Raw genomic sequence first — 71,940 nt, forward strand, 5'->3', positions numbered from 1 at the left:
CTTGCACTTATCAGGACACTCACAAGAATACCTATAAAAGGGGGAAAACAACAATTTATACTGTATGTGATGAGTGTGCTGATTGATTGGCAAGTGGTGTTGCCATGAAGAATGCACCACTGATGGTGACTGACAGTTAACTGCCAAGCATTGTTTGAAATTTAAACCAGGCAGCTTGACCCTGATTGGTCAAGGCATTGCCCTGAGGAATGAGTCAGCGAATGGCTGTCACTTATTTTGTTTAGCTGGTACAGGCACAGTGTATGTACAAGTTCTTTCTGTCCCAATGAACAGGGTCCGGTGTATTAATACATGTAGCTTCCAGTACACACATATGTGCCACACCGTGAGCCCAACTGACAATCTCAAACTGGCTGTCAGTGTGATTCTTAGCACATTTTCGTTTATTTAGCAAACGCTGTCCAATCGTGGAACCACACCTAATGTTGGACACAGTGTTTTGAGTTTTGAAAGCATGGGCTGGTTGGGTACGGTCTGTATCGTGCCCATTGAGACCAGCGACTGGGACATGCTGTTTGATATGATCCACCAGTCTTTGGGGGCGTCTGGCCAACAAACTAACATCACACTGGAGGCACTGAAAATCATAAAGCACATTACTCATTTGTGTGATAGGCAGAATGTGTTTTTTTTTGCTTGCAGCAGCATCCTGTTAGTGGCGAATACCACTCCTGTTGCTGCTGCACAGTAGCAGCATGGAACGGCTAGCTTCACCTGCATACATTGCGTCTGTTTCAGCTAAACAAAATAAGTGACAGCCATTCACTGACTTATTCCTCAAGGCAATGCCTGGACCAATCAGGATCAGGCTGCCTTGCCTAAATTTCAAACAATACTTGGCAGTTAACTGTCAGTCACCATCAGTGGTGCATTCTCCATGGCAACGCCACTTGCTAACCAATCAGCACTCTCTTATCATACAGTATAAATTGTTGTTACCCCCCCCTTATATTGGTATTCTGCCAAAGTGTCCTGGTAAGTGCAAGATGAAAAGCTTAGACATGTCTCTTTTTTTCAGCAATAGTCAAGTTAAGTACTACAAAATGACAAAGAATAGGAATAAATAGGTTTTTTTGGAGCAGCAGGGACACCGCAGGGATCAGTGCTTGGGCCCCAGATATTCACAACATATATCAATGATTTGGATAAGGGAACCCAATATAATATTTCCAAGTTTGCTGATGACACAAAACTAGGTGGGACTGTGAGTGGCGAGGAGGATGTTAAGAGGTTTTAGGATGAATTAGACAAGTTGAGTGAGTGGGAAAATACATGGACGATGCAGTGTAATGTAGAGAAGTGTGAGGTTATTCACTTATCCACTTATCTGTCAGTTCTTGGTACGTACAAAACATGTCGAAAAATGGAACGATTCATTCTTGTACCTGTCTCAGTCCTCGAGATGTGCAATACACATCTGAGGATGGGACAATTTGGTTTTGGTGTGTCTCATTCCTCTACATCTACAAAGGACATGGAAAAAGACAAAAACTGAAAACAGAAATTGACTACGTGGCCAATCAAGTTGGTGCAAAAAACAGACAGGAAGCTGGCAAATACATGAAGGGCTAAATGGCTCCCCGTGCTGTAACCATCCAATGATTCTATGTTTCAAAGTGTAGTCTCCACGTTCCTTGCCATGGTTACTACAGGCCACCTTCCAAACCTTATCAAATTCAGCTTTAAGTTTTTTTCCACATTAACTGGCTTCACTTACCAATCGCTTTCATCCTCTTCTGTCTAAAATAATTCAGTCAACAGGAAAAACAGTCCAACCATGCTTAACAAAGCAAATTAGGTCAAAAGAGGAGTCATATAAAGTTGCTAGAAAAAGTAGCAAACCTGAGGATTGGGAGCAATTTAGAATTCAGCAAAGGGGGTCCAAGAGATTGATTGAGGGGAAAAATAGAGTATGAGAGTAAACTTGCAAGGAAAATAAAAGGGGACTGTAAAAGCTTCTTTAAGTCTGAAATGGGAGAATTTATAAGAGAGCAAAGAAATTGCAGAGCAATTAAACTAGTTTAATTCTGTCTTCATGGAGGAAGACACAAATAGATTCCCAGAAATGCTAGGGTATGGAGGGTCTATTGAGAAGAGGAATTGAAGGAAATTAGTATTACTGATAGAAACAGATATGGAGAAATTAATGGGACTGAAAGCCAATAAATCCCCAGGGCCTGATAATTTACATCCTAGGGTAATAAAGGAGGTGACCATGGAAATAGTGGACGTGTTGATTGTCATCTTCCAGAATTCTGTAGAGTCTGGAACAGGCCTGGGACATTGGAGGGTGGCAAATGTAACCCCACTATTTAAAAAAGAAGGGAGGGAGAAAACAGTGAGTTACAGACTGGTTAGCTTAACATCAGTATTAGGGAAAATGCTAGGGTCTATTATAAAGGATATGATAACAGGACACTTAGAAAATATCAATGCGATTAGACAAAGTCAACATGGATTTATGAAAGGGGAATCATGTTTGACAAACCTACTGGAGTTTTTTGAGGAGGTAACTAGCAGGATAGATAAGGGAGACCCAGTGGATGTGGTGTGTTTGGATTTTCAGAAAGCTTTTCATAAAGTCTCACATAAGAGGCTAGTGTGTAAAATTACAGCACATGGGACTGGGCGTAATATATTGGCAAGGATTGAGAGTTGATTAGCAGACAGGAAACAGACAGTAGGAATAAATGGGTCTTTTTTGGAATGGCAGGCGGTGACTAGTGGGGCACCGCACGGATCAGTGCTTGGGCCCGAGCTGTTCACAATATATATGAATGATTTGGATGAAGGAACCAAATATAATATTTCCAAGTTTGCTGACAACACAAAACTAGGTAGGAATGTGAGGGGTGAGAAGGGTGTTAGGAGGCAATTTAGACAAGTTGAGCGAATGGGCAAATACATGGCAGATGCAGTATTACATGGATAAGTGAAGTTATCCACTTTGATAGGAAAAACAGAATGGCAGAGTATTATTTAAATGGTGAAAGATTGTACAAGGGGACCTAGGTGTCCTTATACACCAATCAATGAAAGCAAGCATGCGGGTGCAGGAAGCAGCCAAGAAGGCAAATGGCATGTTGGACTTCATTGCAAGAGGACTTGAGTACGGGAGCTTACTGTCTTACTGCAGCTGTACAGGATTTCCAGTATTGTGTTCAGTTTTGGTTTCCTTACCTAAGAAAGGATATACTTGCTATAGAGGGAGTGCAGCGAAGGTTCTTCAGACTGATTCCTGGGATGGCAGGATTGTCGTCTGAGGTGAGATTGGGCCGACTAGGCCTATATTCACTGGAGTTTAGAAGAATGAGAAGGGATCTTGTTGAAATATTTAAAATGCTGACAGGGCTGGACAGACTGGATGAAGGGAGGTGGGGGTCTAGAAAAAGGGGTCAGAGTCTCAGGATATGGAGTATGCCACTTAAGACTGAGATGAGGAGAAACCTCTTCACTCAGAGGTGGTGAACCTGTGGAATTCTCTACCACAGAAGGCTGTGGAGGCCATGTCATTGAATATATTTTATGAAGGAAATAGATTTCTAGATTCTAAAGGCACGAAGAGGTATGGGGACAGAGCAGGAGTATGGCCCTGATCATATTGAATGGTGGAGCAGGTTCAGAGAATGAATGACCTATTTCTGTTTCTGTGTTTCAAAACACTCTTGTACACCTTCTCTTGTAAATTTGAGCCCATGTCCTTTAATTTTGATGCTTGTGACAATCCTCAGGAGTTCATCTGTACTTAAAGGTGTGAATACTTGAGTATTATCCCCGAGACCCAGTCTTCTCAAATCCCTGACTCTTTAAACTCGTTCCATTGCTCAGTTTGGGTATTCTGTTTCTCAGCTGCCTCCAATGCCCAGATATTCCTTTGCCTCCATCGCATCTGTTCTGATGATGCCACCTTCCAAATCAGCACTTCTGACTTGTCTTCCTTCTTCATTAACTGAGGATTCCCTGCCCACTGTGGTTGATTGTATCTGACCCATCTCTTGCACCTCTGCCCTCACCCCTTCCCCTCCCTCCCAGAACCACGATAGGGTCCCTCTTGTCACCCCGCCAGTCCCCACATTCGAAGGATTACACTCTGTCATTTCTGCCAACTCCAGCAGGATGCCACCTCAACCACAATTTCCCCTCAACTGTCCTGTCAGCCTCCTGTAGGGACCATTCCCTCTGTGACACTCCTCCATCACCCCCAACTCCTCATTCCCTTCCCACAACACCTTCCCATGCAATTGCAGAAGGTGTAACACCTGCCCCTTTACCTCCTCCCTCCTCACTGTCCTGGGCTCAAGCACTCCTTTTGGATGAAGCGGTGCTTCACTTGTACCTCCTCCAATTTGTTCCAATGCATTCGCTGCTCCCAGTGTGGTCTCCTCTACACTGGGGAGACTAAATGAAGACTGGGTGACCGCTTTGTGGGTCACCTTCGCTCAGTCCGCAAGCAGGTCCCAGGCCTCCCTGTCACTTGCCACTTCAACACTCCACCCCGCTCTGATGCCCACATATCCGTGCTTGGCCTGCTGCAATGTTCCAGTGAAGCCCACCATAAATTGGAGGAACAGCACCTCATCTTCCGACTAGGCACTTTACAGCCTTCCGGACTTAACATTGAGTTCAACAACTTCAGAGCATGAACTCTCTACTCTATATTTACCTCTTTTTAAGTCCTTTTTTTAAAATTTATTTTAAATTTTTATTTATTCATTTTTATTCATTTACTTAATCCTTTTTCCCCAACCCCACCTTGCCCCCCCCACCACCCCAGGGCCATCTGTCACTTGTTTCTATGTTGATCTCTCACAGAGCACTGATCTTTGTTCTGCTATTAACACGTTCTCCTTTCTTAAATGGCCTTTCACAATTTGGCGGGCGCGCAGCCAACTCTGGTGCGCGCCCGCTGAACTGAGGATCGGAACGACAAGTGGTGAACGTCAGGACGCATGCCCGATGTCACCCCGTGTCATTTTACGTGTCGGCGAGTGGGACCCGCCCCTGCTAACTGACCTGAAGATTCTGGCCATGAGGACTTGAAAGGTTAAATCTTCTCTCTCCACAGACGCTGTCAGACCTGCTGAGTTTCTCCAGCATTTTCTGTTTTTGTCCCTTGCTGTATCACAGTGGTTGGTATTACACACACTACTCATTGCTATCCATCCTCTGACCTGTTGTGTTAGCTTCACTCACTGTTACCTACAGCATGATTGGTTTTGCTGAGCCATTCAACAATACTCCTAGACCTTGCTCCTGTTCTATATCCCACATTCAACATTCTTTTGGTTTACATTCCCATTGCTTATTCTCCTTGCATTCTCTCATCGCCTTTCATCTGACTTCATTAAATGCCTCTTGCCCATTATCAGCTCACATCTGCAATCTGCCTAGTTTTGCATTTAACTTGTCTCTTCCCTTTTGTTTGAATCCTGCCCAGCTCCTCCCCATCCCTAATTTGGGATCATCTGCAACCTCGGATTATTTTGCTTCTGTCACCAAATTTAAATCATTGATATACACCGTAAACAGCAAAGGCTTTGTACTGATTGTTTTGGGAACCCCTATTTGTGACCCTTTACTTACCTCTTTAACCAGGACTCTCTGACCTGCGACATGATCAAAGTCATGTGTAAGCTGGCAAAGTCTTCTCTTTTGTTCGTTATACAGATGACTCCTCTCTCCAGCCCCCTGTCCACCCCCTTGCCCCCCTCAGCCTTAACTTGGGTTTGAATTCTGGTCTGGCAGCTTCAGAAAGAATCCCCCACCTCAGCACTAAACTAGCACTCTGTTGCAAATTAATCAGATTCTCACACTGGCATTGCACAAATGAGTGCTTCATGCCAGAATGATTGAAGAGGAACAATGAAGAAAGCCTCACACAGTCAACCAGTGGGAACAGATCTAATTATGTGTGGTGGGGAGGGGGGGCACACAATGGTGAGGGTAAAAGAAGCTCATTATTTAAACATGGAGTCTGTCAATAAGTACTTAGTGCTGTTGCAAAATGGCCAACATTAAAGAAAGGGAGAGAGAGAGAGAGAGAGAGATGGCTGTTGAAAAGCTGGTCAGGTTGGGTGAGTGTTTTAAAATGAGGACCTTGGACACATATCACTTTGTGATTTACAGTTTCCAGCCTCTGCCATTTGTTTTTCCAAAGTGGGTCATTTATTTTACAGCAGTGAATATAATGCAATATAAGAGGTGATCCACAGCTCCCAGTTAGGAGTGGAACCCACAGAAACAATGGCATGAAAGGTGGACACTGCACTTTGAAATATAGAATCATAATATGGTTACAGCACAGAAGGAGGCCATTTGACCCTTTGTGTACTTGTCAGCTTTCTGCAAGAGCAACTCAGCTAATCCCACTCCAATGCCCTTTCCTCTGTGAAAGTTTTCTCTGCACATGCATGTCCAATTCTCTTTTGAAGGCCTCAAATGAATCTGCTTCCACCACACTTTCAGAGAGTGCATTCCAGATCCTAACCATTTTGAAACAAAGGAACAGTATAGGCCGTTCAGCCTGTCAAGCCTGCTCCACCATTCAATTAGATCATGGCTGCTCACCTGCGTCAGCACCACTTTCCCGAACTATCTCCATATTCGTTGATGTCATTGGTCTCCAGGAATCTATCGATTTCTATTTTGAACATGCTCAATGATTGAGCTTCCACAGGCCTCTGGAGTAGAGAATTCCAAAGATTCACCACCCTCTGACTGAAGGAATTCCTCCTTATCTCAGTCTTAAATGGCCTACCCCTTATCTTGAGATTATGCCCCCTGGTTTTAGACTCACCAGCCAGGGAAAACATCTTATCTACCCTGTCATGCCATGTAAGAATTATGTAAGTTTTAGCAAGGTCACCCCTCATTTTTCAAAACTCTAGGGAATACAGACCCACTCTTATCAATCTCTCCTCATAGGACAGTCCCACCATCCTAGGGATTAATCTGGTGACCCTCCATTGCATTCCCTCTATTGCAAGTATGTCCGTCCTTAGATAAGGGAACCAGAACTGTACACAATACCCCAGGTGAGGTCTCACTAAGGCTCTATACAACTGCAGCAAGACATCTTTATTCCTGTACTCAAATCCTCTTGCAATGAAGGCCAACATACCACTCGCCTTCCTAATTGCTTGCTGCACATGCATGCTAACTTTTAGTGACTTGTGAACAAGGACACCCAAGTCCCTTTGGACACCCACACTTCCCAACCTCTCACCATTTAAGAAATACTCTGCCTTTCTGTTTTTTCTACTGAAGTGAATGACTTCACATTATTCACATTATATTCCATCTGTCATGTTCTAGCCCATTCACTTAGCCCGTCCAAGTCCTCTTGAAACCTCCTTGCATCCTCCTCACAACTTATGTTCCCACCCAGTTTGGTGTCATCAGCAAATTTGGAAATATGACAATTGGTCCCCACATTCAAATTATTTACATAGATTGTGAACAGCTGTGAACCTAGTATCGAATTTTGTGGCACCCCTCTAGTAACAACCTGCCATCTTGAGAATGATTCATTTATTCCTTTTCTCTGCCTTCTGTCTGTTAACAATTTCAATCCATACTAGCATATTTCCCCCAACCCCATGTTATCTCATTTTATTTTCTAACCTCCTGCGTGGGACCTTATCAAAAGCCTTCTGAACATCCAAATGCACCACATCCACTGGTTCTTCTTTATCAATGCTACAAGCAATATCCTCAAAAAGCTCCAACAAGTTTGTCAAACATGATTTCTCTTTCATAAATCCAGATTGACCCTGCCCAACTTTATCATTTTTTTCTAAATGCCCCGTTATCACATCCTTGTGGAGAAACAAAGCTTTTTCTCATGTCACCAATAGTTATTTTGCCATTCACTTTAACCCCTCTGCCAATGGCAACAATTTATCTCTCTCTGTCTGCTCTATCTAGATCCCTCATGATTTTGAGAACCTTTATCTGAGCTAAACCCCAGCTTCTCCAATCTAACTGAAGTCCCTCATCACTGCAACCATCCAGTAAATCCTTCCTGTACCCTCTCTAATGCTGGGCCAAGGAGAGAAATTATGGCACCTGGTGCACCTCCTGTTTCTGGGTCCCTTATCCCAGCCCCCTCCTTAACCCTTGACTGCTTCCGTCGAACACCTTTGCAAGGTGCTTTGTGTCCTATAGAATAGAATAATACAGCACAGAAGGAGGCCATTCAACCCATCGAGTCTGTGCCAGTTCTTATGTACAGAAATCATGTCAGTTCTGCCACACACCCACCCCCTGTCATGAAACTGTCATATTTTTCATAATGTTATGGTAGACTTATGGGTGTGAGTGTAGATGGCTCTGTCTGTGTGGCTGATTTAATTAGACTAGAGATGTTAAGACTACAAAATTGAAATTATCAGAAGAGTTGGGTGTAAAGCAGACTTTTGAAATGGAGATGAATGAGCTAGGATGAGGGTTTCACAGATAGGGTGTGAATGAAATTTGCATTTTTAAATAAGTGAAGGGGCTGTGTGATTTTCAAAAGGATGGTGTAATGTTTACAACTAACAAGATAAGTGAGGCAAAGCAATACGTTTATCTTTCCCAAAAGGAAAAGACCATATTGATGACATGAAAGATTTTTATATTAAGGGAAAATAAACTTTCAAAGACATGTAGAACAATGTGATTTTACACAGTAAAGGAAGAGGAACATATATAAAGAAGGATGCAAGGCTATGTGGGTTGTGGCCATGTAAAATCTTGAAAGGTACACCATGTGAAACAGGCTTGGAAGAAGCTTCTAGCCACTCTGAAGAAGAAATGCTGCTCCAGTAACTAAAGTTGTGTTAAAAGCCTTTGGAATTCCACTGTCAAGTGGGTGCTGTGGTAACCTTGCTGGATTGCCTATTTAAATTTAAAATCTATTTTGGACTGTTGCCTAAAGGGGGTGCGTAGTTGGGAGTCAGGTTAATTAGGAGTTTTGGGGGTTTATTATCACATCAAGTAGCTGTAATCTTATGCATGCATTTGAATTATTTTCTTTTGTTAATAAACATTTCAGTTTAATTTTTAAAATAGCTAAAGTTGTTCATTACTTCTGAAGTTAGTGCCCAAATCTTCTCATAATAAATACAAATTGCAAAACCATTGTGGATTACAGCCCCAAATTACTTATGGGTATATTGAACTTTTTAAGGAAGATGTGTTACATCGAGATAAGTGAGGCAAAGCAATACGTTTATCTTTCCTGAAAGGAAATGGCCATATTGATGACATGAAAGATTTTTATATTAAGGGACATACAACCTGCCACATCATAACACCTCCCCCCCAGCCCACACCCCACCCATCTTTCCCCATTTTGTTTCTCCAAGTATTTATCCAAATTCCTTCTGATCACTAATTTGAATCTTAATTCACCACAACATCAGGGAGATGGTGCATTCAAAATCCTAACCACTCTTCATGTAAGAGTTTTTCTTTCTATATGACAAAAAAGCAAAGATACTGAACAAAACTGAGAATATAAAGCAACCACTTTCTGGAAAATTCCTACTTGGATTATGCTTGACCAAGCAGTCCAGACAGAAGGTGGAATGTCACACCTAAAAAGGTGTCAAGGCTTACTCTGGACAGAGACACTTGAAAAGAAGAGATGAAACTCAAAAGACTAAACTGTAATCTCCTGTGGTTGCAGAGGTAATGAAGGCTGATAACCACATCTCAGCAGGAACCATCTCCTGTTGAGTTATATCTCAGAATATGGGAATGATCTGAGTTAAACGAAAACAGACTCTGGGCAAAATACATGTTTGTTTTTTTTTCCCTTCCCGGAATACACAAGGAAAGGTGTTAAAATTTAGCTGCAGATCTGATCTGTGTGTTCTAGTTCTGGTGTGCTAATGTGCACCAATGAAAGTCACAGCAGAAGCAGATTGACTAGGCACCCCTTTGCAGCCTGTAGGCAAAGGCTCTCTCCTCTCCTCTCTCTGTTGCTGGGGGGCAACTCAGCAAAGCCACAATCAAAACCAGAAATAGGTCAGCTTCTTCAGCCAACCTGCAGAACCGAATGTCTCCAAACCAGCTGCTAAACTTCCAAAGTCAGCTCTACTGGAACCACCCAATCTAATGGCCGCAACATTTTGCCATCTACATTTCATGGACAAGCCAAGGACTGTTTTATATATCTATTTTTAACTTTTATTTGGACTCAACTTCTCATTTCTGACCTGTGTGTATGTGTGTTGCATTTTTACTTTTTTTCTCGAGTTTTTAGTAACTAATAAATTTAATCTTTCTTTGACTCAAGAAAGCCTGATTAAATTGGCTTCTTTTAAAACATAAATCCATTTGGATTTGGAAGAGTTTACTGTGAGGGAAGGGGTCCCTTTTAAATTAACCTTGTTGCAACCAATTGAAGGTGTTGAATAAAGCAGGGGAGCCACTTCATTCCTCCTCACCTGGGAGCATAATAAAATTGGGGACCCATTCAGGAAGTTAACAAATTGGGATATCTTGTCTGAGGTCATAACAAATTGAGGGACCTTGCCCGGGGTCAAATTTCATACACCTCCATCAAAACCCCTCAGGCTTCCTGGCTCTTAGGAGAATAACCCGTTTCTCTGTAATCCCTCATCTCTGGAGCCATTCTAGTGAATCTCTTCTGGATTGCCTACACCACCTTCACATCCTTCAAGTGTTCAGATCATTGCCACAGTGGGGTCAAACTATTTCATATAAATGCAGTAAAACTTCTTAGATTTTGTACTCTATACCTCTATTTATAAAGTCCATCAAAAACCTACAATTCAGTATGATACACTTTACAACCACGGCTTTATCAGACAATTACACAGAACTTGGCCATTCATATTTTGAAACTAGCTGTACTTGTTTGAACCTGGACCTGTGCAATATCTGGACAGCAACATTCAAAAGACCTGATCCTCACAAGCACCACAAACAACAATCCTGTGTACATATGAGAATATCTTGAACTAACAGTGACATATTTGATTGGCATATGACTCCTGATTCCACTTTCAAGTTTAAAACTGGCAAAGCCTTCCAGCAAATTAGCACAAACCAATTCACCTGTAAAAAAGGGGTTTTTTCATCCTCACGAGTGGTCATTGTTAACAGAAAACATATACATTGCATTGACTGATAACTATTTTCTCATCTTAAATTGAAATTAACCATGCTTATAAATGCCCAGCATGAAGCATATTATTAGGAATGAAAAGTAATGAAGATGCTTGAAATCTGAAATATAAATAGAAAATACTGGAAACATTCAACAGGCCAGGCCGCATCTGTGGGGAGAGAAACAGAGGGTAGAGTTTTCTGCCTGTCGGATGGGCCGTGCAGGAGCTAGCCAGGTGGTTGTGGACCTGATCGCCGCCCGCGATCGGGTCTACGCTGCCATTTTACACGCGGGCCAATTAAAGTCCGCCCAGCGTGAAACGCGGCTCCCAAGGAGAGTGGGAGTGGGCGGTGGGCCGCAGCGGGACTGTTATGACTGCCGGGTCCAATGGTGACCTTGCAAAGGCTGTGAATTATGGCCATTGGAAGGACTCCCCAGAGCGCTGCTGGTGAGCAGGCCAGGCAAGAGGGTAGGGTGGGGGGGGGGGGGGGGGGGAGGGGGGGGGGCACTGTGCCCCTCGTTTTTCAGCCGATTGCCTTGCTGCCCTCCTCAAGGAGGTGGCAGCCCGGCGGGAGGTCCTCCTTCCGAGGGACAGGAGGAGGAGACCCCCCCCAAATGACCTGGGAGGAGGTGGCGGAGGTGGTGAGCTCCCACAACGTGGTGCGGCGCACCTGGATCCAGTGTTGCAAGAGCTTCAATGACCTTTTGCGCTCTGGAAGGGTGAGTGCCATGTTGCCATTGGTCAGTGAACCCAGCAGGTAGGCTTTCCCCCCCCCTGGCCACTCCTCCTCCCCACCACCACCGCCCCCCCGCCCCCCCCCCCCACCCCCCCCCCACCCACCACCCCCCCACCCCCCCACCCCACCCCACCCTGAACTCTGATTGCAATTGCTGCATTGAATCACTGACGGCCAGTGTCCTTTGCTGGGTGGGCCAGCAGATATTGCCCATGCCGAGGTCACCCTGAGAGGGTGTTGATGAGGTGGGTTCTGTCCCCACAGAATGTGGTACACTGAGACCAACAAGACTGATGTGGGGTCAACCTTGAGGATCTGCCAGGCGCAGCGCAGCAGTTGAAAAACATGTCAAAGTCAGGCTGCTGACATGCTGGGAGGGGAGCTTCCAACTGGCGGGGCAATAATCCACCTGCTTCCCTTTGCATTCCACGTGCTTGCACCTCCTTGCTTTGCAAGGTTGGACCCTGTGGTGCCAACTGTGATGTAGGCAGCATTTGGCTGGAGGTGGGGGGTGGGGGACAGGCCTGGCATTGTTGTGCGAGTGTTCGGCAGCAGCGGGGTGAGGGGGCGCTGGAGCCCTGATATGTCCCACTCTGGCTGGGGTGGGCCACAGTAAAGCGATTCCAGGTTCAAGTAGCACTCATCAATGCTCTTCTCTCCTTTCCAAGAGAAGAATGCTCAGAATGCTGCCGAGCGGGTGAGGATTGGTGGAGGGCTGGCCCAGCTGGCCATCGTTTCTGCCGGCTCCTCTCGGGGCGCTCTGGGTGAGGCGGCAGCTCCTCCACCCCTCTGCCAGTGGCCGTTGCATCCATTGAGGCTGCGATGACTGGGGAGATGCCAGCTGTGGAATTGGCTGCTCCCTCCCAGGCGGGGCCAGCACAGGCTCCACGGCCCAGAGGACGACCGCCAAGGTCATCGAGGCCAGCAGGACAGCAGGGTCAGCAGGCTGTCTCAGATTCCACTCCCAGCGATGGGGCAGCACCAAGACGTGGCACCCGAAAACGTAAATTTAAGGCACCTTAGCACACCATGGGTTTCTCACTGGTGCTTTTGTGTTGCCCCGCAATGAGGTCATGATTAGTTGGTGTGCTGTTTAACACCTTTGTCATTTTGTTTACTTAAGATCATTTTGTTATATCATTAAATTTACACATGTGACCGTGGTTGAGGTTGTTTCTTTTCCTCTGCAGGTGGATGGTTACCCATGATGTAATCAGTCAGTTGTGTCACGTTGAGCTTTATTGACTTGGCCCTTAGTTAATGTTCCTATCCAGGCAGATTTAGCACTCAGCTATCGAATACGTAGCACAGGCTTTTGTTGGTGATCCATCTGTGGTGTGCTAGCTGAAGGTTTGTTGGATTACAGCCTCCCGGGTGTCTCTGCCTCCCTGGAGTATGCCCAAGTCAGTGTCTACCCCCTCAGCATTTCCCTGTGCGTGCTCATTCTCGGACTCACTACTGGACTCATCGTGTGCAGCCGCAGCCACTGCGTCTACATCTTCATCGTCCACTGCACCCCCCTTTTCCAGTGCAAGATTGTGGAGAGTGCAGCATGCAACCACTATCACTGACACACGATCTGGGGGGTACTGGAGCGCGCCCCCTGAGTGGTCCAGGCATCGGAAGCACATCTTGAGAAGACCGATGGTTCTCTCCACCACAGCCCTTGTGGGGGTGTGACTCCTATTGTACCGCTGCTCAGCTTCTGTTCTTGGATGGAGGAGAGGCGTCATGAGCCACCTTCTGAGGGGATAACCCTTGTTACCCAGCAGCCATCCATCCAGCCTAGCCAGAGCATTGAAGAGCCCCGGCACCTGGGAGTGTCTGAGGGTGAAGCCTGGGTACCTTGCACAGACCTGTAGAATCAGCATCCTGTGGTCTCATACTATCTGCATGTCCATGGAGTGGAAGCCCTTCCTGTTGATGAAGGCACCGGGCTCACCTGCTGGCGCCTTGATGGCCACATGTGTACAGTCTATAGCACCCTGGACATGGGGGAACCCAGCAATGGCTGCGAAGCTTCTGGCTCGCTGTGTCTGACTTGCCTGGTCCCAACGGAAGTGGATGAACATCAATGCATGCCTGAACAGAACGACTGTGACCTGCTTGACACAAGTGTGGACAGCTGATTGGGAGACACCGCAAAGATCACCCATTGATCCCTGGAAAGAGCCAGAGGCATAGAAAGTGAGGGCGGCTGTGACCTTCAGAACCACCCACACAGTTAGGGGGGGATCTCAGGGCCGATCAGCTGACAGATATAGTTGACTGTCTCCCTTGAGAGATGGAGCCTCCTTTGGCACTGCACCTCAGACATATTGAGGTAGCTGCTTCACTGCCTGTATACCCTGGCAGCAGGATAGTGGCTTCTTCTGCAGCCCTTTCCGCTTTGGACTTCCTGTCCTCCCGAAGGTGGCTGCCCTGGAGGCTGAATGTGCACTCTTGGCCTCCTCCCTTTTCTGGCCCTCCCTTCCTTTCAGGCCCCAAAAAGGATCTTCACTGCAGAGTGCTGACCTGAAGGTTGTGAGTCCTGTCCAAGCAGCTGGTATGAGTTTTGAAGTATTTCTGCTCACACAGGCAAGTATCATTAACATTCAAAAATAAATATCTGACTGAGCATTCGCGACTCCGTTGATCCCACTTATCCCGCCCGTGGATGAGGTTTATACAAATGTGTCGTATCCGTCTGCCCGTTGCGCCCATGCGATGACCTGAAGATTGCGGGGGGGGGGGGGAGGGGGGGCGAAAAATTGCCGTTAATTGGTGCCTCAAGGGCCTTAAGTGGCCCATGAACTAATGGCGGGCGTGCATCTGAGATCACCGTGCACCCGCCCAACGAAATATCACTAGACGCTTGCCCGATGTCACCGCGCGTCATTTAAGGCGTCGGCGTGTGTCCACCCCGCCCCCCCCCCACCCCCTCCCCACATGCCAATGGGAAAATCCTGCCCAGAGTCAATGCTTCAGGTCCACGATCTGCATTTGTTCTGACAAAGGGCCATTGACCCTCTGTTTCTCTCTGTCCAGGCGCAGCCAGGCGTGCTAAGCATTTTCAACACTTCCTGTTTCCATTGGAGCAAAAACAAAACTCCCTCTTTTTCCAGCCCTCCAGAAAGCAATCAGACTATTTCTGAGCCTTTCATTCCCCTTCAACGAGAAACCCAGAAGCAGCTGCCTGAGATCTGATTTGACACCACATTAAACATGAATTTCAAAAAAAAAAGTTAAGGTATGAATAAAACATAAATAACTTGCTGAGCAAAAAAAAAAAATCAATTGATAATATAAGAAATTAGCCATGAATAAAAATGACCATTAAAAAGTGCCAAGCTGCAGAGCTAACTGGTAAAATGATTTTTGCCTTTTTGCCTAAGAAGTAGAGCTAGAGAGAGACCGACTAGAACCCAAAGTCCTGGTCACTAGGGAAGGGGGATGGGACCAGAGCCGAGCTAAGGATTTGGGTTCAACTAACACCGACCTTGCATTTGCCTCTGGTGACACACAGTCTAAGCTGGCCTGGGCAGAATTCATACAAAAATGGGTGTTGGAAGTGAGTTGCTTTTCAACCTCGGTTAACCTTCGCTCCTGGACTCAAAAAATAATTGCGAGCCAGGACCATTTCCGGGTCTTGACTCCACTCAGGTTAATGGCGACCTGGAAACTATTTTATCTCAACTGCAGCATTGAACGACCGGCCTTGAGAAGAATGTAGCTGATCTTTCTATCCTCTCTGGTGGTTTGTACAGGGACCCGCTTAAGTTTATTTTGTATCCCAGTCTCAAGACATCTCCATTCCCACTTTCTCCAGCACTTTGTCAATGCTACTTGCACATCAACCGTCAGCATTTTGCAGCCTTAAAGTGCAATATATTATTCTAATATAATAAAATAAACTTAACTTTTAAATGATGAAACAATTATTTCCTTTCAATTTTTTTCCAGCATTGGAACCTAATTAATCTACACTACTTTGGAAATTCAAATTGATTTTTCTCCCTGTCAGCAGTTTCAAACTGAATAATTCTTTTCAAATTTTGTTCCTCCACATTGGGCTAAAAATGGGGTTTTGCTTTTTTCTTGGGTATAAGAAATTCAGCCTTTTAATAAAAATGGCTAACAGCATCTCTCAGGAAAGGCAATTTCTAAACAGGCAACAATTCTAAATAGTCCCTGGAAACGTCAAGGTCACTAAGTTCAGGCTGCCATGTTGACATTCCTAAGATGGTAGGATGTCATCTTCTGTACCCCCTTATCTTTACAAGTGTTTAGAAAGGGCCAGGAAATGACTCTCAGCATGATGCAAACTGCAAAGCTGACCTCGAGCAGGACGACAAAGAGGGGAAGTCGTAACCACCCGGACATTTTGGATACCTGTCTCGTATCCATTGGTCAGAAAGGTTTCAATAGATAAGCTACAGCCCCCAGGAAAAGGGTATACTAACAAGTGCTCGTGGACAGGTGGTAGTCCTTGTCAGGTGGCAGTGCTCATCAGACAGCTGCCTTCTTCAGATGGAAGATGGAGCAGAGGGGGAGGAGGAAGATTGAGGGAAGAGTTCCCTAACACTGGGACTGGAGAGCAGAATGCTGCTATCCCAGGCTACTGAGATCAACACACTCTGTGCCAACCGTCCATTCACCCTCTTGGATTGTAAACCACTCCCAATTGTCACAGGTCATATACTTCTTCTGTCTAATTAATGAATACATCATATCTAAACTGTTGCTTCATAATTAACTTAATAAACTATCGCGAAATTGCTTATAGTCGACTGCCTATAGTAGGTGCCTGTGGCCCTGAATCCAAAATCTTACATGGGTAAGCAGGGGTAGGATGTGGGTTGTCGCTATTCGTGACATATCTGTGCCCATGCAGATCGAGGTGGATTCCATGTAATTTTCATGTACCCACTTCATATCCATCATTGTAGCTTTGGCCCAAGGCAGTTTCAGCACTGCATCCTCTTTGTCTGAGCTGCTTGTGGGCTCTGCACAGAGCAGGGGAGCTGACCATGGCCAGGGAGGGTGGGGCGGTGGGGGTGCACTGGCGCTGGTGGGCCTGCCGTGTAGAGCTCCCTAGAGATGGCCAATTAGAATGCTGTTTCCAGGAGCTCCATCCAATCGGGGACAGTGGTGGTGTTTCAGAGTTGGGACGTTCAGTGCGGCCTGTGGATATGGCCGTCTGCTGCCTCCACAGAGGGGCAGTGCTGCCAAAAACAAAAGTTTCGAGTTTATCCCGGTGTTTTGCACCTTGTGAATCCTCTGTCCGAGGCTTTGCTCTAATGCCTTCCTAATTTTCCTAAATTATAGTGCCAGAATTGGACACAATGTTCTAGCTGCGGTTAAACCACTGCTTTATCAAGTTTCATTATAACTTCCTTGCTCTGTCCTCTATTCCTCTATTTATAAAGCCCAGGATCCTGTATACTTTTTTAAAAAATTGCTTTCTCAACTTGCTCTGCCATCTTTAATGATTTGCGCATATATACCCCAAGGTCTCTCTGTTCCTGCTCCTCTTTAAAATAATATCCTTTATTTTATGTCACCTTTCCTCCTTCTTCCTACCAAAGTGTATCATTTCACATTCTCTGCTTTAAATTTCATCTCCCACTTGTCTGCCCATTCCACCAGCCTGTCTATGTCCTCTTGAGTCTATCCCTACCCTCCTCACAGGTCACAATACTTCCAAGTTTTGTGTCATCTGCAAATTTTGCAGTTGTGTCCCGCACACCCAAATCTACGTCATTGCTACAGATCAAGACAAGCAATGGTTCATCCTTTAAAATAAACACCCATCAAATTATGGCTTAGGTACTCTAGTTGCTGTGATATGGTCCCTGCAACTCCATGATATGAGCTCTGACCTGTGGGAGTCGCTTATACCTTACTCATAGAATCAAGCAGGACAGGAGAAAGCTGCGTGATCTATCGGTCTCTGTCAGCTCTCTCCCAACTCCCTGGAAGAGATATCCAATTCTACTCTCCTTCTTTCCCCATAGCTCTGCTCTTCCTTTCCTGAGGATTGTGACTTTATGTTCAGGATACAGTTCTATTACTATTGACTGCGATATGAACAGATGAAGAGATACCAAGGTTTATTCAGTTCAATTTCTACCATGCTGATTATTTTATGGTACAGTAATGGAATTGTTGACCAATTATAGCATACAATCCCTATCCATTACCTAGAACAGACCCAGATATAAGGAGAGGGAACTCCCAGTAGTTGTTTAGCTTTGGAAACCATAGTCCCAATGGTTCGATTTTTCACCCAAGCAGCCATTCCTAATGCACAAACTTTGCAATGAGCTGTGCTACCATGATGGAAGAAGACTGTGCCCTTTTCTCAGCTAATGCTGTTACACTCCTAAAAATTCCCAATAGATATCCCAATAGGAATCAGGAGCAGGGAAACCTGGCTGATTTATTTTTCCTTCCCTGGATCAGGGTGACTAAGACCAGTTGCATCAGGCCTAACTGAGCTCACCAAATTAAATCCGCAGCAGGACTTGAATTTGGATCCTCCCCAGATGGAAAGGATCAGCAGGTTTGGAAGATGGGGAATAGAGAAGGCTATTCTGCCTGCTCAGCATTGAGATTGGCAGATTTTTGTAAGATAAGGAGAGAATCTATCTCTACTTGGAGAGGCAAGGTTTGATCAGGGATAGTCAGCCTGGCTTTGTCAGAGGGAGGTCATGCCTAACAAATTTGATTGCATTTTTTGAGGAGCTGACCAGGTGTGTAGATGAGGGTAGTGCGGTTGATGTAGTTTATATGGATTTCAGCAAAGCCTTTGACAAGGTCCCACATGGGAGACTTATAAAGAAGGCAAAAATACATGGGATGCAGGGTAATTTGATAAGGTGGATTCAAAATTGGCTTAGTTTTAGGAGACAGAGGATGATGACAGAAGGATGCTTTAGTGACTGGAAGCCAGTGTCCAGTGGCGTACCACAGGGATCTGTGCTTGGTCCCCTATTATTTGTCATTTATATAAACAACATAGATGACTATGTGGGGGGTAGGATTAGTAAGTTTGCGGATGACACAAAGATTGGCTGGTTGATTAACAGTGAAGTTGAGTGTCTTGGGCTACAGGAAGATATAGATGATATGGCCAAATGGGCAGATAAGTGGGGAGGTTATGTTGGAGTTGTATAGAACCTTGGTGTGGCCACAGCTGGAGTACTGTGTGCAGTTCTGGTCACCACATTATCGGAAGGAGAGGTGCAGTGGAGATTCACCAGGGTGTTGCCTGGGATAAAATATTTAAGTTATGAAGAGAGGTTGGATAAACGTAGGTTGTTTTCATTGGAGTAGAGAAGACTGAGGGGGCGACCTGATCGAGGTATACAAGATTATGAGGGGCACGGACAGGGTGGATAGAGAGCAGCTGTTCCCCTTAGTTGAAGGGTCAGTCACAAGGAGGCATAAGGTCAAGGTGAGGAGCAGGAGGTTTAGGGGGCGATGGGAGGAAAAACTTTTTACCCAGAGGGTGGTGACGGTCTGGAATGCGCTGCCTGGGAGGGTGGTGGAGGCGGGTTGCCTCACATCCTTTAAAAAGTGCCAGGATGAGCATTTGGCACATCATAACATTCAAGGCTATCGGCCAAGTGCTGGTAAATGGGATTAGGTAGGTAGATCAGGTATTTCTCATGTGTCGGTGCAGATTTGATGGGCCAAAGGGCTTCTTCTGCACTGTGTGATTCTGTGATTCTGTAATAGTATCTAAGGATGCAGAGTGAAGACAGGTAAATGAAGTTGAGATAAAAGTAAGAGTCATACAGACTTGAAACGTTAACTCTGTTTCTCTCTCCATAGATGCTTTTAGGCCTGCTGAGTTTTTCCAGCAGTTTCTGTTTTAATTTTATTTTAAATGAAGCTGATGTTCTGATCAGTCTTGATCTAAATGAATGTTGGAACAGAATCAAGGGCTTTCGCCCATTCCTGTCTTCCTAAATTGAAAAAATATATATACAATCATCTCAAGAGGTCCAAGAGCACCATACAGCCAATGAAGTATTTTTTTGAAGTGTAGCCACTATTATAATACAGAAAACACAGCAGCCATTTGATGCACAGCAAGCTCCCATGAGCAGTGACATGATAAATGAGCAGGTAATTTCTTTTAGTGATATTGGTTGAGGGTCAGGATACTGGTGAGAGTTCCCCTGCTCTCCATCAAATAGTACGATGAAATCTTTTACATTCATCTGGGAGGACAAAAGAGGTCTTGGTTTGTTGTCTTAACCAAAGGGCAGCAGCTCTGACAGTGCAGCATTCCCTCAGTACTGCACTGGGAGTGTCAGCCTGCGTTATGTGTCCTAATCTCTGGAGGCGGTCTACAAACCCATAACCTCCTGACTAACAGGCAAGAGTGGGCTACCCACTGAGTGAAAGCCAAGGTTGACACAGCTGACAATTGGACAGAATGACAAAAGATCCCCATTCCCTAAAAACTGGTTGTAGTTTTACAAAAATCTGATTATTTTTATGTTCACTTTCCTCCTGCTGCTGAACCATGAATGACCTGATTTATCAATTCAATTTCACAACTTACCACAGCCCCATAACCTCACTGCCTCCTAGTTTTTTTATTTTATTTATGGCATATGGGCATCACAGGCTAGGCCAGCACTCATTGTCCATGCTCTTGAGAAGGTGGTGATGAGCTGCCTTCTTGAACCCGCTGCAGTCAGTCCATGTGGTGTCGGTACACCCACAATGCTGTTAGGGAGGGAGTTCCAGGATTTTGACCCAGTGACAGTGAAGGATATATTTCCACGTCAGGATGGTGAGTGGCTTGGAGGGGAACTTCCAGGTGGTGGCGTTTCCAACTATCTGCTGCCCTTGTCCTTCTAGGTGGTAGCGGTCGTGGATGTGGAAGGTGTTTGCAAAATCCGAGAACTCCCCCCCCCCTTAACAGCATTGTAGGTTTATCTACTCAGAAAGGCAGCTCGCCACCACCTTCTCAAGGGCAATTGGGCAATAAATTCAGGCCCAGCCAGCGAGCACTCATATCCCATAAGAGTGGATGACTCCCCAGTACTGAACCCGCCGAAACTTTTGTAAATACCCACTGGGCAGAAAAATGATAAGTTGGCAAGCAATGGAATGAAAAAGGAAGCAGCTTAAAAGTGTAGGAGTGAAAATTGGGGGGGGTAATCATAGAATGATACAGCACAGGGGGTGACCATTCAGCCCATCGGCCTGTGCCAGCTCTCTGAAAGACTATTAGACCCACTCTCCTGTTTTCCCCATAGCCTTATCTTTTTTTAAAAAAAAAACTCTTCAAATGTATATCAGGCATTTATCCAATTGTCTCTTGAGAATTAGCCTGGAATTTGTTTCTACCAGCCTTTCAAGCAGATCAGAACGACCCAGTGTGTAAAACAAACTCTCATATCTCCCCTTTCCCTATTCCTTTTTGTTTTTGGCCAGTTATGTTAAACCTGCCTCCTCTGGCCACTGACCCTCCCGCCAGTGGTAAGAGTTTCCAAGCACTCTGTCAGAGCGCCTCGTGATTTTGAACAAGAGTTAATAAAGTAACCAAAAAAAAATATAAAAAATAAAGTTTGTCCTTTGTAAACTGAATGCGGCTACAGCTTCTGCTGGCCCCACGGCAGGCTGGGGGCCTGGCAGTGGACAGGCGGATGATGATGTGCGATCTGTGATCCTTGTCTTCTAGTATAAAGACTCGGCGCACAGCCCACCCTGGGTTCCCGCAACACGCCCCTCTGACAGCGCTAGAAAAGGCGGGGGAGGGGAGAGGAGAAGAGGAGAGAAAAGGCAGCAACCCTGTTTGGAGGCTGAAGTCAAGCCTGGGATCGACGTCAACTTGCGGCGGCTTCCCGACATTGAATCCGCTCCCTGTGCCTCATCCGCGCGGACCCTCAATCCGCTTTGCAGTTTTGCTGAGCTGCCAATCGAAGTTGCTTTTGTCTTTGTTTGCAAGCATATCCTCCTTTTCAGGTTGCGGGAAACCCGCTCTTTGCTTTGCAAGGAACGCCGATTTTGCGTCTGTTGGCGCTGCTGCATTGAATTGCACTGCGCCCCTTTTTTTTCCCTGGAGTTCTCGGAGTTGCACTGCGCCCCTTTTTTCCTGGAGTTCTCGGAGTTGCACTGCGCCCCTTTTTTTCCTGGAGTTCTCGGAGTTACATTGCGCCCCTTTTTCCTGGAGTTCTCTGAGTTACATTGCGCCCCTTTTTCCTGGAGTTCTCGGAGTGGGAGTTCTCTGAGTTACATTCGCCCCTTTTTCCTGGAGTTCTCTGAGTTAATTGCGCCCCTTTTTCCTGGAGTTCTCGGAGTGGCACTGCACCCCTTTTTCCTGGAGCTCTCTGAGTTACATTGCGCCCCTTTTTCCTGGAGTTCTCTGGGTTACATTGCGCCCCTTTTTCCTGGAGTTCTCTGAGTTACATTGCGCCCCTTTTTTCCTGGAGTTCTCGGAGTTGCATTGAGCCCCTTTTTTCCTGGAGTTCTCGGAGTTGCATTGAGCCCCTTTTTTCCTGGAGTTCTCTGAGTTACATTGCGCCCCTTTTTCCTGGAGTTCTCTGAGTTACATTGAGCCCCTTTTTTACCCGGAGTTCTCTGAGTTGCATTGCGCCCCTTTTTTACCCGGAGTTCTCGGAGTTGCATTGCGCCCCTTTTTTTTTACCCGGAGTTGCATTGCGCCCCTTTTTGCGGTCCCCGCTCCGGCTCGGTGCCCCGATGCACCTTCTCCAGGCGCTGTCCAGTCGGATGTTGGTGCTGGTGCTGAGCGGAATCCTGGGCAGCTGCTCCGGCACTCGGGTTTTGAGCGGTGAGTCAAGTGCTATCGTCGTCCAGTTAATGTGGCTGCATATTTACAAGGCTTAGACTCGGGGTCTGAGTGAGTTTCAGTCTGCGGGGGTTAAAGTGGAGCAAAGGGTAATACCCCAGAGAGGCTTCCCACTGAACTCTCGCCCCCCACCTTCTCCCACTCAGTTTGAACGTGTATGACTTTTGGGCATCCAGTTGAATGCTGCGTGTGCCTGAGTCTCTTTTTAAATTGTCTGTATTTCGGTTAGAGTGACTTACTCTGGGGTAGATGTCAGCTGTGGACAGGCGCCGGGCAGGAAGGTCACGGATTCAAGCCCCACTCCAGAAACTGGAGCGCAGGATCCAGATGACACTCCCACTTCAGTACTGAGCAAGTGCTGGACTGTCGAAGGTGCCATCCTTGAGATGAGATGCTAAACCGAGGCCCCAAAAGATCCCGTGGCATTTTAAAGGGAAGGGGAGTTCTCACTAGTACCCTGGCTAAAATTAATCCCTCAGTCGTGTAAAACGCAGACTGTCTTGCCATTATTGGATTACTGTTAGTAATCTTGCAGTGCATAAATTTGCTATTGTTGTGATCAAAATTACAACAGTGACTGCGCTTCAAAAGTACTTCATTGAATGTGAAGCACTTTGGGGCATTCTGGGGTGTGAATGTAAGTCCTGTCTTTAATGTTTTGAGGTTATTGCTGAGAACAATGAAACTCAACTGTCAGCAAGATAATTGGAAAGTCACAGGTGTGTACTTGGAATATTGCTAGCTATGTGTAACTGATCATTTGCCCCTCTTTGTGTGTGTATGCATCTATATGTGTGTATCTTATCTCTGTTTGCATGGAGTAACAACCCTATTTCTATCTGTCTATGTCACTCTTGTGTGTATATGACTATCTAGATATGTGTATCCACAGTTCTTGCCATCAGTGTCTGAGTGTGTGTTTCTCTATCCCATTATATGTGTGCATTTCTGTCTGTTACTGTGTCTGTATGTGCATGTGTCAATGTATGTATAAGAGATTGTGTGTGTGTGTGTGTGTGTATGTGACCAATATGTGTGCATTTTTTCACTGCCATTATCTGTGCATGTATGCGTGTGTGAGTGTGAGTCTGTGTATGTGCATGTGTGTGTGTGTGTGGGTGTGTCTATCCCACTCCATTTCTCTCTGCCCCTATTTGGGTCTGTAAGTCTTTGTGTGTGAGACAATGTATGTATGTATCCGACTATACGTTTGTGCATTTCTTTTTGTCACCTGGGGCTGTGTATGTGTGTGTTTAGGTATGTGTGTGTCTCAACCCAAAAATGTGTATATTTCTTTCACTCTCTGGGTGTATGTATGTAAGAGAGGCAGTGTGTTGTGTGTGTGTTTGTCTATCCTCCTAATATGTATGCACATTTCTCTCACTACCTGTCTGTGGGTGTATGTGTGAGTGAGTGTGTGAATGTGTCCATGGGTGTGTAAGCGTATATGCATTTTTATTCTACAATATGCATGTGCATTCCTGTTCTCTGACACTACCTCTGTGTGTTTGGGGGGTGTCTGTGTGTGTGTCTCTATCTTACTGTGGAGTATTTCTGTGTCCCACTTCGATATCTGTGTCATTATCCTGCTGTCTTTGTGTGTGTGTGTGTTAAGCACTGCAAACCTTACCCTTCCTAACCCCACGCCTTCTCAAAACAGTCAATGGTTTTGTGTGTGGTTCACTTCTCTCATTTTCTCCTGCTTTCACTCTCATCCACTTCTTTGTTGATTTTTTATCAGTGAGGTGTATGGTACCATATAAAAGACTTTACAATCCACACCCTCTGTCCCTTGTTTATCCTCAGTAGTCCCCTCCTGATTGAGAACAGTAGCTGTTTGGTTCAGGGTATATTGTAAGTTGTACATTCGCTTGTCACAAATCAATAATGTGCAAATATTTCAGCTGAATAAAAAAACACCTCGGCTGTCAATGACTTATGTGGGGAAAATAATATAGGTTTAAAATGATTGTAATGTTCCATTAGTTCATATTTGGATATATCTAAAGGTCTCATTTTCTGCTGGCAACTTAAAAAATCTAGTCACTGTAAAAGGTACTTTAGCAATTTGACATTTATATCACAGTGTTCCTGACTTTACAGTTCTTTAATGGCTAGTTCTGAGCATTGACAGAGTAGTTATGAAGTTGGCTGCGGTACACAGAGTAACTCATCCTGAAATATAGCATGTCATATTCGCCAGTAATGGAACAGTAAAGAGCTGGGCTGTATTGCTAGGGAAGATCTCTGGCTCAGTTCTGTGCTGAGTCAGCCGATTTAAACTGGGGCCAATACTTGAGCTGTAACAGTTAGTCTTAGTCACCACCTAGGTCCCTGCTCCTGCTGCAAAAGGCCTTGGACATTTTCTGGAGGACAGATTGGTCAATGCTGCTGGTATCTCTTCATCCTAGTGTCTGGACAGGAATTTGTAAAATTGTTCTTAAAGTGCTTTGGGCATTGAATCCTGCCAACCTCGCCTGGTCCCAGCCTAAATGTGACTCCAATCTCACACCATTGTACCTGATGTCCTAACTGCCCTCTGAAGTGGCTTTGCAAGTCACTCGGCCATATTAAATCATTACAAGCATGAAGTGCGGACTGCCACCTTCATTTAGCCAGCAGGGATGGACAATAAATGAATTAGGGCAGTGGGATCTTTAAAACTCACCCGAGAGGGCAGCTAGGGCCCCTGTTTTAACATCTCACTCAAGGGACAGCAGTTTTGACAGTGCAGCACTCCCTCAGTATGGCACTGAATGTTCAGCCTTGATTACATGTCCAGGCCTGCAGAGTGAGAATACGAGACACAACATTCTGACTCAGAGTGAGAACCCACCTACCACCTAAAGATAACTCTTTGACCAAGCTTTTAGTCCCTCCTCCATCTATATTGACCTTTGGCTCAGCAACCATTCATGTTAGGTCCTGTTCCTGTGGAGCCACCTTGAAGCCCATTCCCATGTTAAAAACGCTATATAAATGCTGGTTGCTGTTGGAATAATCTAATTTTCTCAGCTGATGATGCGGTACTGAGGGTGTGAGAGCGGGGAGAGTTGTAGGAGTAGTTACGTTCCCAGGCTAATGATCAGCCTAGATTTCTGCTCCTGATCATTATCCGGTTAGTCCTCTTAGAAAATGCATGTTAAGTCAGACAGTGTAGCTGCCATGACAAAGTAATTGATCATGAAATATAACGCACCAGTAATTGCATACTAACGCTGAGCTGTACAATCCTCTGTGTTGAGTTAGCTGATCTCTCCCGAAACCACACGATATCGAGAGGGTGAAGGTAAAGATGGGACAGAACAGGACTTGGTTGACTAAGGTTGCTCATGAATAATCTGCAGTCCCTCGCCTTTTAGACTCAGACACGGATGCCTCGATGTCCATTGAGGACATAAAGATATACTGCGCAAAGCTTCCTCCATACTGTCCCCTCAAACATTCCCAGGACAGGCGCAACACGGGTTAGATACATAGTGAAGCTCCCTCTGTGGGGGTGGGTTAGCTCAGTTGGCTAGCTACTAGAGAGGTAAAGCATGATGCCAGTGGCTTGGTTTCAATCACTGTGCCAGCTGTGGTACTTCATGGAAGGCAGCTTCCTTGCCTTGCCCCACACTAGATGTTAAGTGGTACCCCTCAACCTATATAACCACTAATCTCTCTGTAACAGAAAGAAATGCCAGTGGCCTCTCATGGACTATGGCTAAGTGAGTTGCCTTACCCAAAGTTCCTTTTACGCTATCTTACCAAACACTCCCAGGACAGGTACAGCACGGGGTTAGATACAGAGTAAAGCTCCCTCTACACTGTCCCCATCAAACATTCCCAGGACAGGTACAGCACGGGGTTAGATACAGAGTAAAGCTCCCTCTACACTGTCTTCATCAAACACTCCCAGGGCAGGTACAGCATGGGCTTAGGTACAGAGTAAAGCTCCCTCTACACTGTCCCCATCAAACACTCCCAGGGCAGGTACAACATGGGCTTAGGTACAGAGTAAAGCTCTCTCTACACTAACCCCCAGCAAAAACAAAGTGTAGTTATAGCTTACTTGATGTGCCAGAGAGCTAACTCCATGTCAGAACAAAGGCTGGCATTCTCCAAAACTGAAGGAAGTAGATATAGTGGAGAAACTGGCAGCTGTGAATGGAGATGGGCACTGTCACCTGTATACTGGCACAGATAGACACAGCCTAATTAATTGTGGCAGGATCACAAAAATAAAGAATCTGCATTTATATAGCACCTTTTACAAGCTTAGGATGTCCCACAAAATCACTTTTATAAACAATTATTTGAAGTGTAGTCACCGCTGTAATGTAGGGACACAGCATCCAGTTCACACACAGCAAGATCCCACAATGGCAACATGGCAATGAATGGATAATAGTGATAGTGGTCAGGACATGAGGGAGAACTCCACTGCTATTCTTTGAAATAGTGGCTGTGGGATATTTTGCATCCACCTGATAGATCAGACGGGGTTTCAGTTTGGTGTCTCATAAGTTCTCTTGTCTATTGTGAAGACGGAAGCCATTATCATTGATCTCGCTGTCACAAACTCCATTCCTTATCAACAAACACCATCCTTCTCTCCGGCAACTGTCTGAATCCCAGTCGATTTTGAAATTCTGATCCTTGTTTTCTCTCTCTCGCTGCTCTCTATCTCATTAACCTCTTCCAACCCAACACCCTCTGAGCTATCCACACTTCTTGAATTCTCTCTTGAATATCCTCGATTTTAATCATTCTACTTTGGTAGGCAAAGCAGGAACACCCTCCTTAAATCTCTCCGCCTCTCCTTCCTACTTTAAGACCTTCCTTAAGACCCACCTCTTTCCCTGGCCTAATACCTTTTTCTGTGGCTTGCTGTAAAATTGATAACACTCCTGTGTGGAGCCTTGGAACTGTGAACTATGCCAAAGTTGCTATATAAATGGAAGTTGTTAATGCTACTGACAGTGCAGCACTCTGTCTGTACTGCACAGGGAGTGACAGCCTGGATTTTGTGTTCAAGTCTCTGGAGATTAAACCCTTTCGTACCCGCAGGCGAGAATGCTACCGCCTGAGTTACAGGCCGGAGCTCAGTTCATAGAAACAGCATTTTGTTTTTTTTGCTTTGCACTGAGAGGAGGCTTGTGAGGTGGGACTCGTCTTTTCTTGCAGGTCAGACTGTGTGCTATGGCGGATCAGAGTACCCCTGCTACAAGATCGCCTACTTTCAGGACCTGAGCAGGCGCATTGGCTTCGAGGAGGCGAGTCAGGCCTGTGAGATGGACGGCGGTACCCTGGTCAGCATCCGCTCAGCCGCCGAGCAAAGGCTGATCGAGAGCCTCCTGCAGGACCTCACCAAATCGGGCTCTGGGCTCTCGGATGGAGATTTCTGGATTGGATTGAGGAGGAGCGGCGAGGGACAGTCGCACAACACGTTCAGTGGCTGCCCCGCCCTCTACAGGTGGACCGATGGAAGTGCAGCAAAGTTCAGGTAAAGGCAGCCCTGCTTCACTGCGCTTGGGATGTCTCACCCCCATTGTGCCTTTTTGCATCCTTCTATTGCTGCTCAGTCGATGCCTGAAAAAGATACTTTAATTGCAGAACCATACAGCACTGGAGGAGGCCATTCTGCCCATCGTGCTTGGGCCAGCTCTTCGAAGAGCTTTCCAATTAGTCTCACTTGTCTGCTTTATTCCCACAGCCCTACCAATTTTACCATTTCAGTTATGTATTCAATCCCCTGTTTCCACCAGAATTCAGGCAGCGCATTCCAGATCATGACAACTTGCTGTGTTTTTTTTTAAAAAAGTCTCCTAGTCTCCCCCTCTGGTTCTTTAGCCAACTATCCCAAACCTGTGCCCTCTAGTTACCGACCCTCCTGCCAGTGGGAACCATTTCTCCTCATTGACTGTCACAAATCCCTTCATGGTTTCAAACAGCTGGCATTTTGTTGTGTAGTTGGGATCCTGTGAAATCTGTGCCTTTGGGCCAGGTCCTCCCTTTATGTTCAGCCAGTGACAGAGTCACAGGTGCCAAGAAACAGCTGGTGTAAGGTTCTGCTGGGATAATGTTTGCTGATGGGGAATTGGGGTCCCAGCTCAATCAAACCACCCCACAACTGGCTAAAGATGGAATAACATCAAGGGGCGAGGGGGGGTGGGGGGGGGGGGGTGGGGGACATTGTCACTGAATTGCCAGGATAACGTGTGGCGTTGAGGAATGAATTGGCTGACCTTGGGGAGAGAAGGTTGGTGCCTGCATTTCCCAACCAGGATTGCCCTGAAGTCTCTGGACATGAAAAACTAACCTCCAGGCACTGCTGTGGGCAAACCCAGGAGAAAGTCATGGGGCCGTTAACACAAAAACAGTCCTTTTAAAAATAAAATCTTTCAATGCTCTTGTTTTTTATTTATTAGTAAGAAATGTAAGATGCGGGTTTCAATACTGATTGATAGAAGTCAAGACTCATCCGATTGGATAACAAAGAGCCTATTCGATTTCTGATTGGTGTGGGCATCACAGGAATGGACGTGCCTGCTTGGAGGCAGGTGGTCATGTGATGACACCGCCAGGGACATGCCCACCCCAGAGTTGGTAACCCTAGTGCTGGGTCTGATGTTGCCACCTCTAGAGGCCTCATGACTGAGCTGCTGCAGTGATACCAGCAATAAGTGCGCAGACAGTGTCCTCTGGTGGTGAAGAGCAGATATGTCAGCACTCTACACTGAGCGCCAAAGGTCCTTAATAAGTGTATGCACCACTTATTGATCATCTTTATATAATTAGCCCTTTCACACCAAGAGCAGTCTCCTTAAGAGGCAATTAGGGGCTCCTGGTGATTTTATGGATTTTACTTTATGATTTTTTTTTAATAGCCAATGGTGTTGCTCTGTGCTGAATATGGGTTTAAACAAAATGTTAAGATCAGGCTCAGCTCCATTGCTCTGGACTCCTTCACCAGAGGAAATAGCTTCTCTGTTAACTCGTTTGATCATTTTAAACACTTCAAACAATCTTCCAAACTTAGAAGGTCTGGTCTATACAATCTGTCCTCATAAATCCAATAGGGAATTCACAAGAAACTTCTTGAACCAAAAATTGGTGAGAATGTGGAACTTGTGATGCTTTTTAATTCTTTCACAGATTGTGGGTGTCCCTGGCTGGGCCAGCATTTTTATTGCCCATCCCTAATCACCCTTGAGAAGGTGGTGGTGAGTCACCTTCTTGAACCGCTGCAGTCCATGTGGTGTAGGTACACCCACAGCGCTGTTAGGGAGGGAGTTCCAGGATTTTGACTCAGCGACAGTGAAGGAACGGTGATAGATTTCCAAGTCAGGATGGTGAGTGGGGCTTGGAAGGGAAATTCCAGGTGGTGGCATTCCCATCTATCTGCTGCCCTTGTCCTTCTAGATGGTAGTGGTCGTGGGTTTGGAAGGTGTTGTCTAAGGAGCCTTGGTGAGTTCCTGCAGTGCATCTTGTAGATGGTACACACACTGCTGCTGTTCGTCAGGGATGGAGGGAGTGAATGTGGTGGATGGGGTGCCAGTTAAGTGGACAGCTTTGTCCTGGATGGTATCAATCTTCTTTAGTGTTGTGGGAGCTGCACTCATCCAGGCAAGTGGGGAGCATTCTATCACACTCTGACTTGTGCCTTGTAGATGGTGGACAGGCTTTGGGAATTCAGGAGGTGAGTTACTTGTTGCAGGATTCCCAGCCTCTGATCTGCTCTTGTAGCCACAGTATTTATGGCTAGTCCAGTTCAGTTTCTGGTCAATTGTAACCCCCAGAATGTTGATAGTGGGCAATTCAGCGATGGTAATACTGTTGAATGTCAAGGGGAGATGGTTAGATTCCTTAGTTGTCTGGCACTGCTGTGACATGAATGTTACTGTCTTTTAGTCACAACATCACTCTGGTGAAAAAGCGAATGAGCCTTGCTTGAAGAATAGGAATGTCATAGGAGCATTCAACTCCCTGAGCCCTTTCCATCATTCAGTGAGATCATGTCTGATCTGTATCTTAACTCCAACCACCTGCCTTGAGTCCATATTACTTAATACTATTATCCAACAAAATCAATGTCACATTTAAATCTGTTAATCGAACTACCATCTATTGCTTTTTGTTGGAGCAAGTTCCACACTGAGTATGTGGCAAGTGGGGAGTATTCCAGCACACTCTTGACAGGGAGTCAGGAGGTGAGTTACGGTCTGCAGGATTCCCAGCCTCTGACCTGCTCTTGCAGCCACAGTGTTCATCTGGCTGGTCCAGTTCATTTCCTGGTCAATGACAGAGTACTTCCTGACTTCCCTCCTGAATGACTTGGCTCTGGTGGCCTCCTTCTTGGTGAGCTGGGGGCACTGGAGCTGAGGCCACTGTTTCAGACAAGAGCGCCGGGCAGAGCTAAAACCCAAAAATGCTTGCAGATTTAACTGTGTTTTTGTTACTTTCTGCCATGCTAGGAACTGGTATACAGACGAGCCTTCCTGTGGTAGTGAGGCATGTGTGGTGATGTACCACCAGCTGACAGCTCAGCCTGGGCTTGGTGGCCGCTACCTGTACCAGTGGAATGATGACAGGTGTAACATGAAGCACAACTTCATCTGCAAGTACGCATCAGGTATGACTGGCCCTCCGTGCTGAAACTAATACTGGGAGCCCCAGTGCTGAGCCCATTGAGCTTCTCCTCCACCTATTGTTGTGGAAAGATATGATCTTGTAGAACTTACAATGTTGGTGGATGTTGCACTCACTAATGCAGTTGACAGACAGGAAAAGACATAACTGGTTACTGAAGCCTTTCCTACACCTTCTGATGAGTGAAGCATTATAACTGCAGACTTCCTTCCTCTATTCCCCCACCACCGGTGCCCCCCACCTCCCCCTCCCCCCCCGGCCCCACCACCATCACCTCCGCAAGAGGCAAACGTGGAGAAACAAAAAGGCTGATACATTGGGAAATTCGTTTCTGACCCCCCCCCCCCCCACCGATCAAAACCGGTCGAGACGATCAAAGAGAGCCAGCATTATCTATATTATATTCTTTCATGGGATTTGGTAGTTGCTGGCTAGGCCAGCATTTGTTGCCCTTCCCTAATTGCCCTTGCTAGGCCACGTCAGAGGGGCAGTTAAGAGACAATCACATTGCTGTGGGCCTGGAGTCACATGTAAGCCAGACCAAATAAGTATGACAGGTTTCCTTCTCAAAAGGGCATTAGTGAACCAGATGGCTTTTTATAACAATCTGCGATAACTGTCATGGTTACCATTACTGAGAGTAGCTTTATAATTCCAGATTCCTTAACTGAATTTAAATTCCACCAGCTGCTAAGGTGGGATTTGAACCCATGTCTCCAGAGCATAAATCTAGACCTCGAGGTTACTAGTCTAGTGATATTACCACCGCTTTACCATCACCCTCTAATATAGGCATATAATAATATATCTATACACACACCTTTTACATGCTATGATCTCTAATATATAATACTTGGAATAAAAAATGGTCAGTAATCAGATGTCTATTATTTTTGGGATAAATCTGACATAATAATGTTACTATTGTTAATAATCTCTTTCAACATGACCCACCTTGAAGGGGGAGAATGAGTTTGTATCATACCCATGCCAGCTCTTTGAAAGTGATATCCAATTAGCCCCATTCACTCATTCTTTCCCACATCCCTGCAAACATTTCCTTTTCAAGCCCTTATTGAATTCCTCTTTGGAAGTTTCCATTGAATCTGCTTCCATTTTCTTTTTAAGACAGTGCATTCTTAATCATGATAACTTGCTGCATTAAAAATGGAATCTCATCTCCTCTGTTGATTACCTGTGTCCTCTTGTTACTGCCCCTTGCTCATTTACCCTGTCAAAACCCTTTGTAATTTTGAACACTCCTGTTATATCTTCCCTGAGCCTTCCCTGTTCCCAGAGCAACTCCAACTTTTCTACCAAGATAAAGGCAAAATACTGCGGATGCTGGAAATCTGAAACAAAATGCTGGAGGAACTCAGCAGGCTTGACAGCATCTGTGGAGAGAAAGACAGAGTTAACGTTTCGAGTCCGTATGACTCTTCTTCAGAGCTGAAGGGAAATAGAAATGTGGTGAAATATAGACTGTTTAAGGAGGTGGAACAGATGAAGCTGGATAGAAGGCCAGAGATAAGTGGAGGCAAAGGAGAGATTGCAAAACATGTCATTAACAAAAGGTCAAAGGGTTGTTAATAGTGGTAATACTGGCTAAAGGAGCTGCTAAAGGTGACATTAAGAGCGGAAAGCAGGATGTGATAATGGCCATATCGGGGTAAGCACTCTGGAAAGTGACTGATGGTCCTATTGGGGGTGGGGTGGGGCGAGGGTATGTTGATGGGAAAAAAGATTGTAAAGGCTAAAAGCTGGGGGGTAAAACAATGAATAAAGATGGAAATAAATTTAAAAAATAATAATAATGAAAATAAGTGGGAATAAATAAATAGAAATTTTAAAATAAAAATGAATAAGACAAAAATGGAATCAAAAAGGGATGGGGAAAGAGAGAGGGTTCATGGTCTGAAGTTGTTGAGCTCAATGTTAAGTCTGGAAGGCTGTAAAGTGCCTAATCGGAAGATGAGGTGCTGTTCCTCCGCCATTTCCGCCAATTCCAGCATAATGCCACCACCAAACACATCTTCCCTTCAAACCCCTGTCGGCATTCCACAGGGACCATTCCCTCCGGGACACCCTGGTCCACTCCTCCATCACCCCGCCCCCCTCCATCAACTCCCTCCCACGCCTTCCCAAGCATTCGCAGAAGGTGCAACATCCACCCCTTTACCTCCTCCCTCCTCATCATCCAAGAGCCCAAACACTCCTTTCAAGTGAAGCAGCATTTCACTAGCATTTCCCTCAATTTAGTCTACTGCATTCGCTGCTTCCAATGCGGTTTCCTCTACATTGGAGAGACCAAACGCAGACTGGGTGACCGCTTTGCAGAACACCTGCGGTCTGTCCGAAAGCATTACCCAGACCTCCCTGTCACTTGCCATTTCAACACTCCACCCTGCTCTCTTGCCCACATGTCCGTCCTTGGCCTGCTGCAATGTTCCAGTGAAGCTCAACACAAACTGGAGGAACAGCACCTCATCTTCCGATTAGGCACTTTACAGCCTTCCACACTGAATATTGAGTTCAACAACTTCAGATCATGAACTCTCTCCTCCATCCTCACCCCCTTTTTGACACCCCCCCCCCACTTTCTTATTCATTTTTATTTATTTATTTATCTTTTTATTTATTCCCATTAATTTTCATTATTATTATTTTTAAAATTTATTTCCATTTTTATTCATTGTTTTGTCCCCAGCTTTTAGCCTTTTCGATCTTTTTTCCCACCTCCTCCTACCCCATCCCCACTAGGGCCATCAGTCACTGTCCAGAGTGCTTACCCTGGCCCGGCTGTTATCACATTCTGCTTTCCACTCTTACTGTCACCATTAGCACCTCCTTCAGCCTGTACCATCACTATTAACAACCCTTCGACCTTTTGTCTATGACATCTTTCGCAATCTCTCCTTTGCCTCCACCTGTCGCTGGCCTTCTATCCAGCTTCGTTTGTTCCACCTCCTTAAACAGGATATATTTCACCACATCTCTACTTCCCTTCAGCTCTGAAGAAGAGTCATACGGACTCGAAACGTTAACTCTGTTTTTCTCTCCACAGATGCTGTCAGACTTGCTGAGTTTTTCCAGCAATTTTTGTTTTTGCTTCAGCTTTTCTACTCTGTCCACATCAGTGACACGGAGCACTTCTTACCCGTATATATTTAGAGTAGCTATCACAGCCTAGGACCCCTATGATAAGCCAGCTCTCTAGGCGCATCCTGGAAAAACTAACATAAGATGAATCTTTCCCTATCGTAGCTCATTCCCTCATGTCGATCAATACTTAGTGGCAGTCACACTTTAGCAGGAGTGCCAGTCAGTGACGGAGTTGAACTTGTCCTAGGTTTGTTTTGCGTAGGTGTGAGGAGCAGTCTGTGATAGCTAATCTATGATCTGTTGTGGGATTGTCATGTCCAGGTATGGGTATCAGTATTAGCGATAATTGGATAAAAACAAAAAAACTGCGGATGCTGGAAATCCAAAACAAAAACAGAATTACCTGGAAAAACTCAGCAGGTCTGGCAGCATCGGCGGAGAAGAAAAGAGTTGACGTTTCGAGTCCTCATGACCCTTCGACAGAACTTCTGTCGTTCTGTCGAAGGGTCATGAGGACTCGAAACGTCAACTCTTTTCTTCTCCGCCGATGCTGCCAGACCTGCTGAGTTTTTCCAGGTAATTCTGTTTTTGTTAGCGATAATTGGCTTGCCTTTTGCTGATTTGATGTAGTCAGACACGGACACCAGCCTAAACATGTCCCGGGCCTAGGTATGGGTACACATTGCTGAGAATTGGTCTGCAGCCTGCCCTAGACTTGCTGTAACTAGCTGTGTTTCACCTCAGTTCGTGCTTTGCTCCAGTGAGACTCTCTCCCCTGTCCTTCCACAAGTATGCACCGGCGCTCCAGCAAACAACTACTCCCTCCATTATCAGCGTCAAATTGGGTTCTCACTGTCGCGCAGCTGTTCAATAACCCCGATTGCCGACTGTGAGAAATAAAACAATTCAAAGGTGCTATACCTGCGAGAGGTTTTTATGTGTAAGCATGTTGGGATTCTTCTTGTCCTTGTGACATTATGGAAGGATGATGGAAGGATGTTACATGTTACCGTTTCTTCCTCTATTGACAGGCGGCTTCTTGAGTAATGAATCCAAGGATCGTGTGGAGCCAGATTATGGTAAGTAGAGTGTGACCGTTCACTTACGCATTCAGTTACTATCAGAAATATTTGCTAACAGAAGCTTCAGCCCTTGATAACTGGTCTATAGCCTATCCTGGGCGTGTTATACCTGCACCTTTATGTGATTCTACAGTGTCTACTGGGTGTGTTATACCTGTACTATTCTGATAGCTGGCCTACAGTCTATACTGGGCGTGTTATACCTGCACCATTCTGTGATAACTGGTCTACAGCCTGTCCTTCATATATCTTGCGTGATATTTGCAAAAAAAAAAAACTATAATGTTTTGCATGAAAGACTTCTGTCCAATAATTTAACAAATATATTTATGTTAACATGGGTTAGTACCAGTTCTAACAAATTGCATTTTTATAGCATCTTTAATGCAATCAAACATTCCAAATCAGTTCACAGAAGTGAGTATTAAACAAAATTTGACACGCAGCTACATAGAGAGATATTAGGACTGGTGATTAAAATCTTGATTAAAGAGGCAAGTTTTAAGGAGCATCTTAATGGAGGAGAGAGAGGTGGAGAGATTTAGGGAGGGAATTGAGGAGACTAGAGCCTAGGCAGCTGAAAGCATGTCCATCAATGGTGAAGTGATTAAAGTGGAGGATGCTCAAGGTCTAACCTGGAGATCTTCCCCATCTGTATGGTCTAACTCTTTATTGTCCCATTATTATTGAATATGCCAGCAATAACATGCATTTGTCTAGCGCCTTTAGTGCAGTGAAAACTTGCAAGGTGTCTCACAGGAGCATAAATACAGACATCAGATAGACAGAAGAATTTCATTGGATCACGGTTACATGTCCTAGTATCACACAACACAACTTCTTCCATTTAAAAATGTTAGGTGTTAGCAGTGATACCTGAATATAAAAACTCTGACCAAAGTGCAGAAAGATCCCCCCCCCCCCACCACCAACGCTGCCAGCTGACTACCACACTGCAGCATACATCAGCGCTTGAAAGCCACTGTGAGGTGGAGGTGAGCCATTCAGAACAGAAGGACCCAAATTCAACAGACGGACATAGGAAAAGAGGAAGCCATTCTGCCCCTCGCATCTGTCCCGCTATTCCGTTCGAGCGTGGCTGTTTCTGTACCTCAACTCCATTTACCCATCTTAGCTCCATGTCCCTTGCTACCCTTGCCCTTGCTGCATTCTGCGCTCTCAGTGAGTGCTGGTGGTAGGGTTGCTTTATAATTGTCCTTTGAGAAAGGTACATTGAGGATGCTTCCAGCACTCCTCAGGCATAAGTGGAGCACAAGATCAGCTCTTCCCAAAGGGAAGAAACAATGAGAAAACAAGCTGGGTTAGAGTTACCATGACCAAGCAGACTGAATAGGGTTCAGAATTCGTTATAAATACCCAGCTTCACAGTCCACTTCTCCAAAAAAAAAATGGTAAGGCTGGCATTTCTTGCCCACCCTTGGTTACCCCTTGAGAAGGTGGTAACGGGCCGCCCTCTTGAAACTCTGCAGCCCATGCGGTGAAGGTCCCATTATGTTCGGGAGCTCCAGGTTGTGGACCCAGCAACATCGCTGAACCCAGTAACCAGAGGCCATGCCTGGTTGGTGAGATCAGATCACTCTTTGGTTTCGGATGATGTTTATATATCTGCTCTGATTGGCTGTAGGATCTTTCACCTACACTCCCTTCGTCCCCATGGCAACACTTCAACCAATCAGAGTCAGCTTGCCAACCAATCAGCAACCTCTTGTCATGTAGTGTTATTTTTTGCTTCCTATGAAATCTGATATTCTTCTGTCCAGATGAGTGCAAGATGAAAATCTTTGACAGCGTGTCTCTTATTTTTCATCAATTTCTACCTTTTATTCTCCCCCCACCACACCTGCGCACCACCCCCCCCCCACCGCACCCCCCCCAAACGAACCCCCCCCCCAACCCCCCCAACATGTGGCACATACGGTGCATTGCTTATTTCTCTATTTCACAAAAGAAAACTAGGCTTTCCTAAAACCAAAATCAGCCAGCACGTAATATGATTCACACAGAGCCAGTCATTTATTGCAGGGATATTCTACATTATACTAGACACGCCGGTTTAAGGGCAGAGCAAGCCAAACCATATAGTTGCTGATCCAGGTATTTTTCAGAATTTATTATACAGCCACAACGATGTTCGTTAATTATTTTAAAAGTCAAACTGTCCTAATTAGTTTCGATCAATATCTGTCTGTCTCTCAATGACACACACACACACACACACACACACACACACACACACACACACACACACACACACACACACACACACACACACACACACACAGCAGCATATAGGAACTTGTACGCTAGCACATAAACAGCACATGTACATAAATAGCATATGCTCACAAACAACACCGGCCCACACACCACAGCCCCACAAAGAACACAGATTCACACACACACATTGTAGCGTTCAATGGTTCAGTTGTTCGGTGTTTGATTATGTAAGCTCGTTTACAATTGATGCTCACGGTGCTTGGTTAGTTAAGCCTGGGTGTGGACTCAGAGAAGCAAGAAAAGCTACTGAAAGAGCTGGAAGCCAGAGCTGATGTCGGGAGTAGACGTTTTAAAAGCACTGTGAATAAAACCTGATAAACACAAAGAAGCTAATGTCACCTCTTCATCGCCCTGAGATATAAAAGATGTAATGCAGTAATTTTGTTTTCAGTAAAATAATTGGGAGATGTATTCCGAGTGGCTGATCCCATATCTCCTGCTTTTCATTCTCATCCATTGTCAAAATGACCCTCACCCACAATCGGAGAGCAGACAATGTTTACATGTGCCTCATTGTCATGGAATGCTGCAACATTTCTTGTCTTTTTTCATGGGGTTTCCAGATTACAAAGTAATCACAGTTTTGAGATTTATTTTCTCCCTAATTTTGTCCCTTCTTTTGGGAGCACCATAGACGCTTATGGCCCAGAAGGAGGCCTTTCGGCCCATCGTGCCTGTGTCGGCAAAGGAAGAGCAAATACAAATTTACAGCAAAGTGGTGGAGTGGAGTGGGGAGTTGGGTGGTGACATCACAAGGATGACATCACAGAACCCTTACTTGCATACATTAATGAGGCTCTCGTCTGAGTCAGGCAGATGCCTTGGCCTCCTAAAGAAAGGACCCAGTTAATGCACCAGGCGGGAGTAGATTGGAAATGGGACTGCATCTTATTGGAAGCGATTTCAGCCGTGCAGCTGCCTCATTTGCACATTGTGACTTGTGTTAAAATTGCCTCCGCATGTCCTCAAGTCCCTGCGCCCCAGTTCATCTCATCTCTGCTCTTGTTTTCAGCCATGCCAGCGTCCCACAGCTGGACCTTCACCAAAGGAACAAACAATGTATTGAAGCCTCTCCTTGGTTGACGTGCATGTTTGGCGAGATGGGCCTCACTGGCAAGACCATGCCTGGTTGCCCTTGAGAAGGTGGGGGTGAGCCGCCTTCTTGAACCGCTGCCGTCCATGTGGTGTAGGTACACCCACAGTGCTGTTAGGGAGGGAGTTTCAGGATTTTGACCCAGCGACAGTGAAGGAACGGTGATATATTTCCAAGTCAGGATGGTGTGTGGCTTGGAGAGGAACTTGCAGGGGGTGGTGTTCCCATGTTCCTGCTGCCTGTTCCTTTGAGGTATTTGTGGTTGTGGGTTTGGAAGGTGCAGTTGAAGAAGTCTTGCTGAATTGCTGTAAAGCACCTTATATATGATGCACACTGTAAACACGGGCACACGGTGGTTACAGTGGATGTTGAGAATAACATCTAGTGAATCTGGAAAATGTCAGTATGCCCTTTGAAGCAGCTTTGAAAAAAAGCCATAACATCCAGCGACTGACAGTTAAAGGTTAAGTTTGCACAGAAGAACCATTTTCAAGCGGCGTTACTGGGCTGAAAGCTGTACAGTGGTGAGTTCCGCAGATCTCCACCAATGCTGGAGAGTTCACTGATTGACTCAAGGAGAGAGCACTTCACACACAGACAGGGTGAAATCGTCCCAGATTTGCAATAAATGCAGTAGCGGGTGGGGAAAACGATGTTTTAACCCACCGGCAGGCAATTGCCACTTCTCACACTGTATCGTCCCAAACCCGCCTTCAATCCCCAGGGAACACGCCACTTCGATGGCGGGTTGGCTCTCATTCACCCACCACGCCATCACCTCGCCGCTTCATCACGCCGGGCACCATATTTAAAGTGGAGCCGCACGTACACCTCTCAGTGCTTCCAGCCCAGGACTGCTGCATGGAAGACATGGCCCCGAAAGGCAAAACGACTGCAGCCCCCAGGCACAATAACGCATCCCTTGAGCGCCTTCTGGACGCCATGGAGGCTCGGGGAATGTCCTTTACCTCCGCTCTGGCTACAGGATGGGCAGCAACACCACCAATCTGTCTTGGGAGGAGGTGGCAGAGGTGGTCAGCGCCAACACCCTTCAAAAGAGGACAGCATCCCAGTGCCGCAAGAGGGTGAATGATCTCCTCTATTCCACCAGGGTAAGTCACTCTTCTCATCACTCTCAACTCTCTCACTCTCACATACCCACAGGGACCTCACTCACAGCCAGTGCAAGCGACATCACCATTCACTCTCTCACACACTCACCGTCATTGTCCTCATCCGGTCCATGGGACCATTCACCACCTACACACACCAGGCATACTTATCATCTGGCCTGGCAAGCGTCCTGCTTACACTCTCTCCATCTCTATTCATGCAGGACAAGCTGGCACACAAGAGAGAGAGGCCGCAGGTTGGTGGAGGATTGCCTGAAATCTTTGAAAACAGAGCCATCCAGCTGGCCAGCGATGACCGGGACCGGTACTGTGCTGTCAGTGAGGTCGGTGCTGCTGTACCAAGTGAGGATCCAGCAGTGCAACATCCATTAGACAACCATGCTGTGAGTGATGTGTCCTGTTTCACAGGCCACTGCCGTGCGCTAATTATCTCCCCTTGCTTTCACAGGCACATCTGGGAAACAACCAATGGAGTCCACGACCCAGGGTCTCCAATCAATCCCTGAAGAAACATCTGAAAAGGAATCAGAAGGCTCTCTCCTTGAAGTCCCGCCACAGCGCTCACCCACACCCTCCACCAGCGCAGAGACACACACCTCGGTGGGATCTAGCTATAGAATAGCCTCGGGATCACAATCTGGTGAGCACATCGCACTGTCTGATCCACAGCAGGCGGCGCCAGGGACTTCCCAGGTGCCCAGCATTCAGAGGACTGCTGGAGGCTGGAAATTTGTTGAGTCCAAGTCAGATAACGAGCCTCTGGACTCGGTCATATCACAGTTTTGAGTAGGTTAGACAAAGGAGAGCCAATGGATGTTATCTACTTAGACTTCCTGAAAGCCTTTGACAAGGTGCCGCACAGGAGGCTGCTCAGTAAGATAAGAGCCCATGGTGTTAGAGGCAAGGTACTAGCATGGATAGAAGATTGGCTGTCTGGCAGGACGCAGAGAGTGGGGATAAGGGGGTCCTTCTCAGGATGGTGGCCGGTGACTAGTGGAGTTCAGCAGGGGTCAATGTTGGGACCACAACTTTTCACTTAATACATTAATGATCCAGATGAAGGAACTGAGGGCATCCTGGCTAAGTTTGCAGATGATACAAAGATAGGTGGAGGGACAGGTCGTATTGAGGAGGTGGGGAGGCTGCAGAAGGATTTGGACAGGTTAGGAGAATGTGCAAAGAAGTGGCAGATGGAATACAACATGGGCAAGTGTGAGGTTATGCACTTTGGTAGGAAGAATAGAGGCATAGACTATTTTCTAAATGGGGAGAGAATTCAGAAATCTGGAGTGCAAAGGGACTTGGGAGTCCTAGTCCAGGATTCTCTTAAGGTTAACTTGCATGTTGAGTCGGTAGTTAGGAAGGCAAATGCAATGTTGGCATTTACTTCGAGAGGACTAGAATATAAAAGCAGGGATGTGCTGCTGATGCTTTATAAGGCTCTGGTCAGACCACGTTTAGAATACTGTGAGCAATTTTGGGCCTTGTATCTCAGGAAGGATGTTCTGGCCCTGGAGAGGGTCCAAAGGAGGTTCACAAGAACGATCCCAGGAATGAAAGGCTTAACATATGAGGAACATTTGAGGACTCTGGGTCTATACTCGATGGAGGTTAGAAGAATGAGGAGGGATCTGATTGAAACTTACAGAATACTGAAAGGCCTGGATAGAGTGGACGTGGGGAAGATGTTTCCATTAGTAGGAGAGACTAGGACCCGAGGGCACAGCCTCAGAGTAAAGGGAAGACCTTTTAGAAGAGAGATGAGGAGAAACGTCTTTAGCCAGAGAGTAGTGAATCTATGGAATTCATTGCCACAGAAGGCTGTGGAGGCCAGGTCATTGAGTGTATTTAAGACCGAGATAGATAGGTTCTTGATTGGTAAGGGGATCAAAGGTTATAGGGAGAAGGCGGGAGAATGGGGTTGAGAAATTTATCAGCCATGATTGAATGGTGGAGCAGACTCGATGGGCTGAATGGCCTAATTTCTGCTCCTTTGTCTGATGGTCTTATGATTTCTTGAGCTGCAAAAGCAAGCACAGGAACATCAGGAAGGGATGTCCGCTGCACTCCTCAGATTGCAAAGCACGATGGAGGAGTCCTTCCACCTTCAGGCTGAGGTGATTGCGCCAGCATGTCAAAGCACCGCGGTCAACGCTGGTTGGTGGCAGCTGCCATGGAGACCTTGGTCCAGAATGTCACTCCTGCACTGCTGCACGGACTCAACTCCACTGCTGACGCCATAGTTGGCCTCCAACAATGTGTATGCGAGCTGGATGCGGGGCAGCCTGATCTCACTCCAACTACCCCTTCCCTCAAGGAGTCTGCCTGGGGCCCTTGGGTGCCCATAGCGAGGAGGATCAGCAGGTGCACACTTATCCTTCCAGGACCAATCCATCCAGGTGACTCTGGGAGTGACCAGCCCCTCCTAATCCCCTCTTCCTGAGGCCCTAGCAGCTCCAGCTCTGCAGGCCGAGGAGGGTACCACTGCCACACAGCAGAACCCTGAGAGCAGGCTGGGGTTCCCCGAGGTCTCGGCCCTCCAGAGGACGCCCGTCAAGGTCATCACAGGCAGTGCATAGCAGTCAGCAGGCTGCCTCCATCTCCGCTGTGGATATCCAGGGAGCACCAAGATGTAGCAGCGGGATTTTGGAAGGTTAAGAAGAGTTAGTTTCTCAGCCTGGGCACGGGTGTTTATTACTTGTACATAATGTTCACTCTTCTCAATAAACTCCCAAGAATGTCACCCTGCCTGTGTCTCCTTGTTCTGATGAGCAGTGTTCTTGTCACTCAGATGTGAAACCTTTCTGCACAAGATAAAGGCAGGTGTCTCAGTCCAGGCCTCTTCCCTGTGCTCTGTGCAGCCTTCAGACCAAAGTGATGGTCCAGCCTCACACTCCCTGGACACATTCGTCATACTTGCACCTCGATGGCACTTGTCATTGCTGCCAGAATGTCATTGGTAGGCACCACTAAGTTCCATCATTCTCTCTGTGTGCCCTCAGCATCTTTAAGGTGGGGCTGGCCTCCATCTCTTCAGCACCTGCGATTGGTGACGCTGTGCTCCTGAAGGGGTCAGGTGCTGAAGGCAGACAAAGCATGAGGTGCTTTTAAAGTTTCACGGCTGCGTCTCTATGATATGACCCTGATCACAGAGCGCAAGCGAGCTGTCCTTGGCCAGACAGGCGTCAGACATTCTCAGAGGCTGTGTGAAGATCTATGGAGTGTCCTCATTGCATGTCATCATCATCCTCCTGTGATCAAGAGACTATTAGGGCCTCCACTGCATCTCTATGACAGGAGCACCACAGGGAGTATGTGCGCTGCCATAAGTCAGACTGGAGTCAAACATTCAGAGATGCAATGGGAGGATCCATGGTGTCCCCTCACTGCATGTCGTCATCATTCTCCACAAATCTGGCAGCTTTGAGGGTCTCCTGAGCGCGCCTGCCTCATCTGGCCAGTGCGAGGGCCTCATCCCTGTCACCATCGTCTTCAAGGACCTCCTCACCCTCATTCTCATTGGCGTCCTCCTCATTGGAGGAGACCTCCAGCTCCTCCACCTCCTCCTCAGCCAGCTCCTCTCCCTGTTGCAGTGCCAGGTTGTAAAGGGCACAGCAGGTGATGATGATGCGTGACACCCTCTGCGGATTGTATTGCAGGGCCCCAGCAGACTGGTCCAGGCACCGGAACCTCATCTTCAATATCCCGATGGTTTGCTCCACCAAGTTGTGAGCTTCAGCATGAGCCTAGTTATATCTTCGCTCTGCTGCAGTCTGAAGTTGCCACACGGGTGTCATCAGTCACATCCTCTGTGGGTAGCCCTTGTCCCTAAGGAGCCAACCCTGCAGCCTCTGTGGACCCTGGAAGATCTCAGGGATCTGTGACTGACTGAGAATGTAGGAGTCATGGACACTCTCTGGAAACCGTGCGCAGACCTGCAGGATTCATTTGTGGTGGTCGCACACCAGCTGCACATTCAGCAACTGGAATCCTTGTGGTTCACATAGTTGCCCCCTTGTTCTGACAGAGATCTGAGTGTCACATGAGTGCAGTCGATTGCACCCTGCACCTGTGGGAAACACGAGAACTGGGTGGATCCAATGGCCCTTGCATCCTGGCTCTCCTGGTCCCGGGTGAAATGCACAAAGTTGTGTGGCCCTCGTGAAGATGGCATCCGGGACCTCATGGATGCATTTGTGGGTGGAGGCTTGTGAGATCCCACAAAGGTCAGCTGTGGAGTCCTGAAAGGAACCAGTGGCATAGAAATTGAGCGTCACAGTCACTTTCATGGACACTGGCAGTGGATGCCCTCCTTGTCCCCATGGTGCCAAATCCTGCAGTAGCTGGCAGGTGTGAACGACCAGTTCCCTAGACATGCACCGTCTTTGGCAACACTGGTTTTCGGTCATCTGCAGGAATGAAAGATGGCGTCTATAGACCCTGGGTCTAGCTAGGCCCCAACCAGCAACAACTCACAGTGACTCCTCGGGGCGTGTGTGGGTGCACCAGCCACCCCTTCTTCCAGAGGGTGCTGCTCCTGCCTCTGCCCAGCCAAGAGCCTCAGTCGCTCTCTCCTCCTTCAGCTTCACTCTCTGTAAGCCACAATGCCTACAGGCTCCATGCTCCTGATGTCCTCCTCCCGCAGGATGGAAGAGAGAGACGGGGGGGTTAGCTTGGGTGTTCTAAGAACCTCTCTTGGTTAAGTCCACCCCAGCCACCTCTGCCTCACTCTACCTGACCGATTGGCAGCAGCTTTGCCCACTGGACTGCAGGCTGTGCTCTCAGCTCACGCACAGGCATTCTCCTAACCTGCACTGCAAGGCTGCACTGTTAGCTTGAACCATGGGGGAGACTGGTCCAAACCTGAATGATGACATTGCAAGGGGCTGTGAGCACCTCCACGAGTGACTGCTCCATGGCCAGTTTCAGCAAGGAGATTGTACAACTTGCCCATCTAACTGTTCTGCAGTCCACTAAAACACTCACTTGTTTGCAGCCTGTGTCCAAGGGGTAAAAAGCTCTGGTGCATTTGTTGGCACTTTCAAGCCTTTGCATTGCTTGAGTGGGCAGATAAACTAGAAGCCGGACTCCACGCATGTCGGTGTGGCTGTGCCTGAACTGTCTCAGCTGCAGAGCAATGGTCACTTTTTATACAAAGTTTCCCTGATGCAGGGCAGCTTCCCTCCCCCTCACCCCGCATGTGCTTGTGGTCTACCTTCAGCTGCAGGGCAACTCTTGCCCTCTCCCCTCCCCCCCACCAAAACGCCTCAACTGCAGGCAGCCCTTGCCCCCACCCCAATTCGCCTCAACTTTGAAGTCCAACAGGCGATCCTTATGAATGCTGCGTTACGTTGCTGCACACTCACCTCCGAGTACTCCTCAAAGTGCAGCCCACCAAGTGCACACCTTATATATGCAGTCGTGAAACACGTCGCTTTGCAATCATGCTGACATGGGCTGACGATCCAGTGGAGTGGGGGAATGATTCCGGCAGGCTGGTGATGTATTACAATGAGGTTGCCCATGTCCGATGGCCGGAAATCCAGTCCGCCATCGATGGTGACAAACTGGTTTCGCAGCATCATGAAACTGATTTTGGGCCTTCTCGCCATATTGCCTGCTATCGAACATGCCCGACGCCAGCGGGCACGGAAAATCACGCCCATGGGGGTGAATTTTACGGTTCCCCACCAGTGTGTCTGAAGGCAGAGGGGGGGGCTTGTAAAATAAAGTGACTATCCTGTCACCTTCACACCCAGCCCCCAACCTGTCACCCACCATAGGGTGCGAGGGCGAAGCACCAGGCAATCCACCCACCCTGGGGTCTATCGAGGCCCTTAAGTGGCCAATTAAATAGCCACTTAATGGCCTCATTCTGCCTTTGTTACAATTGTACTGGTGACAGCGGAGGCAAGGATAGCAGCCTGGCAACTTTCACTGCGTGGGCTGCTGTCAAGCACTAAGCGGTTGGAGTACCTCCTTTGGGTGGTCCCTTGTGCCCGTCGGGAGCACACCCTCCAAGATCAGATATCCCCCCCCTTTATCTCTGCCTCCCCCACCATCCCAACCTCTAAAACCTGACTCCTCCCCCCCAACCCCGCTCACTGGGGTCTGCCGGGCAGACCCGACCAAAACCACTGACGTGGCTAAAGTCCTGGATCGATCACTTCTTCACCTTTGCCTGTAGTCCCAGCAGTGGCCATTACTCAACCCTGGTGCAATCAGATTGGCCAGCAGCTCTCTAGAGTGGGGTTTCCCCTCAGATGGAGGCAGAAGCCCCATTCTGTTCCAGTTAAAGTTGACCCCAGCGTATTATCGCTGTGGGACAGCTGGGTTTCTGGCCGGCACGGTGCCGATGGACTTTTCGGGCGGCGGGGGATGGGTGTGGGCAGGTAATCCGCTCCCACCCACCCCTATAAAATCCACCCCACAGAGTAGAGATTAATAATCTATATTTATATGGATGAAAGTTTAGAAGGTTGTGCAACTTTCTTTTCTGTACTACATTAAGGCCTAAATAATCCTACACCTGGCCTGCTAGAGGAGGGACAGTTGGCCTAGTGTTCTTTAGACATTTGTTTGCTGTCCCAGGAACAGAGGAACCATTGAATCCAAACTTCCGTTGGGGAAAATCCTACTCCACAAGCCCACCGGATTAATCCCCAGTTACCAGGATAGGGTGCTGTGCCTGGTCAAAGCACTGACACCTGCGAGGCACCTGCCCTCTGACCCATCCTGAATAGGCACAGTGGTCAAAAGCCATTTCTCTACCCCCACACCTCCCCCCCTCCCCCCATTGGTCATCCTGAGGCCTAATTTCCAGGCCAAGGGATTTGCTGCAAAGAAAAATCTTCCCTGTTGTGAAGTGAGCCATTTGCAGATACATGAAGAGTAGTCAATTCTCTCCAAGGTCAATGACAGAGGTTCTGAGTCTCCTTCCAAGGCCCCGGTAGAAGCTTCGCAAGCTCCATGCTGGCAAGAGATTCATTCAGCCCTTATAATGGGCAAAATTTCTAGGGTAGCCCAACCAGGTACACCCCCCTGATGAGGTGGGGTTGGTGGATGAGGGGGAGGTACAAGTGAAATATCTGCTCACAATAAAATGGCAGGGCCTATGAAATGGTGCGGTGGTATAGTGGTTACGTTACTGGACTAATTGAAGCCGGAGTTCAAATCCCATTATAGCAGTTTGAGAATTTGAATTCTGCTCAAAAGGAGAAAGCTGGTATTGGTAAACATGACGTTGGATCTGTTAACTTGTTGTAAAAGATCGCTGGTTCATGTCCTTGAGAGAAAAAAAATGCTTCTATCCTTACCTGGTCTGAGCTACATGTGAACTCAGACCCCACACTAGGATTGCCAGCTCTGACTGGATATATTCCTGGAGGGTTCATCCCGTGACCTTGTGTCCCCAAGCATCTCTGCCTCACCTAGAATGTCCACCCTTGTGGTTTAATGCCCTCCTCTCACCAACTGAAGGCAGGCCGAGTGTAGGTCACTCAGTTGGATGATTCTTGACAGTTTTTTTCTGATCAATACTTTTTTCAAAACTAATGAACGTGTTCAAACAAAAAAGGAAAGGTGTACATTTTGTTTTCTGTTTAACACCCCTCTGTTTCTTCCACCCATTCAATTGCTCACAGCAATGTCCTGGAGATTAATCTTTAATTCCTGTAGATGCGAGGGCAACCCTGGAGGGTTGGCAACACTATTCCACGCCAGTGTGGTTCACTCTTCAACGCCCTAAAACATGGCTAAGCAAAGCACTCTTAAGCTGTGTCAAGAAGATATCAGCCCCACCTGCCCTTTCCCAGGGCAACTAGGGATGGGCAATGAATGCCAACCTTGCCAGGGAATTCCCACCTCCTGAGAATTACTTAGAAGGAAGAATGGGTGCAGGACGCTGGTGAAGTCGGGTTCTGTTCCATTTGTCACTGAGTTTCCACTCAGTTCCATTGTGTCGCCTTGGGAACTGATTTTAGAGACTGCTCCTTTTTTTTGAGAGTTTGTCCTGGAAACCGTTGTGTGAACAGAAAGCTAGAATGATTCTAATCTTCACTAGTTTCAGAAAACGTGTCCACGGGGCCGGAAGTCATGGTTCACCCACCCAGTAATTCCGCTGATGACCAACACCACATGGTCGTGACAGAATCATCAGGTAACTTCTACCATCGGTAATTGGGTGATTAGAAATCTTCTTTTGCGAGTTTAGACACCAATGGGGTAAAAATTTGTCTGGGCCTTTATTCCACCTCAATGGAAGACCTGAGGCTGACATGAAATTGGGTCAAATTTTAATCATTTGGGCCGATTGTTAGTGTGGGTTGTACCTCCACGGACAGCTTACCCATACCCTAAAATGAAACCAGTAGAGGTATGAAATGGGCCACTGATTTGCACAAAGTCAGAATCCTTGTCCCTATTGTTGTGTAGGGTAATGTGCTGGAACCATATCCCCCAGTTTATTTGCAGATATTTGAAGCTTCTTTGTTCTATGGGTAAGGAGGTGCTAGACAACATTATCTCACCAAGGAAGAACTACAATGGGTGCTGAACTGATCACATAGGAATGGAACACACACCCCTCCACACACACAGACAGACACACATAGACACACATCTACAAACACACAGACATATGTATACACTCACATAGACACATCTCCACACACACCTCCACACATATATACGCACACACACACACACACACAGGAACACACCTGCAAACACAGACATATGTATACACACGTGCACACACACATACATACATATACACACACACACATGCAACATACATACATACACACATTGACACAAAAAATTTCAAAGCTGTCCACATACAGATTCACACACACCCAGACACACACATTCATATACACATAGAGATAGACAGACAGACATACACACATACACACACATTCACACACACATAAACATATAGGCACACGTACATACACACAGACAGTTCAGCATTGACCATAATCCTTCCTTGTTGAGATGCAGCATCTTTTATACCTTTTGTCAGGGGTGGACCTGAATTGTTCACTTTAACAGGGCTTATCATCCTATAAGAGTTTCTCTAAATGTCCAATGGGGGATTGAGTTCTTTAAAGCATGGAGTGAAAACCCACCCTGACATTACCCATCTTCCATGAGTTTCTGGAGCCTTAATCAATCAGGTTTTACACAGTCTTTTTACCTCACCCTGCACCACCTCCTATGACCGGTTTATTCCTCACTTGAAACAGCTTTCAGGGGTGGTTCAGATCGGCATGTTATTGGTTACTTAATTTCAAAGCTGTCCATAATGGTTATCCAATCCAACTGCTTTCATTCCTTATCAAACTTTTGGAACACAGCATGTTCCGGTAAAACCTCCACTAATTAGTTTCTGCAGTCCAATAAACACCTCTCAGCCAGACATGGTTGGCTGAAAGTCTAAACATAACTTCGAAGTGTAGCTGTTTGTTGTTTTAATCCTTTTATTTACGATAGCAGGACCACTTGACCAGACATATCATGGCCTCGAAAGTCTGTTCTTTGTCACCGTCCAATTGATCTGTCTTATTTATTCGTTCGTGGGATATGGGTGTCACGGACTATGCCAGCATTTACTGCCCATCCCTAATCTTGGTTTATCTGTAAGAAACCTGTGTTCTCGCACTGGAGAGTGTCTCCTTTTACACCCCAGAACCGATGGCCTGGTCCATAGGGTACCTCAGTTGAACAGGCTCCTGGTAGATTCCGTCTAGCCTCACCATATACAAGGTAGAACCTGGAGCAAGGGCTGCCTGCAGAACTTTAGCTCATCAGCAATTAGCGGTAGACGTTGTGGGGGGGGTGTGGGGGGGAACCAAGGAGGAACTTGGCTTGCTCTGTCAGCTTCCAGATTCCGTGGCTTGAAGGAATTTCCTGAACCAATATTCTTGTTTCCCAGGGATAATGCCCAACGTGGTGTACGTCATCATTCCCACAATTCCACTGCTGTTGTTGCTGGTGGTTGCCCTGGCAACCTGCTGTATCCAGATGCTGAGCAGAAGGTAAGTGAATTATTTAAGTCTGTAGCCACTGATGCTACACTGATTCCGGTGTGGGTGGAGGAATGGGGTGGTGCTTCATGAACCCCCAAGAGGGTCACATTTCATTCTGTTTGAAGGAAAGACTTGTATTTCCCTAGCACCTTTCATGACCTCAGCTTGTCCCAAAATACTGTATGCTCTTTTCAGCAAACAATTCCACCAAATTAACAAATCAAGGGACAAAGTAAAAGGCAGCACCTTAAAGGGATACTGCAAAAAGAAAAACAAAATCTTAAAGGAAATTTACAAAACTCGAATTAAAACATGACTAAAGGGGTCAGTGCATTATGATGTACTTTTGAAGTGCGGTCACTTTTGTAATGTAGAAACAGCAGCAATGTCCAAAGCTGCAGTGTCCAAATAATCTACTTTAATACTGGGACAGCTATTGGCCAGGACACCAGGGAGAATTCCCCTGCTCCTCTTTGAAGGAGAAGCCATTGAATCTCTTATGTGTGCCTGAGAGATATCACTTTAACGTCTCACCCGAAAGACAGTGCTTCAGGACTACAATAGGAGTTTCAGGCTAGATTTTACATCTCTTTCAACTTCAGTGGAAATAATAATCAGGGGAGCTGTAAGACAGGCTGCCAATTCATTCTCACCCGTTTTACATTACATTATCAGACAGAGCTGAACTTAGCTGCAGGAGAATGTGCGAGCTGGAGAACTGTTGGTTAGAGATAGCTAAGAATATCAGGCACTCGCTAGTCAAGTCTAAAACAGCTGGGGACAGAGCATGGTTACCTCTGCCCTGCCCCATTGTGACTGCCCCAACTTCAGAAGAGCCCCTGCTATTGCACCAATGTGATCTTTAACACCACGGTCTGCGCGTAATCCTTTTTGGGCAATGTAAGCAATTTTGTGTCCACCCTGTGACAAATAACTTGGTAGATTTATGCTGTGGGCTATTGATTTAAATTGAGAGCATTCAGAATCTTTGCACTTAAAACCTTTGCAGCTGCTTGAGGCATTAGATTTCTTTCCTGTACTAGCATGGATAGAAGATTGGCTGTCTGGCAGGAGGCAGAGAGTGGGGATAAGGGAGTCCTTCTCAGGATGGCGGCCGGTGACTAGTGGAGTTCCGCAAGGGTCAGTGTTAGGACCACAACTTTTCACTTTATATGCTAATGATCTAGCTGAAGGAACTGAGGGTATCCTGGCTAAGTTTGCAGATGATACAAAGATAGGTGGAGGGACAGGTAGTATTGAGGAGGCAGAGAGGCTGCAGAAGGATTTGGACAGGTTAGGAGAATGTGCAAAGAAGTGGCAGATGGAATACAATGTGAGGAAGTGTGAGGTCATGCACTTTGGTAGGAAGAATAGAGGCATAGACTATTTTCTAAATGGGGAGAGAATTCAGAAATCTGGAGGGCAAAGGGACTTGGGAGTCCTAGTCCAGGATTCTCTTAAGGTTAACTTGCAGGTTGAGTCGGTAGTTAGGAAGGCAAATGCAATGTTGGCATTTATTTTGAGTGGACTAGAATATAAAAGCAGGGATGTGCTGCTGATGCTTTATAAGGGTCTGGTCAGACCACATTTGGAATATTGTGAGCAATTTTGGGCCCCGTATCTCAGGAAGGATGTTCTGGCCCTGAAGAGGGTCCAGAGGAGGTTCGCAAGAATGATCCCAGGAATGAAAGGCTTAACATATGAAGAACGTTTGAGGACCTGGGTCTCTACTCGATGGAGTTTAGAAAGATGAGGGAGGATCTGATTGAAACTTACAGAATACTGAAAGGCCTGGATAGAGTGGACGTGGGGAAGATGTTTCCATTAGTAGGAGAGACTAGGACCTGAGGGCACAGCCTCAGAATAAAGGGAAGACCTTTTAGAACAGAGATGAGGAGAAACTTCTTTAGCCAGAGAGTGGTGAATCTATGGAATTCATTGCCACAGAAGGCTGTGGAGGCCAGGTCATTGAGTGTATTTAAGACAGAGATAGATAGGTTCTTGATTGGTAAGGGGATCAAAGGTTACGGGGAGAAGGCGGGAGAATGGGGTTGAGAAACTTATCAGCAATGGATTGAATGGCAGAGCAGACTCGATGGGCCGAATGGCCTAATTTCTGCTGCTATGTCTTATGGTCTTATGGTCTTGTTGCTTTTGGCTGGATTCAAATCCAAGTCTTGGAGGTGAAAGTGTGGTGTGAAAAGCCATGGGACATTTGGGCCCATATTCTTCTAAAAGTGTGAGATTTGTTCTATTTTAACCCTCATGCAGGAACTTCCCATTGTTAGATGCTTCTCAATGCTGCTGAATGGTGGCACAGTGGGTACCGACAGCTGGGGAAATTAAATTAAGTTATTAAATAAATCAGCAATGGTAATGACCATATAACAGCCAAATGGTCATAGAAAAACATCTGGTTCAGTAATGTCCTTTAGGGAGGGAAATCTGCCATCCTTACTGGTCTGGCCTATATTTGAGTCCAGACCTACGTCAATGTGGTTAACTCTTGATTGCCCTCTGAAATGATCTAGCCAGCAACTCAGTGAAGGGCATTAAATGCCAGCAACACCAACATTCTACTACTCTGTGCTAAACTTAACTAGACCCTTGCTTATTATTGGATTGCACTGTAGGAAATGGGCATGCTACTGCGAGGTCGTCTTATGCACAAATGCTTTGTTTTCCTTTATTGCTCTCAGTAAAGACCGATCGAAGAGCAGCCCAAACGAATCGACTCTCTGGATATCCCCAGCTCCAAAGAAGGAGGACCTGGCTAACGTTTAGTGACCCGCAGGCCGGACTTAACCTGGGGAAAAGAGACAAGCAGCGACCTTAGCAACATATACCCAATCCCAACCACCCGAGAAGCTGATTGCAGACCTCTCAGAGAATGTGTGCGATGGCAAGAGAGGTTTGAGAAAAGGACCGAGGAACATTTCAACCAGCCCATCAAAAGAAACAGGAAGCCAAAACCCCCTTCCTCTTCTCAATTTTTCTTTTCATTGCCGTGTTAAGAATGGAATAAAGGATGGAAGAGATGTGGTCGCTGTGGGGAGTGACAGTGGGGCCAATGAGCGCTGCTAGCACGCAGCTTTTGGACAAATTGCAAGAGGCAGAATAAAACAAAAGACAGGCCTGAGTTCTAGACTGAAGGTCTTGGCAGAGAATGGACTGCTGAGGGGGGTTTGAAAACTTTTTTGAGTGGGGGTGGGGATTGGAATGGGGCAGTAAACATGTTCCAGTTTAGCAGCAGCGAATGGCTTTAAAGCAGTGAAGCATTATCATTACTTCAACGCCAAACTCCTGGTGAAGAAGCCACAGTCAATTACCCCGGACACTAGCGATAACCGTGACTAACATAAAGTGGAATGAGAAAGTCCAATTCTCCTTTTCTACAGATTAAGATAAGCAAAACCGGGCCTAATTTTTTTTCCTCTCCACTTGACCAGGATGAGTATTTCAGTTTTTGGCATGTTTATTGCTTCTTGTTTGTTAAAAATTGTTCGCTTTGTGCTGGGAAGAGGGGGAAAAAGGTGAAATATTTTTAATTAAAATGGATTGTGTGATTACATGAACTGTTTGCAGTTTTCATTTTACTCAGAGGGAGATAAGCTGGGTCAATTTGGAGTTTGAATAATGGCATGACAGACTATGGTAGTTTGGAACTATGTCACCCTTGTTTCAATCACTCGGTAATTCAATAGCAGACATAGACAGGTCCGCTGCATTCATTGACACTAGTGTTGTGATTAATCAGCCAGGTTGGTTAATTAGTGGGGCCTAGGCAGTTAACTTGGATACTAGCCCTGAGAATTATTTCTGTTCAACTGCAGATAACCACAAGCCAATGTCCTAAATGGTAGGGTGACCTACTTCTACCTTTGTAACATCACCTGGGTCTGCCTCACCTCACCTTGTCTGCTGCTGAAATCCTCATCCATATCATCTTAGTTGCCTCCCAACTCAATTACCCCACAGCTTCCCACCTTGCATCTTCCATGACCTTGTGCTCATCCAAAGATCTGCATCCCAACTCATACCAAGTCCCGCTCACCCATCATCCCAGTGCTAGCTGACCTAAATTGGCTCCCAGTCTGGCAACCTTGATTTAAAATTCTCATCCTTGTTTTCAGATCCCTCTGTGGCCTTTCCCTGCCTATCTCTATAAGCTGCCCCATCTCCTCAATCCTCCAAGATCTCTGTGCTTCAATTATGGACTGTTGCACATCCCTAGTTCATTTGCTGCTCCGTTTGTGGCCATGCCTTCACCTTCAGCTGCTGTAGTCCAAAGCTCTGGAATTCCCTTTGAAAATTTCTCCGTGTGTCTCTTTAAAAGACCTGCTGTAAGTATTTATTGCCCATCCCTAATTGCCCTTGTTCAGAGGGCATTTAAGAATCTGCCACATTGCTGTGGGTCTGGAGTCACATGTAGGCCAGACCAGGTAAGGACAGTAGATTTCCTTCCCTGAGGGACATTAGTAAACCAGATGGGTTTTTACAACAACGGGTTCATAGTCATCTTTTATTTCCAGATTCTTTTTCTCCCACCATCTGCCATGGCAGGATTTGAACCCAGAGTCTACAGGGCCCAGATCACTTGATTACTAGTTCAGTAACAATACTGCCATGCCATTGCCCCCCACTAAATGCAAGTGACAATTTTACCAGTGCTTTGTTTTTGAAAACTATATATTTTTAGCCTCTGGCCGGTGTGAGAATAAATAGGACTTGGTTTTGGCCAACCTGGACTAAGCTGATTTCTCACCACCTCTCACCCTCCGCCTTTCCTAATCCATGGATTCTGAGATTAACTGTAGTCTTGGTATCATTGCTCCCCATCTAAATTTTACAGGGGTGGGTGGGGGGAAACTCACCCCCCCGGAAGAAATGTCTGATGCCAGCTGACCCATGTTAAGTGAGGCCGCCCCGCAACTATAATGTGCTTTGGGCAGACTTAAGTAGGTGGGAGTGAGACTTCTAGCCCTCAGTGGGAGGAAGTCCCACCCAGTCAGTCAAACTGTTCCTATGTTCAGGAATGCCTGTTAGCCTTCAAATACTCCCTTGTATCACATTAAAGAGTACAAGTTAGAATAGCAACAGCTTGCAATTAAATATAGTGTTTTTAATCTAAAAAAAAGATTCAAAGTGTTTTACAGAGATTTAACAATAAATGGATACGGAATTGAAGGAAATGTGTTAACAAAGGCCTGATCGTGAAAGTTGTTTGATAAGGAGGACAATGATGGAGAGGTTTAGAGATGAAGCATGCTGAGGTGGTTGGAGGCAGGGCTGCCAATGGTGGGGGTCAAGGAATAGAAGAATGTAGTACAGTCCACAGAGGAATGTAGATTTTAGGGGAGGTAACTATACAAACATATGAATTAGGATCAGGAGTAGGCCATTCAACCCCTCAAGCCTGGTCCAGCATTTAATAAGATCATGGCTGATCTTATTGTAACCTGAAATCTGCATCCACCTACCCCGATAACCTATCACCCCCTTGCTTACCAAGAATCTATGCACCTCTGCCTTAAAGTTATCAAAGACTCTTTACAGGAAGAGAGTTCCAAAGACTCATGAACCTCCAAGTGAAAAAAATTCATCCCATCTCTGTTCTAAATGGGTGACCCCTTATTTTTATTTAGATTTTTATCACAAGAGAAAATATCCTCTCCACATCCACCCTGTCAAGACCTCTCAGGATCTTATATATTTCAGTCAAGTAAATAAGTACAGATGGAAAAGGTTACAGGGAATCACTGAATCCTCCATATCAACATTCTGGGGATTATCATGGACCAGAACCTGAGTTGGACTAGCCATATAAATACTGTGGCTACAAGAGCAGGTCAGAGGCTGGGAATTCTGCAGCGAGTAACTCACCTCCTGACTCCCCAAAGACTGTCCACCATATACAAGGGACTAGTAAGGAGTGTGATGAATACTGTCCCCTTCTCTAGATAAGTGCAGCTCCAACAACACTCAAGAAACTCAATACCATCTAGGACAAAGCTACCCACTTCATTGACAGCCCATTCAGCCCCTCCGTCGCTGACACACAGTTGCTGCAGTGTGTACCATCTACAAGATGCACTGCAGGAATTCACCAAGACTCCTTTGATAGCAACTTCCAAACCTGTGACCTCTGTCACCTAGAAGGACAAGGGCAGCAGACACATGGGAACACCACCACCGAAATCCTGTCCAAACCCCTCACCATCCTGACTTGAAAATATATCACCGTTCCTTCACTGTCGCTGGGTCAAAATTCTGGAACTCCCTTTCTAACAGCACTGTGGGTGTACCTACACTACAGGGAACGCAGTGGTTCAAGAAGACGGCTCACCACCACCTTCTGAAGGGCAGTTAGGGATGGGCAATAAATGCTGGTCTTGCCAGTGACACCCACATCCCACGAACAAATACATTTTTCAAAAGAGACCACCAAGGGATTTAAATACAAAGAGGAGAATTTTAAACTTGAAACTTTGCTGGACTGAGGACCGGTGTAGATGAGTAATGGGCAAGTTGGGTTTGCTGTCAGACAAGTTATAAGCAACAGCGGTTTGCATAAGGTGAAGTTTATGGAGGGTGGAGGATGGAAGGCTGACCAGAACAGCATTGCAGTAGTTGAGTCTGGATGAGGGTTTCACTGGCAGATAGAGTGAGGTTGGCCCACAGGTGAACAATGTTACGGAGGATAACTGGTGAGAAGCTCAAGGTGAAATAAGATGTCAAGTTTGCGAGTAGCCTGAAACAGAGGCTGGTGAGGGGGTTGGAATCATTGGCCAAGGTATGGATTTGATGCCAGGGGTTGAAGATAATGACTTTGATCTCCGCAGTGGTTTGTTGGGGGTCTAGAGGCTGGGCTTTTAGCTTGGTGTGAGGGCGAGCATCCCGCTGTCAACGCGCACTCACACGAAATTGCGGTTGGCAGGCACATTGCCGATTAAGAGGCTGCCGATTAAGAGGCTGCCGATTCAGAGGCTGCTGATTAAGAGGGCTGTTAAGCCCAATAATAAATTAATTAAAGTGAATTTTTCCCTGATCGTCCAGCCTTACGCTGAGGGCCTTAGGATTTTTAAGGAAACCTTATCCACGGGCGGGGTGAGTTTCCGATGTTAATTAAAAATAAAATAAACATTTTTAAATCTCATTTTTAACCTGTCCCTGCTCATATGACAGAGTCACGTGAGGGAACATGTTTACCTTCATTTAAAAATCTTTATTTTTTTAAGGTTAGAAATCTTCAGCTCCCTGAGGCAGCGCTGTGCCTTCAGGGTGTCACTGTGTCACTGAGTGCACCCGCGCTGGCCTCCGTGCTCAGCTTCCTCCACACCCCCACCCCCACCCCTGCCCCCACCCTCAACCCCACCCCCACCCACCCTCACCCCCACCCTCACCCCCACCCCCACCCACCCTCACCCCCACCCCCACCCCCACCCCCACCCACCGTCACCCCCACCCCCACCCCTACCCCCACCCCCACCCCCACCCTCGCCCCCACCCCTACCCCCACCCCCACCCCCACCCCCACCCCTACCCCCACCCCCACCCTCACCCCAACCTCTACCCCCACCCCCACCCTCACCCCCACCCCCACCCCCACCCCCACCCCCACCCCCACCCTCACCCCCACTCTCACCCCCACCCCCACCCACCCTCACCCCCATCCCTACACCCATCCCCACCCTCACCCTCACCCGCACACCCACCCTCACCCTCACCCCCACCCCCACCCTCACCCCCTCCCCCACCCCCACCCCCACCCTCACCCTCACCCTCACCCCCACCCCCACCCTCACCTCCACCCCCACCCTCACCACCACCCCCACCCCCACCCCCACCCTCACTCTCACCCCCACCCTCACCCTCACCCCCACCCTCACCCCCACCCCCACTCTCACCCCCACCCCCACCCCCACCCACCCTCACCCCCACCCCCACCCTCACCCCCATCCCCACCCTCACCCCCACCCCCACCCCCACCCCCACCATCACCCTCACCCCCACCCCCACCCCCACCCTCACCCTCACCCCCACCCTCACCCCCACCCCTACCCCTACCCCCACCCCCACCCCCACCTTCACCCTCACCCCCACCCCCACCCTCACTCCCACCCTCACCCTCACCCCCACCCTCACCCCCACCCCCACCCCCACCCCCACCCTCACCCTCACCCCCACCCTCACCCCCACCCCCACCTTCACCCTCACCCCTACCCCCACCCCCACCCTCACCCCCACCACTACCCCTACCCCCACCCCCACCCCCACCTTCACCCTCACCCCTACCCTCACCCCCACCCTCACCCCCACCCCCACCCCCACCCCTACCCCCACCCCCACCCACCCTCACCCCCACCCTCACCCCCACCCTCACCCCCACCCCCTCCCACCCTCACCCCCACCCTCACCCCCTCCCCTACCCCTACCCCCACCCTCACCCTCACCCCACCCCCACCCTCACCCCAACCCCACCCTCACCCCCACCCTCACCCTTACCCCCACCCCCACCCTCACCCCCCCCACCCCCACCCCCTCCCACCCTCACCCCCACCCCCACCCCCACCCCCACCCCCTCCCACCCTCACCCCCACCCTCACCCTCACCCTCACCCCCACCCTCACCCCCACCCCCACTCCCACCCCCTCCCACCCTCACCCCCACCCCCACCCCCACCCCCACCCCCTCCCACCCTCACCCCCACCCTCACCCCCACCCTCACCCTCACCCCCACCCCCAACCCCACCCTCACCCCTACCCCTACCCCCACCCTCACCCTCACTCCTACCCCCACCCCCACCCCCACCCCCTCCCACCCTCACCCCCACCCTCACCCTCACCCTCACCCTCACCCCCACCCCCAACCCCACCCTCACCCCTACCCCTACCCCCACCCTCACCCTCACCCCTACCCCCACCCCCACCCTCACCCCCACCCCTACCCTCACCCCCACCCCCTCCCACCCTCACCCTCACCCCCTCCCACCCTCACCCCCACCCTCACCCCCACCCCCTCCCCCTCCCACCCTCTCCCCCACCCTCACCCCTACCCCCACCCCCACCCCCACCCCCTCCCACCCCCACCCCCACCCCCACCCCACCCACCCTCACCCAAGCAGCGGTGAGCATTTCAGCGTGTGATTGATGCCGGCTGTTAATTGGCCAGCCAGATTGAAATGGCGGCCGGGGCCCAATCACGGGTGGTGGTTGGTTTTAGTGCTGCCTCTGGGCCCTCCCACCGGACGAGGTAAAAATCCTGCCCCGTGTGTCAGACAAGCAGCCCTAATAATATCGAGGCTGCGGAGGGTCGAGAGGGGTAGTAGACGGATGGAGATGGCCATTATCATTGCACGTGCAGAAAGTGACCTCAGGTCTTTGGATGATATCACTAAAGGACAGTATCCAGATGAAGAAAAGGGTGAGCGGCAAAGGGTAGATCCCTGCAAGATTCCAGAAATAAACAGTGTGAGGACTGAATGAGAAGCCACTGTCAGCGATGCTCTGGCTCCAATCAGACTAAGAATGGAACCAAACAAGGCAATGTCTGAGCTGGACTGTGGGTGTGGAAGAGGTCATGGCATGGGAGCAGTAGTGACATCTTGCATGAACTGTACATATCTTTCCCTTAGTAAAATTTCCATTAAGCGGCAATTTGTATGAACACAATTCTTTAATGCCCCATTAATTATAACATTCAATATTTAACAACAATAAACTTCAGCATAGTTTCCATTTAACACATCTTTTAAATCAACTACTGCAGGTCTAAGACCGACAGGTTTGATTTCCACTGGCAGTGTATTGTAGCAAATTCCTGTTTTTCTTTCATTCATAGGATGAACGCCACTGGCTAGGCCAGTATTAATTGTCCATCTGTAATTATCCTTGAGAAGTTGGTGATGAGCCACCTTGAACTGCTACGGTCCACATGGCGTAGGTACACCCACAGTGCTCTTAGGGAGGGAATTCCATTGGATCCAATGACAGCGAAGGAATGGCGATTTAGTCCCAAATCAGGATCAGGATGGCATGTGGCTTGGAAAGGAACTGGAAGGTGGTGATGTTCCCATGTATCTCCTGCCCTAGTCCTTCTACTTGGTGGAGGTTGTGTGTTTGGAAGGTGCTGTCATTGTCATGGTGCGGTGCGAATGTTACTGGTGCTCTATTTTAACTCATGTGAAATAACCAGCTTCAAGAACTGCAGAAAAATAGCACACAAGGGAATTTTATGTGAATAACATTCGCCAATGCGCTATCAGAGAAAACTAAAACCTTTGGAGTTAAAGTAAACCGGAACTCGGCCACTACATTCAATGAGTGCCATAAATAAGAATCTCTTGTATCCAATCCACAAATTCCGTAACTCGTGTATAAACCCCCGCACTGTGAGGCAGCCCACATCCATGTCCAAATGAGGTGACGCCGGCCAGAAACCACAGACTATCTTGTTTACAGATGAGTGGGCCTCCAGAATCTCCCTAAATAGAAACAACAGAAAATTTCAAAATTAACATTGATATTTTGCCTTGCTGCATCTCTCAGTCGGATCTGGAAGTAGGCAGGATTTTCTGTTCCAGCCTTGTTGTAGCTAAAAAAAAAATCCAGCCTAGTGAGTTAGTTTTGAAATGGTGGTGATCTAGTTTCTAGTGGTATTTTGTTAGAAGGAGGCATGTTGGCCAGAATAGTGGCCAACAGAGGTTTGATTACAGGGAGGGAACATTTTTTTCAAGTGGATGTGGGCATCACTGGGTAGGCCAGCATTTATTGCCCATCTCTAATTACTGAGATACTGTGTCCTTGAACAAGGGCATTTAAGAGTCAACTACATTGCTGTGATCTGGAGTCACGTGTAGGCCAGACCAAGTAAGGACGTCCCACTTCTAGATCAGACTGAGAGAAGCAGGTTAGGGCATTAGTGAACTAGATGGGTTTTTATGATAATTGGCAATGGCTTTAAAGTCATCATCAGACTTTTAATTGCAGATTTTTTATTGACTTCAAAATTCACCATCTACCATGGTGGGATTTGAACCCAGGCCCCCAAAGCATTACCTGGTATCTGGGATATTAGTCCAGTGACAATACCACTATGCCACCACCTCCTTACCCACCTACTTGAAGGGCAGGCAGACAGGACTCAGTTTAACATCTCATTCAAGGGGTTCGATCTTTGCTAGCCCAGTCGAGATTACATGTCGAAGTCCATGAATACATGCCCTTTTGACTCTGAGCCAGTACTGTTGCCACTGATCCAAAAAATTAGAAAGTGAGGGTTTGTGTGTTGGGTTGGAGGGGGTTGTGGGTGTAGGGTTTGGTGTGAGGGATTTGCAAATGAGGATTTGATTTAGGGTAGATGAAGAAATTGTTTTGCATTTGAGCAGGTTTGAATCAGGGGCCATTTTGTTGAAAACCCAATATTGAAACACAGCAACACAACAAGGGATATACTTTCAGGACATCCACAATTGAACTGGTAATTGTTACACCTGGTAATTCAGAACAATTTTCTCTTTGTGGTTGTTTGAAACAAAAGGCTTACCTGGCATGTGTCCACACCTCCTTCTTCATAACCTGCGCACATCATGTTTCCTGTAATGTTATACTGCGGCAACTGCTCCTGACACTTTCGATTGGACACAAGAGGGATCTCAGCCTCCTGCAGGACACTTGCTGGTGGCCCTAGGTGTGAAAGGAAGATCAAATACAAACGATAGGGAGGGAAAGCAGCAGTATATATGTAAATATATATAAATAAATGTGTTTGAAGCATCTGGAGCAAATGTGGAGAAGCTCTCCCCTTTAAAAGTGACTTGTAGGTTTATTTACCTCCTTTTAAAAAAAAAAATAAAATGAAAGGCAGCCTTTGTCTGATCACATGAAATGCCAGAGTGCTGGGGGAAGCAAGGGATTTTTCTGAATATAAAGTATTGGTGCAAAGTTTTGTGTGGAAAAATAAGTTTCCCTGTTTTTCTTGCCATTATTACCTAAAGTGTACTTAACATAGATTTTACTGGAATTGGGGTTGGGGTTGGGGTTGGGGGGTGGGGGTGGGGGTGGGGGAAGGGGCTCAGAAGCAGGAGTAGCAGCAAGGGGCCATGATTTCTCTCCCGGACCCCGCTTACACCCTAAGGAGCCCTACAAACAGGGCAGCAGTGGAGATGTCCTCAGTACCTCTCAAATACAGAGTTAACCAAAATTAAACCAGCTTTCTGCTCCTGATCATTATCCAGTACCGCCGCGCCCCCCCCCCCCCCCCAACCCCTGAGGGAAATGGATCAGAATGAATAGCATCAGAAGACAAAATCTGGTCTAGATGTGATGGCTCCACTGCCAAATAGTATGTGGAAATTTTCTGACCAAGTTCACATATTCAAGGAGACGTTTTGGGTGAGTTGCTAGAGATTTTGGGGTGATACTTTTACCAGCACAAGAAGGACAATTATGAAATAATAAATGAGAATGATTTGTATTTATATAGCAACAGTAACATAATAAACCACCCCAAGGTGCTTCACAAGAGCATTATAAAACAAATCTGACAGCTAGCCACCAAAAAGGCTGATCAAAGAGGTAGTTTTTAAGGAGCATCTTAAAGGAAGAAGGTGATGTAGAGAGTTGGAGAGGTGTAGGGCTGGAATTCCAGAGCTTACAGCCCAGCAGCTGAAAGCAAGGCCGCCAATGGCAGATCAGTTTAAAACAGGGATCTCTAGAGGCTCGAATTGGATGAGCACAGGTATCTCAAAGGGTTATGGGGTTGGAGAGTGTTACAGAGCTAAGGAGGCAGGAATGAATCCAACATCGGTTTGAAAACCCTCCAGGATTGTCCTGGAGTCTCCAGGACTTGAAGGTTCATCTCCTGAACACCGCTGCGAGCAAACCCAGGAGCAAAATGATAAGGGTGTTAAAGAGCAAGTGTATAGTTTTCTCATTTTCTTTGAACACTTGCTTATTAATTCTAAACGTTTTGGAGATGGGGGAAAGAGGTTGTTTGACTGCATCCCCAGCCGCCTCACCCAGTCAAACAGTTAGCTCTGCAACACTCTCCAACCCCGTAACCCTTTGAGATGCTGGGGACGGGAGGCCATGTGACGCAACCTCCAGTAGCGTGTCCAATCAGAAAAGGGTTTCCAACTTTGGTTGGACATATTCCTGGAGGTTTGATCACATGACCAGCTGCCTGTCCCCCACCCCCACCGCCACTCATGCCATTTCATCTCTGGAAACGCAGTGCAATTCTGGAGGATTGCCCATCCTAAACCACAAACTAGTATTCCTCAAGGATAACCTCCCAACTAAACATCTCCACTCAGACCCCTATCCTCTTCCGCACTGTTACAAAGTCCTGCCTCGCTTACCACTTTGGAGCACTTTACCCCAACCGGCAATGTAGCACATCATTCCCACTGAGAGTTGTTGGTTCCTGTCTGGGAGGCACACGGGTTGGACAAACTCTGAAAAACAAACACGCACAACTTGTTAACAAACCTGAACTAGAGAGCGGGGGACATATTGACAGGTTTGCAGGCCCTTGATTAATTGAGCAATAGTGAGGAATCCAAATTATTCCTTAACTGCAGTGAGAGGCAGAAGCTGAATGTCGAACTGTTCTACACTGCTGTTATGCAGACAGCTTCACTACACATTGTGACTGCAGGGATGATGATGAACCAATGCTATCTGTTACTGCTATCCGATTTGATAATCATCACATCTTCAAGGGATCTCTGGCGTTCTTTCAATGAACAAATCTTTTTTGTTGTTGTTGCTTGAAATATATTCATCCCTCCAGCAGCAAGCCGGAGGGAGGCAAACCTGTTCTCAAGTCCACGGTCTGCAGACCAGTTAATCTGTATTGATTGATGGCAGGACCCAGAGAGAATACCTCTTTTCTTTGAAATAATATAGCATTTTTTTTTTCAATAGCCACCTGAGCGGGCATCTCATCCAAAAGGTGCACCTCCGACAGACAGATGCACCCCCTCACTACTGCATTGGGAGTGTCAGGTGCTTGAGGGTTTGAACCCACAACTTTCTACCTCAGGACATAGACAAGTTGGTGGTTTGGGCAGACAAGTGGCAGATGAAGTACAATGCAGAGAAGTGTGAGGTGATTCGTTTTGACAGGAACGATATGGCGAGACAGTATAAAATAAAGGGAGAGCCTCTAAAGGAGGTGCAGGAACAGAGGCACCTGGGTGTATGCGTACATAGGTATTGAAGATGGTAAAGCATGTTGAGAGAGCAGTTCATAAAGCATATAGTATCCTAGGCTTTATTAACAGCGCCATTGAGTACAAGATTAAGAAGGTCATGTTGAACTTGTATAAGACACTAGTTAGGCCTCCTCTGGAGTACTGCATCCAGTTCTGGGTGCCATGCTTGAGGACGGATATGAAGGCACCAGAGAGAGTACAAAGGAATTCACAAGAATGATTCCCAGGATGAGGAACTGTGGCTATAAGGATAGGTTGGAGGGGTTGGGTCTGTTTTCCTTGGAGAAAAGAAGGCTAAGAGGAGACTTGTTAGAGGTATTCAAGATCTTCAGGGGAATGGAAAGGGTAAATAGTGAGAAACTGTTCCCACTCAAGGGAACATCAAGAATTAGAGGACACAGCTTCAAAATAATTGGCAAAAGGAGTAAATGTGACGTGAGGAAAAATATTTTCACCTAGAGACTGGTTGAATTCTGGAACAAACTTGCCGAAAGGGTGGTGGAGGCAGGTTCGATTGAGATATTCAAAAGGGAATTGGATTGCTACCTGAAAAGAGAGAATGTGCAAGGTTGAGAGGTAAGGCAGGGGAGTGGGACTAGGTCGAATGCTCTTTCAAAGAGCCAGTGCAGACTTGATGGGCCAAATAGCCTCCTCCTGCACTTTAAAGGTTCTGTGTTACTGCGATAGGGGTGAGAGTGTAAACACTGACCTGAGGCAGGCACGCAAGGTTATCGAGTTGGGAGAAGAGCAGTACCGCTCTTATACTGCTCCAGTCAGGATTCTAGTCAAGTAGATGGGCACAGCCACATGGTGATTATATTACTGGTTAATAATCCAGAGACTTGGAGTAATGATCTAGAGAACATGAGTAATGATCTTGGAGTAATGATTTTGGAGTAATGATCTAGAGAACATGAGTAATGATCTTGGAGTAATGATCTTGGAGTAATGATCTAGAGAACATGAGTTCAAATCCCACCATGGCTGCTGAGGAATTTGAATACAGTTAATTAAACAAACCTGGAATTTAAATACGACTAGATGCTTGTTAAAGAAAAAAATCTGGTTCACTGATGTCCTTCAGGGAAGGAAAGCTGCTCTCTTATTTAGTTTGTTTTATGTGCTGATTCTAAAATGACCCAACAAGCACTTAGTTGTGTTCAAGAAAGTGGCTCACCACCACCACCACCACCTTCTCAAGGGAAATTAAAGACAGGCGATCAATTAAATTAAACTAAAGGGCAGGATCAACACAAAGCAAATTGCCCTCCACACCATCCCAAGTGAATACCCTGTCAGCTTGTAGCAAGAGGAGGTAGAGTGGGTTGAAATGCTGCAGATATACCCGTGTAATTCACTGGAGACACCAGGTGCATCAAGGCAATGTCACTATCCTTGGTCCGCTTGTTGTAATGGGGATTCATCAAGATGCGATCGATCAGTTGAGTCTGTGTCTGTGGGTAGGTTAGATTCAGCTGTGTGTATAGGCCCAACACTGCCTTCCAGAGTGTGGGATCAAGGTTTCTCCTGTAGACAAAAAATTTATCACACGTCAACTCTTTCTTATCATGTCTCTTGCTCCTTAGGCCCCTCTTGCAAACCATTCCTCACTACCCAGGCCTGTCATTATAAAAAGCTCTGTTACTGAGACCTCATCACTTCACACCTGGCATTTTTCTAATTTCATTTCAAAGATTCATCTGTTGGCTGGGATATAGTTCAGGTCACAGATGATGCTGTTCCCATCGGAGTGGGGTTAAGAATCAATCAAGCAAAAAGAAAGGAAGAATTTGTATTCAGGGTTTGAACCCACCACCTTCTGGCACAGCGGTGAGAGCCAAGGTTGACATGCAAGGCTACTGAACTGGGACAAAAGTAACATAGGATTCCTCCTGTGCTGCTCCAATCAGATACAAGGCCAAATCGGATCAATGCTCTGGACATCCAAAAGCACTTTCCAGCTGATGGATGACTTTTGAAGAGTAGTCACTGCCACGTAGGGAACAATGGAAGTTAATTTCTGCACAGCCTAAGTTGAGCCTAAATCTTCCGTCCAGGATCGGAACCCCTATTTCCACGTCTGATCGGACAAAAAAAAACCTACACATCTACCTTCCTCCGATTCTTCAGGGCAAGCTTCCAATGGAGGATCCTGCAGAATTCAGTCTGTGCAGGAAACCTGAGACGGAGCAGCAGAGAGAATCCGTGCAGAAACCGCGTCCCCTTTTACCAGCTCTGGCTGCTGTATTCCGGTAAGTAAAGTATTTAAATGTCCCAAAGCTTCTCTCAAAAGCTACAGAGAGAAGGTAAGTGTGTAAGGGGATAGGGTGGGTGAGGTAAGGGGGTAGAGTGGGTGAGGTAAGGGGGTAGAGTGGGTGAGGTAAGGGGTAGGGTGGGTGAGGTAAGGGGATAGAGTGGGTGAGGTAAGGGATTAGAGTGGGTGAGGTAAGGGGGTAGGGTGGGTGAGGTAAGGGGGTAGAGTGGGTGAGGTAAGGGATTAGAGTGGGTGAGGTAAGGGGGTAGGGTGGGTGAGGTAAGGGGGTAGAGTGGGTGAGGTAAGGGATTAGAGTGGGTGAGGTAAGGGGGTAGGGTGGGTGAGGTAAGGGAGTAGGGTGGGTGAGGTAATGGAGTAGGGTGGGTGAGGTAAGGGGGTAGGGTGGGTGAGGTAAGGGGGTAGGGTGGGTGGGGTAAGGGGTAGAGTGGGTGAGGTGAGGGGGTTGTTTGGGTGAGGTGATGGGGTAGGGTGGGTGAGGTGAAGGAGTAGGGTGGGTGAGGGGAAGGGTAGGGAGGGTGAGGTGAGGGGGTAGTGTGGGTGAGGTAAGGGGGTAGGGTGGGTGAGGGGATAGGGTAGGGCGGGTGAGGTAAGAGGGTAAGGTGGGTGAGGTAAGGGGTTAGGATGCATGAGGTGAGGGGGTAGGGAGGGTGAGGTAAGGGGGTAGGGTGGGTGAGGTAAGGGGGTAGGGTGGGTGAGGTAAGGGAGTAGGGTGGGTGAGGTAAGGGGGTAGGTTGTGTGAGCTGAAGGGTTAGGGTGGGTGAGGTGAGGGGGTAGGGAGGGTGAGGTAAGGGTAGGGTGGGTGAGGTAAGGGAGTAGGGTGGGTGAGGTAAGGGGGTAGGGTGGGTGAGGTAAGGGAGTAGGGTGGGTGAGGTAAGGGGGTAGAGTGGGTGAGGTAAGGGAGTAGGGTGTGTGAGGGGAGGGGGTAGGGTGGATGAGGTAAGGGGGTAGGATGCGTGAGGTGAGGGGGTAGGGTGGGTGAGGTAAGGGGGTAGGGTGAGTGAGGTAAGGGTGTAGGGTGGGTGAGGTAAGGGGGTAGGTTGTGTGAGCTAAAGGGTTAGGGTCGGTGAGGTGAGGGGGTAGGGAGGGTGAGGTAAGGGAGTAGGGTGGGTGAGGTAATGGGGTTGGGTGGGTGAGGGGATAGGGTAGGTTGGGTGAGGTAAGGGGGTAGGGTGCGTGAGGTAAGGGGGTAGAGTGGGTGAGGTGAGGAGGTAGAGTGGGTGAGGTAAGGGGGTAGAGTGGGTGAGATTAGGGGGTAGAGTGGGTGAGGTAAGGGGGTAGAGTGGGTGATGGGATAGGGTAGAGTGGGTGAGGTAAGGGGGTAGAGTGGGTGAGATGAGGGGGTAGAGTGGGTGAGGTAAGGGGTAGGGTGGGTGAGGTAAGGGGTTAGGATGCGTGAGGTAAGGGAGTAGGGTGGGTGAGGTAAGGGGGTAGAGTGGGTGAGGTAAGGGGGTAGAGTGGGTGAGGTAAGGGGGTAGAGTGGGTGAGATGAGGGGGTAGGGTGGGTGAGGTAAGGGGGTAGGGTGGGTGAGGTAAGGGGGTAGGGTGGGTGACGGGATAGGGTAGAGTGGGTGAGGTAAGGGGGTAGAGTGGGTGAGATGAGGGGGTAGAGTGGGTGAGGTAAGGGGGTAGAGTGGGTGAGGTAAGGGGTTAGGATGCGTGAGGTAAGGGAGTAGGGTGGGTGAGGTAAGGGGGTAGGGTGGGTGAGGTAAGGGGGTAGGGTGGGTGACGGGATAGGGTAGAGTGGGTGAGGTAAGGGGGTAGAGTGGGTGAGATGAGGGGGTAGAGTGGGTGAGGTAAGGGGGTAGAGTGGGTGAGGTAAGGGGTTAGGATGCGTGAGGTAAGGGAGTAGGGTGGGTGAGGTAAGGGGGTAGGGTGGGTGAGGTAAGGGGGTAGAGTGGGTGAGGTAAGGGGTTAGGATGCGTGAGGTGAGGGGGTAGGGTGGGTGAGGTAAGGGGGTAGGGTGGGTGAGGTAAGGGGTTAGGATGCGTGAGGTGAGGGGGTAGGATGGGTGAGGTAAGGGGTTAGGATGCGTGAGGTAAGGGGGTAGAGTGGGTGAGGTAAGGGGTTAGGATGCATGAGGTGAGGGGGTAGAGTGGGTGAGGTAAGGGGTTAGGATGCATGAGGTGAGGGGGTAGGGTGGGTGAGGTAAGGGGGTAGAGTGGGTGAGGTAAGGGGTTAGGATGCATGAGGTGAGGGGCTAGGGTGGGTGAGATAAGGGGGTAGGGTGGGTGAGGGTTTAGGTTAGGATGCGTGAGGTGAGGGAGTAGGGTGGGTGAGGTAAGGGGGTAGGGTGGGTGAGGGTTTAGGTTAGGATGCGTGAGGTGAGGGGGTAGAGTGGGTGAGGTAAGGGGGTAGAGTGGGTGAGGTAAGGGGTTAGGATGCGTGAGGTAAGGGAGTAGGGTGGGTGAGGTAAGGGGGTAGGGTGGGTGAGGTAAGGGGGTAGGGTGGGTGAGGTAAGGGGTTAGGATGCGTGAGGTAAGGGGGTAGAGTGGGTGAGGTAAGGGGTTAGGATGCGTGAGGTGAGGGGGTAGGGTGGGTGAGGTAAGGGGGTAGGGTGGGTGGGGTAAGGGGGTAGGATGCGTGAGGTGAGGGGGTAGGGTGGGTGAGGTAAGGGGGTAGGGTGGGTGAGGGTTTAGGTTAGGATGCGTGAGGTGAGGGAGTAGGGTGGGTGAGGTAAGGGGGTAGAGTGGGTGGGGTAAGGGGGTAGGGTGGGTGGGGTAAGGGGGTAGGGTGGGTGGGGGAGGAGTAGGGTGGGTGAGGGGATAGGGTAGACAAGTGTTATGTTTTAACTACGGGTCACTTTACTCATGAACCGGTTGGATGTGTATCTGTCGGTGGGTGAATCGATTACAATATACGGCTGACTCAGAGACCAATATGACATGAAGCTCATAATATTTATTCCCACAAACACCAGATCATTAACATGATGTGTGCTTTTCCAGCCAGACCCTACTCCAGACTAACATTAACCTGGTAGCCCATGCACACACCTATTGGGTCTTATAGTCACGAGGTCAATCTGCTCACGGTCTCTTAAAGGTATATTACACCTCAGATTACCACAGTAAGGTAAGTGGGCAAGAGGGTAGAATGGGTAAGGGGATAGGTTGGCATGGTGGCAGATGGGTAGGGGTTGCAGGGTGGTAGGTGGGTGAGTGGGTAGGTTGGCCGAGGGTAGTCAGGTCGGGTGGCGAGGGGCTGTCAGGTCAGGGGCTAGTCAGGTTGGGTTGGGTGGGAGCAAGGGGCTCGGAGGTGTTGGGCGGTGGGAGCTAGTCAGGTCAGGTTGGGAGCTAGTCAGCTTGTGTTGAGAAGGGGTCGGGGTGATCGGGGGTGGAGTCAGCTGGTGGGGGCTCATCAGGTTAGGTCAGTAGGCAGTGGGGTGCGGGGCCAGTCAGGTCCAGTCAGTGGGTAGTCGGGTTTGGGGGCTGGTCAGTTCGGGTTAGGGGGCTAGTCAGACCAGGTTGATGGGGAGAAGGGAGTAGTCGGGGGAGGGGTGTGGTTAAGCGGGGATGGATCATGTTGGTCAGTGTGAGTGATTGGGGGGGCCAGTTGTATAGTTCCCCAGAAGCTAAACTAGGCTTTGCTTTGCTTAACATTTTCTGGGTAACAATCCAGGTAAGTAAGTCAGCTCTGTCCGCAGTTTCCGACTCTAACTCAGAGTTGGAGACTTTTACCGAGGGTTCCGGGGAGCAGGGGAATTGTCCATCTGATGTTCAAACTTGCCGAAAAATTCCGATGGAGTCCTTGCTTTGGGACCTCCGATGGGGCCCGTAGCGCATCTTCTGCGGTACATCCGGTCTCCAACTATCTGGAGATTGGAAGATCCAGGCCACGGTGTACCTTTAGTGTTGTGCAATGGGTAATAGAGTAGTTATGGTCATGAGCGATATAGATCATGATGTAACAGTGACATCAGCTGTCATGTGCTAGAAACTCGGTACAGCAGATAAAGCAGGAGGCACTCAGGACAGATGTGACTACTTGGTGGATCACCATGTACTTTGTGTACATTGTGTAAATAAACCAGTTTGACGTAACTACCCGAGTCAGCCTACAGCCTCTCTAAGTTAGATACACCACAATGGCAGTATATGAAAGATGATGGCAGAGATGCAGTGACACCATTCCAACCAAGTGTTTGTGCCATTGATGGAACACCCACAGTCCGCAACTGGAACAAACTCTGGTCGGGACAACAACCTGCAAGCGTGCCTAAGGAGAGCAATGGCGGCACTCACCAAGCAGTCACTACCCCACCTGTTCGAAAGCCTCAAGAGGCCGACATTGGAAGACATGATGAGATAACTTCCTGGGGTATGGAGCAGCCTCGGGTCTCCTCACCAAAGAGCAGAAGCAGCAGGTTAATTAATTCCTCTACACCGCAGTGCCTATCACCATGAGATCCTTCTCAGACAGGGGATAGGAGAGATTCCTGCAGACTTTGAATTTGTTTTAGAAGCCTTAGGCATGTTTTTTTTAAAATCCGAAATGAACCTCATTGTCGGGCAAGCGCTCTTCAACCAGGGGAAGCTGTCGAATCGCTCCTTACTGACCGGTTCACGGTAGCTAGTTGAAAATCGACCGCACGCCTCGATCAATCACTTCACAGTGCTAGCCAGGCCAAGCCAAGTAAGTGAAACTGGCCTCTCGCATACACCAAGGTATTGTAGATGTCCACTCACCGTATAGGCCCGAAAGCAGTAACCCCATCCACGCAAAATCCGCCAAACTGGCCAAAAGGGCGGGAAACCCTACAGCGGCCACCTTGAAGTGTTCATGCTGTGGTGCAAAGAAACAGCACAGATGATAAGATGAGAGGGAGCAGATGGGCTTCCAATGTGGAAAGACAGGGCACTTGCTGCAGTTCTGTACATTTAAAACCTCCAGTAAGGGGAGAAAACAACAGAATAAATATGGCTTACAGGTCACCCAGAACATAGCCACAAACAAACAAATGCCATCTCAGATTTCCTGGGAGAGTAGGGGACCAACAACAAGTCTTCTTGTCTGTCACTTTGGAAATTATCGGGTTTAAAACCCATGTTAAGCTTGAGACTGGCGCTGGTGTTTCCATACTGGCTGATCATTTAGCATTACCCAACACAGCCCCTGAACAGACATTATACAAGAAACGTCAAGATCTGGGGGATTGTATCTGCAGGTGAAAGGTTTGAACACAGCCACTTTATGCCACAAGGGGTGACAGATCACAGAGACACTCTATATTCTGCATAATCAAAGTGTCTCCTTACTTAGCAGGAATATCTGCATGCAACTGGGCATCCTACATGAAGAGGATGAAGTCCGCCCAGAATTTTCACAACTCTTCCAGCGGCTTGGTAAGCTAGAAAACAAATACTGTATTGCACTGCTTCCT

At 47.5% G+C, this 71,940-nt stretch overlaps 2 protein-coding genes across 2 annotated transcripts in view; one reads left to right on the plus strand and one right to left on the minus strand.

The window, feature by feature from the left end:
• The first annotated feature begins 22,545 nt into the window (after positions 1-22,545).
• On the plus strand, positions 22,546-53,607 carry chodl (chondrolectin). The gene is made up of 7 exons (XM_041211838.1): positions 22,546-22,675; positions 27,863-28,181; positions 31,153-31,310; positions 35,461-35,508; positions 48,098-48,193; positions 49,973-50,075; positions 52,766-53,607. The coding sequence occupies exons 1-7, from the start codon at positions 22,585-22,587 to the stop codon at positions 52,848-52,850; spliced, it is 900 nt and encodes a 299-aa protein (XP_041067772.1). The 5' UTR covers positions 22,546-22,584; the 3' UTR covers positions 52,851-53,607.
• A 6,775-nt stretch (positions 53,608-60,382) lies between these two features.
• Positions 60,383-71,940, minus strand: part of tmprss15 (transmembrane serine protease 15) — a 149,679-nt gene continuing 138,121 nt past the window's right edge. The window contains exons 28-31 of the mRNA XM_041211975.1: positions 65,631-65,812; positions 63,428-63,523; positions 61,612-61,751; positions 60,383-60,550 (exon numbers count right to left, since the gene is read on the minus strand). Of these exons, the coding sequence (XP_041067909.1) occupies positions 60,383-60,550; positions 61,612-61,751; positions 63,428-63,523; positions 65,631-65,812 (586 nt within the window). The remainder of the gene's footprint in view (positions 60,551-61,611; positions 61,752-63,427; positions 63,524-65,630; positions 65,813-71,940) is intronic.

This window comes from Carcharodon carcharias, chromosome 18 (assembly GCF_017639515.1).
Source record: "Carcharodon carcharias isolate sCarCar2 chromosome 18, sCarCar2.pri, whole genome shotgun sequence".
Taxonomy (NCBI): Eukaryota; Metazoa; Chordata; class Chondrichthyes; order Lamniformes; family Lamnidae; genus Carcharodon; species Carcharodon carcharias.

What these genes read in the sequence shown, in the direction of transcription:
- chodl (XM_041211838.1), top strand. Translation starts at nt 22,585, where the DNA reads ATGCACCTTCTCCAGGCGCTGTCCAGTCGGATGTTGGTGCTGGTGCTG. An exon ending in CGGCACTCGGGTTTTGAGCG is followed by an intron (nt 22,676 to 27,862) that starts GTGAGTCAAGTG and finishes CTTTTCTTGCAG; the next exon opens with GTCAGACTGTGTGCTATGGC. An exon ending in TCGTGTGGAGCCAGATTATG is followed by an intron (nt 35,509 to 48,097) that starts GTAAGTAGAGTG and finishes AATCTTCACTAG; the next exon opens with TTTCAGAAAACGTGTCCACG.